Source organism: Bos indicus, chromosome 25 (assembly GCF_029378745.1).
Source record: "Bos indicus isolate NIAB-ARS_2022 breed Sahiwal x Tharparkar chromosome 25, NIAB-ARS_B.indTharparkar_mat_pri_1.0, whole genome shotgun sequence".
Taxonomy (NCBI): Eukaryota; Metazoa; Chordata; class Mammalia; order Artiodactyla; family Bovidae; genus Bos; species Bos indicus.
Window position 1 is genome coordinate 3703756 of NC_091784.1, and position 69921 is coordinate 3773676.

At 44.0% G+C, this 69921-nt stretch overlaps 4 protein-coding genes, 1 long non-coding RNA gene and 3 other non-coding genes across 12 annotated transcripts; 6 read left to right on the plus strand and 2 right to left on the minus strand.

The window, feature by feature from the left end:
- The first annotated feature begins 545 nt into the window (after window positions 1-545).
- On the plus strand, window positions 546-653 carry LOC139179844 (U6 spliceosomal RNA). The gene has a single exon (XR_011564197.1). It is a non-coding gene; the product is annotated as a U6 spliceosomal RNA (small nuclear RNA).
- A 362-nt stretch (window positions 654-1015) lies between these two features.
- On the plus strand, window positions 1016-3234 carry LOC109578077 (olfactory receptor 1F1-like). The gene is made up of 2 exons (XM_019987065.2): window positions 1016-1042; window positions 2287-3234. The coding sequence occupies exons 1-2, from the start codon at window positions 1016-1018 to the stop codon at window positions 3232-3234; spliced, it is 975 nt and encodes a 324-aa protein (XP_019842624.2).
- A 3329-nt stretch (window positions 3235-6563) lies between these two features.
- On the plus strand, window positions 6564-6679 carry LOC139179823 (U5 spliceosomal RNA). The gene has a single exon (XR_011564179.1). It is a non-coding gene; the product is annotated as a U5 spliceosomal RNA (small nuclear RNA).
- Window positions 6680-14342: 7663 nt separating this feature from the next.
- On the plus strand, window positions 14343-15287 carry LOC109578078 (olfactory receptor 1F1-like). The gene has a single exon (XM_019987066.2). The coding sequence runs from the start codon at window positions 14343-14345 to the stop codon at window positions 15285-15287; it is 945 nt and encodes a 314-aa protein (XP_019842625.2).
- A 3844-nt stretch (window positions 15288-19131) lies between these two features.
- ZNF200 (zinc finger protein 200) lies at window positions 19132-30419 on the minus strand. The gene is made up of 5 exons (XM_019987403.2): window positions 30197-30419; window positions 29150-29476; window positions 28309-28400; window positions 27880-28003; window positions 19132-21417 (listed from the first exon to the last, which is right to left on the minus strand). The coding sequence occupies exons 2-5, from the start codon at window positions 29394-29396 to the stop codon at window positions 20699-20701; spliced, it is 1182 nt and encodes a 393-aa protein (XP_019842962.2). The 5' UTR covers window positions 29397-29476; window positions 30197-30419; the 3' UTR covers window positions 19132-20698.
- On the plus strand, window positions 22358-22460 carry LOC139179837 (U6 spliceosomal RNA). The gene has a single exon (XR_011564192.1). It is a non-coding gene; the product is annotated as a U6 spliceosomal RNA (small nuclear RNA).
- A 30-nt stretch (window positions 30420-30449) lies between the features above and the next one.
- Window positions 30450-55664, plus strand: LOC139179690 (uncharacterized). 2 transcript variants are annotated; one of them, XR_011563991.1, is made up of 3 exons: window positions 30450-30836; window positions 49789-54313; window positions 54344-55664. It is a non-coding gene; the product is annotated as an uncharacterized lncRNA (long non-coding RNA). The 2 variants fall into 2 exon arrangements; XR_011563992.1 differs by having other exon boundaries at window positions 49792-54313.
- Window positions 35415-56776, minus strand: MEFV (MEFV innate immunity regulator, pyrin). Of its 4 annotated transcripts, XM_070779526.1 has the most exons (10): window positions 56500-56776; window positions 53645-54496; window positions 51044-51423; window positions 50528-50623; window positions 47454-47684; window positions 47032-47054; window positions 45516-45631; window positions 45306-45338; window positions 36574-36606; window positions 35415-36427 (listed from the first exon to the last, which is right to left on the minus strand). In XM_070779526.1, exons 1-9 carry the CDS (start codon window positions 56774-56776, stop codon window positions 36575-36577), a joined length of 2040 nt encoding a protein of 679 aa, XP_070635627.1. In that variant the 3' UTR covers window positions 35415-36427; window position 36574. The 4 variants fall into 4 exon arrangements, with proteins under 4 accessions (XP_070635627.1, XP_019842939.2, XP_070635626.1 ...); XM_019987380.2 differs by lacking the exon at window positions 36574-36606; XM_070779525.1 differs by having other exon boundaries at window positions 35415-36606.
- Window positions 56777-69921: the final 13145 nt, after the last annotated feature.

Genomic DNA, 69921 nt, shown 5'->3' on the forward strand with positions numbered 1-69921 from the left:
TTTTCATTATTATGATAGTTTTATAGTGACATATAATCAGTAATCTTCGATGTTACTACTGCAAGAGATTCTGGCTCTCTCAAGACTCAGATAACGGTTAGCACTTTTTTGGCAAAAAAAAGTATTTTTAAAGTAAGGTATGGGGCTTCCCTGGTGGTTCAGTAGTAAAGAATCTGCCTGCCAATGAAGGAGACACAGTGTGATCCCTGGTCTGGGAAGATCCCACATTCTGTGGAGCAACTAAGCCTGTGCACCGCGACTACTGAGCCTCTGCTCTAGAGCTCATGCTCTGCAATGAGAGAAACCGCCGCAGTGAGGAGCTGCACACCACAACTAGAGAGTGGCCCCCACTTGCTGCGGCTAGAAGAAAGCCCACACAGCAACGAAGACCAAGCAGGGCCAACAATTAATACATATGTAACATTATTTTTAAAGTAAGGTATGTTCATTTTTTTAAAGACACAATGCCACTGCATAAATAATTGTCTTGCCTACTTTTTGGCCTCTTTGTACCACACGATGATGGTAAAAAATATTGTCTAAGGTTTAGATGTCACTCTTGGGTCAAAACTTGAAGATACTAGAAAGAAGACAGATTAGCATGGCCCCTGCACAAGGATGACACGCAAATTCGTGAAGCGTTCCATATTTTTTCTGGGGAAAAAAAAAAAAAAGAAATGAAGACAGCACTATGGCGATAAATCCCAGACAAAATTTCCTGAGACCTCAAACTGGGACCTGGCTGATCTGGGCCTGTGCCCGTAGATGGAGAGACTCAGTTATGAAATCCTTGTTCTTCTCTCTAATGAGGCTCTTAGGGAATTTGGTCCCAATGGTTGTGAAGTTCTTGCAAACACCTGCTCTGTGATTGCCCCAAATATTATTCCTGTACAGGGGACTAGGACCATGAACCCTGCTCCCCACTCACAGGACCTGTCTGTGTTTCTAAGACATTCTGGTCCTCGAAATGGATAGAAGCACTGATGACCACTCATCCAGACATGAAGAACGCTTGATGGCAATAAGCACCAACCTCCCCCAGGTAAGAATACAGCAGTGAAGACACTGATATCTATTAAGACAGGAAATCTTTAAAGGAACCTCCTCTGCCATGTCTTCCAGATACAGGAAGTTAGTAGCAGGAGGTCGTGAGTCCATCAGGTGTCACTCAAGATGAACCCAGTAATGATCAACCGTTCCTCTTGTTTCTTTAAGAGCCATGTATGAGTTAGGTGGGTAGGGGAAGAACTGGAGTATTTAAGCAGAGACTATATACTCAAAGGGAGAATGCAATGGCACCCCACTCCAGTACTCTTGCCTGGAAAATCCGATGCACAGAGGAGCCTGGTAGACTGAAATCCATGGGGTTGCGAAGAGTCAGACATGACTGAGCGACTTCACTTTCACTTTTCACTTTCATGCATTGGAGAAGGAAATGGCAACCCACTCCAGTATTCTTGCCTGGAGAATCCCAGGGACTGGGGAGCCTGGTGGGCTGCCATCTATGGGGTTGCACAGAGTCAGACATGACTGAAGTGACTTAGCAGCAGCAGCAGCAGCATATAGTCAAAGAGTCATGCTGTGTAGAAGCTTGCCCGTTTTCAGATTTTTTAAATAAAAATTTCGTCAGTTATGCCTCACTAAATCCTCAATAAAGCACAGGGGAGAAAGCAATGGTATTTTCAAGATAATAATACACCATCAGCTGATTGTTCATCGGCTTCCCTGGTGCCTCAGTGGTAAAGAATCTGCCTGGCAATGCCTGCCAATGCAGGTTGGATCCCTGGTTCAGGAAAGATCCCCTGGAGGAGGAAATGGCAACCCATTTAAGTATTCTTGCCTAGAGAATTCCATGGATGGAGGAGCCTGGTGAGCGATAGTCCATGGAATCACAAAGAGTTGAACACGGCCTTGCTACTAAACAAGCAGTTGGTTGTTCTATTCAGGGCTCTTCCAGACCAGTCAGCAAAGACTGTCATTCCCCAAAGCAGCCACACGAGGGCTAAAGTTTTAGGTGCTCAGTCGTGTCTGACTCTTTGCAACCCCATAGACTATAGCCCTACAGGTCCTCTGTCCATGGGATTCTAATAACATAAGAATCAGTGAGTCCAGTGGGGAAAACATCAGAACTGAGTGTTGGAGATCAGGAGCGTAGGTGGGGTGAGCACAACGGGAGTAGCAAATCTGTAAACTGATTTGCAAATGTGATCCTGCCTGGAGCCCGATTTCGCAGTTATTGACCTTCCTTGTCTGGGTTTCTGATTTCACTGTTGTCTCTTCACCCAGATTCAGCTTAGGAGAGGGGCAAACCAGTCGAGTGTCTCTGAGTTCCTCCTCCTGGGGCTCTCCAGGCAGCCCCAGCAGCAGCAGCTCCTCTTCCTGCTCTTCCTCACCATGTACCTGGCCACCGTCCTGGGAAACCTGCTCATCCTCCTAGCCATCAGCGTGGACTCCCGCCTGCACATCCCCATGTACTTCTTCCTCTTCAACCTGTCTTTCGTGGACATCTGCTTCTCCTCCACCACTGTCCCCAAGGTGCTGGCCAACCACATACTCGGGAGACAGACCATCTCTTTCTCTGGGTGTCTGACGCAGATGTACTTTGTTTTCATGTTCGTGGACATGGACAATTTCCTCCTGGCTGTAATGGCCTATGACCGCTTTGTGGCTGTATGCCACCCCTTACACTATTCAGCGAAGATGACCCCCCAGCTCTGTGCCCTGCTGGTCACTGGGTCGTGGGTCACTGCCATTCTGGATATGCTCTTGCACACCCTGCTGATGGCTCGACTCTCCTTCTGTGCAGACAATGCCATCCCCCACTTCTTCTGTGATATGACCCCCCTCCTCAAACTCTCCTGCTCTGACACACACCTCAATGAGGTGATGATTCTGTCTGAGGGTGCCCTGATCATGATCACCCCGTTCGTTTGCATCCTGGCTTCATATGTCCGCATCACCTGTGCTGTCCTGAGGATCCCATCCACAAAGGGGAGATGGAAAGCCTTCTCCACCTGTGGCTCCCACCTGGCTGTGGTGTTCCTCTTCTATGGCACCATCATTGCTGTGTATTTCAACCCTTCATCCTCACATTCTTCTGAGATGGACACTGTAGCTACTGTGATGTACACGGTGGTGACCCCCATGCTGAATCCTTTCATCTACAGCCTGAGGAACAGGGACTTGAAAGGGGCCTTGCAAAAAGTGATTGGCAGGAAAACATGCTCTTCTTGATGATGGTACCATAGATCTTTCATTGGCAGTTGTGTAAATCTTTGCCAATTCCCTGAAATGTAGCAATCTGTCAGTGTCTACAAAGAACTCAGAATAAAGAAATACTCTCAGCAGATACTTATCAATGACCTGGGACTTAAGTACAACCCTTTAAACAGGTAATTGCATTTATTTCTAGTTACTGTATTTTAAATTACTTTGCCAAAAGGTCGTTTTCATTTCTAAGTGATCACTTTTAAAAGTTACACATAACAAATATTTTTGCATTTCCCTTCTGGAAATATTCTCAGAAACCACTATTGGTTTTCAATCTCGGATGTTTGATATTATCAGCCATGGAGCTTTGAAAGTATATATACTAATGCTGGGCTAAACCTTGACCAATTAAATTAGTATCTTTGTGCTGGGACTTGGGCATTAGTTATTTTCCCCCCTAAAGTTTCCCTAGGGGTTCTAATGAACTTACAAAAAATAGTTTTATTTATTTAGTTTTTGGCTGTGGTGGGTCTTCCTTGCTGCAGTTGGGCTTGCTCTAGCTGTGGCGAGCAGGGGCTGTTCTTTATTGTGGCATGTGGACTTCTCATTGCAGTGGCTTCTCTTGCTGCAGAGCAGAGGCTCTAGGTGTCCTGGCTCAGTAGTTATGGCACATGAGCTTTGTTTCTCCATGGCATGTGGGATCTTTCTGAATCAGCAGTCTAACCATTGTCCCTTGCTTGAAGGTGTATTCTTAACCACTAGACCACCAGGGAACCCCAATGTACTTTCTCAGTTGGCAATCAGCCGAGTGACTGGAGCGATGCATTTACAAGCACCATCTGGATTGCTGGCAGTAAGCAACCTAAGGATCCACAGGGTTGCTGCAGCCAGACAGTGGAATGAATTCTCCCTCAGAACATTCAGAAGGAAGCAGCCTTGCCAACACCTGGATTTTGGACTTCTAGCCTCCAGAGCTGTGAGATAAATTTCTGTTGTTTAAAGCCATCTAGTTTGTGGCACTTTGTTACAGCAGCCCTTGGAATCTAATATGGTATCCCCACAGAATTGCTTGCCTTTTCCTGTATAACTGTCTTCTGCAGTTTTTTTGCATTCTTCTTGGGTCTTCCATTCTGGCAATAAGGATTGGGTCATCTTTTTTGAAATTGTGAAGAAGTAAGAAATTTATGCAAGTTTTGCTGTTGCACTCCAAAGTGCAAAAATTGCAGCCGTTGTGTGTAATGAGTGCTTAGTTAAGATGGATGGCATTTCGTTTGTACACTCAGTGTTGGGCACTGGGTCTGGTTCATGTAAAGTGTAGCATGTTTCATGAAGAATGAGTAAGTAGCTTAAATCAATTTCCCTGAAGTAATTATTTTGTTTTTTCATTCTCATGCTCCCTACCTCAGTTAGACTGTATCTCCACTAGTGCAAGAACCAAGTTTTTAATTTTTTTTTCAATTGGCATGTAGTGGTTGCTCTAGAATTATTATTTGCCTAAATAAATGATTATATGACTGAATCAATATGGGGAAGTCACTGGAGAGGTAGATGAGAAAGTTTCCTGAAGGAGTTGATGGGTTTGGCTCAGATCTCTACCACCTTTCAAGTGTTATGGAAGCCTATATACATGTTTTAATGTAGTTTTTAATGGTTAATTTTTTCCAAAACATTTTCACAAAAATTAACCCTCTTGTCCTGCTTTCTGTAATTTTTCACTTCTCTCCTTGAGCCCCCACCATCTCCTCTCTTGACTCCCTCATCTCCCTTCAAAAGGCCCAATAACCTCTGCAGAAACTGTGCTCAAGCTTCTTCCCTTGCTGTCAGTACACTAGTCCCCCACCCCCCGCCCCGTTATTCACAGTTTCACTTTCTGCAGTTTTAGCTACTCATGGTCAACTGTGGTTTGAAAAATATTAAATTAAAAATTCCAGAAATAAACACTTCATAAGTTCTCAGTTTCGCACGATTACGCGTAGCCTGATGGAATTTAATGCCACCTCTGCTCTGTCCAGCCCAGGACGTGAATTATCTGTTCATCCAGCACATCCTGACCATTAGTCACTTAGCAGTTCTCTGGGTTTTCAGGTCAACTGTCCTGGTATTGCAGTGCTTGTGTTCAAGTCACCCCTTATTTTACTTATTAACAGCCTCAAAGTACGAGAGTAGTGATTCTGGAAATTCAGATTCACCAAAGAGAAGCCATAAAGTGCTTCTTTTAAGTAAAAAGATCGAAGTTTTCAACCTGATAAGGAAAGGATGAAAAAAATATGCTGAGATTGCTAAGATCTACCATAACAATCTTTTTTGAAATTGTGAAAAAGTAAGAAATTTGGAAGGACTGATGCTAAAGCTGAAACTCCAGTACTTTGGCCACCTCATGTGAAGAATTGACTCATTGGAAAAGACTCTGATGCTGGGAGGGATTGGGGTCAGGAGGAGAAGGGGATGACAGAGGATGAGATGTCTGGATGGCATCACTGACTTGGTGGATGTGAGTCTGAGTGAACTCCGGGAGTTGGTGATGGCCAGGGAGGGCTGGCGTGCTGCGATTCATGGGGTCGGAAAGAGTTGGACACGACTGAGCGTCAGGCATGATTGAGTGACTGAACTGAACGGAAGAAATTTGTGCAAGTTTTGCTGTTTCACTCCAAAGTGCAAAAATTACAGCCATTGTGTGTAATGAGTGCTTAGTTAAGACGGAATGGCATTTCATTTGTACATGATATTTTGAGAGAGACAATATTCACATAATTTTATTACAATGTGTGTGCTCAGTTGCTCAGTCATGTTGGACTCTTTGGGACCTGGTGGACTATAGACTGCCAGGTTCCTCTGTCAATGGAATTTTTCAGGCAAGAATACTCGAGTGGGTTGCCATTTCCTTCTCCATTTATTACAGTATATCACTGTAAGTGTTCTATCTTATTAATTTTATTGTTAATATCTTATTGTGCCTATTTTATAAATTAAACTGTATCACAATTATGTTAGTACAAGAAAAATACTATATAGACGGTTCAGTAGATCCATAGTTTCAGGTATTCACTGGGGGTCTTGGATCATACCCCCCAAGGATAAGGGGGAATCATTGTAAGTACTGAACAGAGTCGGCTTCACCACTTTAACTAATGTCTGGTTGATGTTTGTATTTGACACTAAGTTCAGTGGAATCAAACATCAGTAATATTTTCAAAATCTAGTTCTTTTCCTATTTTGGCTTCAAGAAAGAACTGCCGTCTTAGATATTTTCTCTTGATCAACGGAAGCTCTATTTACTGAGTTTGTCTTTAAACTTTGATATTTTGTTCCAAGATTTTCTTGCATTGATTTCGCTTTGAAAAAACACCGCATCGATACTCTGGTTTCTTTTCAGAACATATAACTCTTTCGCCTTTTATTAAAGATTTCTGCAGAAAGGAACAATTCTGAGTTTTTACCCAACTTTTTGAGGCCCTGCACTTGCAAGGCTAAAAAAAACAGAACAACAAAAACCCCACTGCACTGAAATACGCTTTACTTTGGACGTTAAGCTTTCGGGGGTCCCGGGAGCTTTCCATCTCCAGCACCCACAACCCCACCTCGGTGTTAAGGAGTCTGCTGCCCTTTACAGGGCGTCCCTATGCTCGCCCCTCACGCGCATGCGCAGGGCAGGAGGCGCGGACACGGTGGGACCTCTTCCCGGAAGCACTGAACAGGCCCTCGACTGGGCCAGTCAGAGGCGGCGTGGACAGGCTTGCCTTGCTCCGCCCCTTGCCGCTCCGCACCCACGTGCTCCTGCCCAATTAGATAGGCGGGAGGCGGAGTCTCAGCTCTGCGCGGTCTCCTTGGGAAAGAGGGGCGGATTCTTTCACCGGAAGTACCGCAGGCTGGGACCTCCGGTGTGGAGCGGATGTTCAGCGATGTAGTTAGTGGTTCTGCCTTGACCTCAAAATGCTGCAAAGAGGCCCTCTGGGGTTGGTGCCTGCTAAATCTGGGCAACTGGTGGATCCCATGAGCCTTCCACACGTCACCTAGTCCCGGTCCTTTAGGTCTCTGTTCAATCTCTCTGGAGTTCCCGGTTAGGATGGGTCCCGAGGTTTTCAGGATTCCTATCTCCTACTTCCAGAGCCTGAAACTCTAGGAAGTCAACGTCTGAGTTCCAATCTGGATGTCCTTTCAAAAGGCAAGGTGGACTGGGAAGCCAGCACCGCAAAAACCGGTGTACCCTATTCGGGGTAAGGGCTCCTTTTACTCCATTGCTGAGGGCTTGCTACCGCCCAGTGTGATCCGAGGACCTGGCGTCACTGCCTGGGCGATTGTTAGGAATGCCTAAGCTCAGGCTCCATCCCAGACTTTCTGAGTCAGAACCTTCACTTTAAAAACATTCTAGATGATTTCTGTGCAGGTTAATTTTTGAGAATCTCTGCCTTCGGCTTCCCGAGATTTCTAGTCTAGGAGGCAGTGTTGATGTATATAATTGCTTCTGCTACTACTTAATCAAGATGACATAAGGAAAGTGATGGTGAGGGGTGATATAAATACAGTTTATGGTGAGCATGGTTATTTGGGAATGTGCAGAAGCAGTCAGGAAAGGGAAACTGATGTACACGAGGACGTGCTTAATCAACCTGAAGTCGAAAGACTGATAGCATATGTGTTAGGGATGAATGAATCTATTCATCAACTTGGCATCCCACCAACATCGTTTCTAACCAAGGAACTCACTTTATAGTAAAAGGAATGTGGTAGCCAGTTGTCAGGATAGTCCTGGGCAATCCTGCTGCTGCTAAGTCGCTTCAGTCGTGTCCGACTCTGTGCGACCCCATAGACGGCAGCCCACCAGGCCCCACCGTCCCTGGGATTCTCCAGGCAAGAACACTGGAGTGGGTTGCCATTTCCTCCTCCAATGCATGAAAGTGAAAAGTAAAAGTGAAGTCACCCAGTCGTGTCTGACTCTTAGCGACCCCATGGACTGCAGCCTACCAGGCTCCTCGGTCCATGAGATTTTCCAGGCAAGAATACTGGAGTGGGTTGCCATTGCCTTCTCCGTGGGCAATCCTAGTCTTGTGTAATCTCTTCACACAGTGAATTGGGCTGATTTATGTCTCAATGTACTGGGGCTTCTGTAACAAAATATCATGGACTGGGTAGCTTGGGCATAACAGAAATTTATTTGGGGGACTTCCCTGGTGGTCCAGTGGCTAAGACTCCACAAGCTCTCAATGCAGAGTGCCTGGGTTCAATCCCACATGATGCAACTAAGAGTTCAAATGCCTCAACCGACCCCACATAATTCAGTTAAGATCTGATGCAACCAATACATTTCTTTGAAAAGAAATTTATTTTTCACAGTTCTTGAGGCTAGAAAGTGTAAAATCAAGATCCTGGCACATTTGTTGTGTGGTGAGAGCACACTTCCTGGATCATAGATGGCAGTTCTACTGCATATGGTAGAAGGGACAAGGGAGCTGTTTCAGGGCTCTTAGAAGGGTGCTGATCCTGTTGGCGAAGGCTCTGCCCTCATGAGCTAATCACCTTCCATAGGCTTCATCACCTGAGGATTAGGATTTCAACATACAAATTTTGCTGGGACATTCGGTCTGCAGCACTGTGTGAGTTATAGGTTTTTACGGAAATGATGCTGTGTGACTTCTAGAGCTCAGTATTAAAGGTACTGTGGCTTCTATGCTGCTGTCTTGAATCACTTGCTCGGGGGGAAATGAGCTCCTCTGTTGCAAGGACATATCAAGTTAGCTCCCTGGAGAACTCCACACGAGGAACTGAGGCTTCCTGCCAATAGCAATGTGTGAGCAAGCCATCTTGGACACTCATCCTCCACCACAGTTGAGCTTTCAGATGACTGAGAATCTGCAGATAACTGCAGTCTTATGAGAGGCCCTGATCCTGAACCATTCCACTAAACCATTCATGACTGGATTCATGACCTATAGGAACTGTGTGATATAAATGTTTATTGTTTTAAGTTGCAAAGTTTTGATATAACTTGTTACTTGACCACAGATAACTTACACAAAGGATAAGGCCGGTGTCCATGGGATTCTTTGGTGTTTACTTCCACACCATTACCAGGAACAGTTGACCTTAGGAATAGAGAAATGGTCTTTTAAAGACTCAGTTTTGACCCCAGTTGAGGTTACCAGGTGGCTAAGTGGTAAAGAATCTGCCTGCCAATGCAGGAGACTTGGATTCAGTTTCTGGGTTGGGAAGATCCCTTGGAAGAGGAAATGGCAACCCACTCCAGTATTCTTGCCTGGAAAATTCTATGGACAGAGGAGCCGGGCAGGCTGAAGCCCATGGGGATGTAAAGAGTCGGACATGACTGAGCACACATGCACATAGCAAGGCTACCCTGTAAGATTAGGGTGCTGTTTTATAGAATACAGTATAAGTTTCATACCAGTGGACAATATATGCCAAACTTTTTTCCCAGGTAGCAGTTTATGGGGCAAGGAAACAAGAGGTAGACGTAGGCACCTCTTTTTGTAATACCTCTTGATGTACTTGCAACATTTTGCTTTTTACTCCAGCAGTACTGGGCTCTGAAGAGACTTCCTGCTGGCCAATTTGGGATCCTTTTGCTGCTGGATAAACTGAACAAAAGGAGATTCTAATATTGTTAGGTGTTTGACTGTCTATAGAGAGTAGTTTTTCTGCTGCACAGTGGTAGCAGAGATGATTATGGGTGGAAAGATCTCCCTGAGAGATTCTGGAATTGCCATGTCCTGTGATGGGAGTTAATAAAAGACTGCTGCTGCTGCTGCTAAGTCACTTCAGTCGTGTCCGACTCTGTGCGACCCCATAGTCGGCAGCCCACCAGGCTCCCCTGTCTCTGGGATTCTCCAGGCAAGAACACTGGAGTGGGTTGCCATTTTCTTCTCCAATGCATGAAAGTGGAAAGTGAGAGTGAAGTCGCTCAGTTGTGTCCGACTCTTAGCAACCCCATGGACTGCAGCCTGCCAGGCTCCTCCATCCATGGGATTTTCCAGGCAAGAGTACTGGAGTCGGGTGCCATTGCCTTCTCTAGGAGAGTCTTATATGGGCAAGATCATAAGAAGGTCAGATCTCTCAGACATGAGAATTTAGGTTACTATTCAGATTTTTTTAAAACCTTGAGTAGCTGAGATGCTGGCTAAAGGTAAATGGAACATGAATTCAGTTGTGGATAAGGGAGACTTCACAGGTGGGTCACTGGTTAAGAATCCCCCTGCCAATGCAAGAGGCACGAGTTCAATCCCTGGTCTGGGAAGACTCCACTTGCCACGGGACAACTAAGCCGGTTTGCCACGACTACTGAAGCCCACACTTTAGAACCTGTGCTCCGTAACAAGAGAAGACACTGCAACAGGAAGCCCACGCACTGCAACTAGAGAGTAGTCCCCACTTGCAGCAACGAAGACCCAGCCCAGCCAAAAAAAATAAATAAATAAAAAAATTTAAAGATTGTGGATAAAGGAAATTATTGATATCAATTAATCATTCGTGACTACCTATGGAAATGAATATTACATCATTCAGTCATATTTCCCTCTTTCTGTTATGCTTATATTTATCTCTTGAGGTAGTTAGCTTTCTTCTTTTCTCTCCGTCCTTCTGTTTTACATGTATGTAGTGTATGTAGTTATTGCTTAGCTTTCAAGTTTGATTCAGAAGTTATAGAAAGTCATATTGGGATCATGATTGGAGAAGGGAAGGTCTTAGTTTGGCTCCTGGATACAGTAACTCATGTTCTTCTGTGGTGAGAAGGATACTTGTATTACGTTAGACCAGAGAATTTCTCTATTGAAGGGTAAGTAGGTGAGAGGAGTGTGTGTTAATATTACAGCTGGGAGGATGGATTCCAATGGGAGTTTATCTTCTTTGGCTTCCCAACTTCTGTGACTCCTTCCAAAGCTTAGGTAAAAATACCTACCTTGTCATTCTTGTGGGGAAGAAAAGCCTACTTCTTCCTGTGTCACAGGAAACTGAATCACTTCTATCCCAGCCCCTCTAGGAGTTAAGCTGTGGGCATATGTGGACCCATTAGATATCCTGAGTCAGCCTTGACACAAGAAAGGGAGCAAGGAGATTTTCCTAGCAGTGGCAGCTATTGCAGCAACAAGGGATTGCTGGGCAACAGCGCTTCTGGTGGCAACTTGTGCCCAGTGCTAGCTGTGTCGGAGTCATGAGCTGTGAGGTTCATGCTGGGATAAACCTGCCAATCCAGCCTGTGCTGTGGATGATCTGGGCCACTCTAGCTGCCATGTGACCTCCTGAGCCTACTTCTCCAGTTGCTCCATGTTTTTAAAGTAAGAATTATCAGTTTCAAGAAATTTTTTTCTGCTTAATTGGCAAGACTCTATTATTTTCACCTAAGAACTGTGAGTGAGGCCACAGTACTCAACCATCAGAAAAGGACTTGAGGGACTTCCCTGGTGGTCCAGTGGCTAAGACTTCAAATGCAGGGGGCTCGGGTCAGGGAACTAGATCCCACATGCAACTAAGAATCCACATGTTGCAACTAAGACTGGGCACAGCCACATGAACAAATATTAGGGGCTTCCCGGGTAGCAGTACTGGTAAAGAACCTGCCTGTCAATGCAGGGGATGTGGGTTTGACCCCTGGGTTGGGAAGATCCCCTGGAATGTGCTGTGCTTAGTCACTCAGTCTTGTCCGACTCTTTGTGACCCCATTGACTGTAGGCTGCCAGGCTCCTCTGCTATGGGGATTCTCCAGGAAAGAATACTGCAGTGGGTTGCTATGCCGTCCTCCAGGGGATCTTCCCAAACCAGAGATCAAACCCAGGTCTCCCTCACTGGAGGCAGATTCTTTACCATCTGAGCCACCAGGGAATTCCCTGAATAGGGAATGGAAACCTGCTGAAGTATTATTGCCTGGAGAATCCCGTGGACAGAGGAGCCTGGCGAGCTACAATCCATGGGGTCACAAAGAGTTGGACATGACGAGCACACACAAAGAAAGAAACATTTAAACAAAGAAATATTTTTTAAAAAGGAAAGGACTTGAACTCTGAACAGGGTGGCCACTAATATTCTCTCCAGCTCATTGCTGTTTCTGTGCTTTTTTTTTGTTTGTTTGTTTTTCTGCATAGATTGTTCCTTCTCCATCTATGAGGCAGACAAGAGAGAGTTGCAAGCTTCTGGATTTCCCCATCCAGACCAAGTCATACTGGGAATAACCCACAGGTCCTCAGCATCAGTGCAAAGTTCCAAATCCATCACAAATCCTCACTGGGAGGAGATGGCGGGTTCTAAATTGGGCTGCTGGAGCCCACACTCCTGTGAGTATGGATTGATGACCATCCCCAGAAAAGGCTGACCCACACTGTGTGCTGGGAAGACATCCCCACAGAAGTCTGCTCTGGGAGCCTGGAGTTTCTCAATTGTGAGATGCTGTGCTGTCTGCTACATCTCTCCCTCCAGGCTGATCCTTTACATCAGATGCTTTACAGGAAGAAGCACAACTCTCCCCCACCCCAGCTTCCCTATCCGCAAATACATCACTAGCTCTACAAAGAAGAGGCTCATTCAGATAACACTGCAATAACCCCACTTTCTGAACTAAGAAGAAGACCTTTTAATAGCTGAATTGTCAAATACATAAGCACAAGCCCAGATCAGCAAGGTGATGAAATTGGAGATTTCAAAGGATTTTCTCTGGGACTCCTCTCCACCCAGACTGCTTTATCTCCAAGTTCTGATCCTGAAGTTAGATCATATACTTTGTTTTCATTGTTGGGCTCATAGGGACCAGGAAACAGGTGGGACAATTATTTTCTGCTTGTCTCTAATAAGGCTCTCAGGGAATCTGATCCCAATGGCCATGGAGGCTACTGTAAGTAACCATTTCTGGCCAACCCTGCCCCCCCCTCCAAAAAACATCCTTCCTGCAAAGAAAGCTGAGGTCATGAACACTCTGCTCCTCACCTGCTCAGGACCTACCTATCCTTCCAAGCCTTCCCAAACCTTATAATAAAGAGGAGCCCTGGCCAGTTCCTCAAAGGTGAAGCACACTTGATGGCAACAGCACAAGCTTCTCCAGGTGAGATGGTAACAGTCAATATTTCTTTCTTTTTTGGGTTGTGCTGTATAGCATGTGGGATCTTAGTCCCCTGACCAGGGGTTGAACCCACACCCCCTGCAGTGGGAGCTCAGAATCTTAACCAATGGACCATCAGGGAAGTCTAAATATTTCTTTATTAATTGGTGGAGTTTTTAGAAGGACCTCCTTCATTAAATCTTCCAGATCCAGGGAGTAGGAGCTGTCCTCAGCTGGAGCCTGAGATAAACCCAATACCAACCGTTTCTCCTCTCTACGAACTACTAAGTAGGAGAAAGACTGGGAACCTTAATAGAGACACACATAGCGGCAGGGGAGGGCTGTGCATTATTTTATGTTATATTTGATATAATTTTAAAAATTAATCCAATGGGACCAGCATCATGTAGGACTGGGAGTTGGAAGTTGAGGGTGTGGGGAGTAGGGGCAGATTCAGACTGAGCAACTCTTCGTGCATGGAGTCACTTCAGTTGTGTCCGACTTTTTGTGACCCCATGGACTGTAGCCCACCAGGCTCCTCTGTCCATAGGGTTCTCCAGGCAAGAATACTGGAGTGGGTTGCCATGCCCTCCTTCAGGGGATCTTCCCAACCCAGGGATTGAACCTGCTTCTCTTATGTCTCCCGCATTGGCAGTGGGTTCTTTACCACTAGTGCCACCTGGGAAGCCCTTGAGCAACTCTGAGGGAGGGTTTATTAGCATAACTATGGTTGCTGCTGCTGCTGCTGCTAAGTCACTTCAGTCGTGTCCAACTCTGTGTGACCCCATAGATGGCAGCCCACCAGGCTCCCCCATCCCTGGGATTCTCCAGGCAAGAGCACTGGAGTGGGTTGCCATTTCCTTCTCCCAATGCATGAAAGGGAAAAGTGAAAGTGAAGTCGCTCAGTCGTGTCCAACTCTTCAGGACCCCATGGACTGCAGCCTACCAGGCTCCTCCGTCCATGGGATTTTCCAGGCAAGAGTATTGGAGTGGGGTGCCATTGCCTTCACCGCTGGAGCTTTGATTATTGCACCCAAACCATTAGCTTCTAGGTTTCTGACCTCTGCTTCTCATCTCTGCATCTTAGTCCAGCCCCATGGTAGAGGCGAACCAGTCGAGAGTCTCTGAGTTCCTCCTCCTGGGGCTCTCCAGGCAGCCCCAGCAGCAGCAACAGCTCCTCTTCCTGCTCTTCCTGACCATGTACCTGGCCACAGTCCTGGGAAACCTGCTCATCCTCCTAGCCATCAGCGTGGACCCCCGCCTGCACATTCCCATGTACTTCTTCCTCTGCAACCTGTCCTTTGTGGACACCTGCTTCTCCTCCACCACTGTCCCCAAGGTGCTGGCCAACCACGTACTCGGGAGCCAGACCATTTCCTTCTCTGGGTGTCTCACGCAGATGTATTTTGTTTTTATGTTCATGGACATGGACAATTTCCTCCTGGCTGTGATAGCCTATGACCGCTTTGTGGCTGTATGCCACCCCTTACACTATTCAGCAAAGATGACCCCCCAGCTCTGCGCCCTGCTGGTCACTGGGTCGTGGATCACTGCCAGTCTGGATATGCTCTTGCACACCCTGCTGATGGCTCGACTGTCCTTCTGTGCGGACAATGCCATCCCCCATTTCTTCTGTGATGTGACCCCCCTCCTCAAACTCTCCTGCTCTGACACACACCTCAATGAGGTGATGATACTGACTGAGGCAGCCCTGATCATGATCACCCCGTTCATTTGCATCCTGGCTTCATATGTCCTTATCACCTGTGCTGTCCTGAGGATCCCATCCACAAAGGGGAGATGGAAAGCCTTCTCCACCTGTGGCTCCCACCTGGCTGTGGTGTTGCTCTTCTATGGCACCATCATATTTCTGTATTTCAACCCTTTGTCCTCCCATGCAGCTGAGACAGATGTAGCAGCTGCTGTGATGTTCTCTGTGGTGACCCCCATGCTGAACCCCTTCATCTACAGCCTGAGAAACCAGGACATAAAAGGGGCTCTTGGAAAAGTGATTGCCATGAAATTTTTTTCTGTTCAGTAATGAAATGGGCTAAGAAAGTCACAGAGGGAACTAATTTCTAAGAAAATTATATTTTTATTTTTTCCATCATGTAAAACTTAAAATTTGTCTTTTAATCTTGATACTAGAAACCTATATCCTGATCTTCCACTTACATATTGTAATAGTCTTTCTAAATTTCTGAATAGTCTCCACAATATTTTCCTTCCCTTTTGTATTTCCATCAAGTCGCTCCAGCAAAATAAACTCACTAGTCACCCTGTTACTGAATTAAAACATAAAGGAAGTTTTACTATATAAAAGTGCAACTTTATATTTTGAAAATGACTGCAGGAAATAAAACATTGATAAATAGATGGAACTGGTTAAAACATCACTGAGAAGGAGGGACAAAGACAAAAGATAGGGCAGTTTCCCTTAACTTCAGAGAGAGCTACGATGATATCTTTTATGAAAATGGACAGAATTTGAATCCAAGGCGATTTCTGTTTATAACAATGATTTATTTTATATTCTTTGTAATTGTGTGTTGGTATTTTTGTCTAAAGGGATAAATGGTAGCGTTTTCCATTTTTAGTCTATATATCCAAGAATTATTTGTAATAAGAGGGACAATACCTGTTCTTCCAAAGTCTGAAAGAAATCCCCAACCTTTGCTCCATGTATTTTTGTGCTCTATTAGATACAGGCATATTTTTCGGTTTTATATAACCTTATTTTATCCTTTATTGTTACAAGGTATCCCTTTTATCTAGAGTAACATTTTGTCTAGTATTTTGTCTAATATTATTGTAACCATGCAGGTCTTCTGTGGTTTCTATTTGCATGACATCTCTTTGCATCCTTCTTTCAATTCAATGTGTCTTTGAATCCAGTGTGTACCCTGTAGACAACATATACTTTGATCATTTTTTTAATCCAGTTTAATGATCTCTGACTTTTGGTTGAATTTTTAACCCACTCACTTTTTTTTATGGCTGTACTGGGAAGCATGTGGGATCTTAGTTTCCTGACTAGGGATTGAACCCGTGCACCTGTGTTGGAAGCACAGAGTTTTGACCACTTGACTGCCAGCAAAGTCCCCCCACTCACTTGTAATACTAATATCTACCATTTAACTTTGTTTTCTGTGTCTTGTGTCTTTTTTGTCTTTCCTGCTCTTTTGCATTTATTCTGTACTTTCTAATGTAGCATTTTAACACCAGTAATTTTTACTATATTTTGGGGGGTTTTTAGTGGTTGCTTTAGGATTAACTGGTCATCAGCATCAGATTTATACTAGCTTAATTCCTTTTATATACAGAAATGCTTCTTCTATATGCTTTTATTCCCTCCCCATTTTAAGCATTAGAAAACGAAGATCATGGCGTCCGGTCCCATCACTTCATGGGAAATAAGATGGAGAAACAGTGGAAACAGTGTCAGACTTTATTTTTTGGGGCTCCAAAATCACTGCAGATGCTGATTGCAGCCATGAAATTAAAAGACGCTTACTCCTTGGAAGGAAAGTTATGACCAACCTAGATAGCATATTCAAAAGCAGAGACATTACTTTGCCACCAAAGGTCCGTCTAGTCAAGGCTATGGTTTTTCCTGTGGTCACGTATGGATGTGAGAGTTGGACTGTGAAGAAAGCTTGAGCGCCGAAGAATTGATTCTTTTGAGCTGTGGTGTTGGAGAAGACTCTTGAGAGTCCCTTGGACTGCAAAGAGATCCAACCAGTCCATTCTGAAGGAGATCAGCCCTGGAATTTCTTTGGAAGGAACGATGCTAAAGCTGAAACTCCAGTACTTTGGCCACCTCATATGGCATCACTGACTCAATGGACGTGAGTCTGAGCGAACTCCAGGAGTTGGTGATGGACAGGGAGGCCTGGCGTGCTGCGATCCATGGGGTCACAAAGAGTCGGATACGACTGAGCGACTGAACTGATGTTTATCAGTTTATATATTGTATCAATGTTACAAACTAAACAACACATTCTTATAATTATTACCTTACTGTCTGCCGTCATTTCCTTAGTCCTGTAAAGCTTTACTCCCACCCAGCTTCTTTGCTGTTATTGGGAACTATATTGCTACACAGATGTTACATTTCTATGTGCTAAGGCCCAACAATACATTCAGCTCAGTTCAGTCACTCAGTTGTGTCCGAATCATTGCGACCCCATGAATCACAGCACGACAGGCCTCCCTGTCCATCACCAACTCCCAGAGTTCACTCAAACTCATGTCCATCGAGTCGGTGATGCCATCTTGCCATCTTATCCTCTGTCGTACCCTTCTCCTCCTGTCCCCAATCCCTCCCAGCATCAGAGTCTTTTCCAATGAGTCAACTCTTTGCATGAGGTGGCCAAAGTATTGGAGTTTCAGCTTCAGCATCAGTCCTTCCAATGAACACTCAGGACTGATCTCCTTTAGGATGGACTGGTTGGATCTCCTTGCAGTCCAAGGGACTCTCAAGAGTCCTCTCCAACACCACAGCTCAAAAGCATCAATTCTTTGGCACTCAGCTGTCTTCACAGTCCAACTCTCACATCCATACATGACCACAGGAAAAACCATAGCCTTGACTAGATGGACCTTTGTTGGCAAAGTAATGTCTCTGCTTTTGAATATGCTATCTAGGTTGGTCATAACTTTCCTTCCAAGGAGTAAGTGTCTTTTAATTTCATGGCTGCAATCACCATCTGCAGTGATTTTGGAGCCCCCCAAAATAAAGTCTGACACTGTTTCCACTGTTTCCCCATCTATTTGCCATGAAGTGATGGGACCAGATGCCATAATCTTAGTTTGCTGAATGTTGAGTTTTAAGTCAACTTTTTCACTCTCCTCTTTCACTTTCATCAAGAGGCTTTTTAGTTCCTCTTCACTTTCTGCCATAAGGGTGGTGTCATCTGCATATCTGAGGTTATTGATATTTCTCCCAGCAATCCTGATTCCAGCTTGTGCTTCTTCCAGCCCAGTGTTTCTCATGATGTACTCTGCATATAAGTTAAATAAGCAGGGTGACAATATACAGCCTTGACGTACTCCTTTTCCTATTTGGAGCCAGTCTGTTGTTCCATGTCCAGTTCTGTTGCTTCCTGACCTGCATATAGGTTTTTCAAGAGGCAGGTCAGGTGGTCTGGTATTCCCATCTCTTTCAGAATTTTCCACAGTTTATTGTGATCCAGTCAAAGACTTTGGCATAGTCAATAAATTACCTACATATTATTTTATCCAATTACTTTTAAAATTGTTAACAGCTTCTTGGGGTGCTGTCCCTGGGAACTTGACTTTGCATGCTCTACATGTGGGGCACAGAAGGCATTTCCTAGGTGTGGGGAAGGGGTAGGGTTCCTGAGAGTCACCTACCCAAAGTCACCTACATTTTGGGGACATTTGCTGGGTGTGGGGAAGGGGTAGGGCTCTTGAGAGTCACCTACCCAAACATCTTGGGGACTCTGTGGCCCAACCTTGGGCAGGGGACAGGACCCTCTCACCTCTGGGACCTCACCCTCGCCCTTTTCTGTCCAACAGTCATTTAGCCTTTGAATTTTTCTGGGTGTGCAGGTGGGTCCCTCTGCATAACTGGGTAAACCCTGGCCAGACTTGCAAATGAGTAAGAGAATAATGCTGACAGCCTGTTTTGTCCGTTATTTTAAAGGGTACAGTAGGCTTGAAATACACAACATGGATAAAGGCCTGTTTTAACGTGGGTTTTAAGTGTTGGGGTTTCTATCTTTGACTACGACTCAAGACAACTGTATCATAAAACATCCTTCTCTTAGTATGCTTTGTACCACAACAAAGTTTAGAACCACGTATTTTAAATGTAAGAACAACAACAAAAAAGAGCAACAAGCAGAAAGGAAGAAACAGAACTATTATTTATAGATGGTATACTTTTTAATCACAAATTTTAACAGAACCAAATTACTGAAAATTACATTCAGAGAAGTAGCTAGTTTTGCAAATATATAATTAAGAATAACTTTCCTATGCAAGAGCAATAACCAACTAGAAAAATACAATGGGGGGAAAAAACTATTTACAAAAACAAAATTTTGTGTAGAATTTACCTGAAGAAAATTAGAAAAAAACATACTCAGAATACTCTAATCAATAGAAGGTAGGTTTCTGGATGGGAACAAAACGTGTAAAGGTAATTTTCCACCACTAGTGTACAGGATTTGGCCTATTCCAATCCAGATACCAAATTACAACCTAAGGAAATCTAAGAGAAGCAAGACTGATGGAGAATCTGAAAATGACACACCACAGGATGGGTCCTGTGAAGGCACCGCTGGCCTTGCCTCTGGCAGACAAGTCAGGAAAGTGTGGGTACCAGGAAGCCACAGAGAACAAATGTCCACTATAATGAGGACACCAGAACCCTATCTCCTGAGGGGTAATGTGAGCGAGCCACTGGAGAGATAATGTCTAAAAGTAAAACACTATGCTTGTGAGGTAGTGACCACCCATTGCCAAAGGTCTGATGGGAACTAAACAAATAACAAGGTTCTTGACCAGCCACAGATCCAAGCCAATGTCTTCTTCCCTCTCTGCAGGTTCCTGGGGTTTCCTTCCTGGCAGGTTTTCCTGACTCAACAGAGGGACAAAATTCAGAAGTTTTTCCAGGAGCAGGGCTGGGTGGCCAGGCCTGAGTGACCCAAACTTCTTCTGGCAAGGCAAAGGCATGAGAGAGCTGTTTGAGCAATTAACAACTGCACAAAATACAGTAAGAACAGCAGACACTTTTAAATTACACTGTGAAGAGGATTTCTGTAAACATCACTTTTCACCACAAACTGCAAGTTACTGAAATTGATCATTAGTTTTTAGATCACATACAAATGATGGAGTAAGTCTTTGACATTCAGTTGCTGTGTTTTCCTATATTCCAAAGTAAACAATCCCTTTCATCTCAAGCTTTCAGGGTATCTTTAGATGGTGATATGAATGGCTGATAAAAGCTGTTGACTTATTACCAAGTCAGCAATTTCGTTCTTTTAGGGGAACAGTTTCAGATAAAGATCTTTACATTATTTCTTGGGTGTGAATTCCTATGTGTGTGTGTGTGGGAGGAATGGAATATTCTGATACTTTCAGTACACTTATCAGTCTTCACCTTAAAGTAAGCAGCCCCCAGACTTGTATTTCAAAGCCTTTTTTGGGAAAGGGATCTGTGAGCTGTACATTGTTGCTAAGTTCACAAAAGAAAGCTCTCTGTCCAAAAAGCCTGGTTGCTAACTGAGGTATAGCCCTTGAGGATGTTTTGTTTTCCCTGTGAATTTTCTAAAAACTTGAGGTTTCAGCAAACTTGAATATTTATCCGATTTTGGCTATAATGAGGTTTTCTTATCTGTAACTTTTCAGACAGCCTGGCAATTCAGAATTATTTATGGAATATTTCAGTTTGAGGTGGTATCATCAGACCTTTCCCTCATGTCACTTCTGTTTTCGGGTCTTACATGCTGAGTGGGTTTTTTCATGCCGGGTACAGTTCGACAGCCGACCAAATCTTCTCCCACACTTTTTACAACCATATGGCCTCTTGGCCTTATGACTCTGCAAGTGAATCACAAACTCTTTGTTTTCTGGGAAGGTTTTCCCACATTCTGGACACTTAAGTATCTTTTCCCTTATATGGATTCCTTCATGGCGACTTCGATGAGAATTCTGACGGAAGTTTTTCCCACACTGAGAACATGAATAAGGCTTCTCTCCTGTATGGATTCTCTCATGCTTATTAAGGTTTGTTTTATGATTAAAGCTTTTCCCACAGTGACTGCAGTCATAGGGCTTTTCTCCAGTGTGAGTCCTCTGGTGGGAAATAAGGTAAGAACTCTCATTAAATTGTTTCCCACACAGTGGACAAGTATACCATCTTCTTGTTCTACGATTTCGGGTAAGTGCGATAACATTAATATCCACGTATTTTGAGAGTTCCTCTAGAGGAGTATCATTTTCAATGGTAACTAAAAGATTTCTCATTTTCCTTTCCTTTGGAATAGATGTATTTAATCTTTCTTCTTTTTGGCAATCTGGAGACTGCTCAGGGACCATGGAACAATCCATTTCATCACAATCTGAAGACTCTTCTCTATGATCTTCATCCTCTACAGGTTCCGTCTGAAGCTCTTCACCCTCAGGATTACTGCCACTGACTGTTGAAACAGAGAGAAAATATAATAAGTTTTGAGGGATATGATACCATGCAGGAAAACCCAAGTTAGATTTCTCATGAGACCACAACCTTGAAAATAAGAAATCTGACGGGCAAACAGTTGCCATCAACACTTCCTCATCCTTACTGAGGATGGGATACATGACTGATAAATCTTCCCTTACCCATAATGAAAGCACATAGTCCTCTCTCTTTTTTTTTTAAATGAAATGTGTGGAACTAGACTGAAAGATTTCCATGTTTGTTTTCTGAATAGGCACCAATTACTCAACAAGTTCATACTGATCTTATATTATGTGTAAATCACTGAGCTAATAAGGACCAGGGGGTGAAGGACATAAATATTTTTTTTTAGGACATAAATATTAAAAGGTACTACTTGTAATCTTTAGGAGGCTAGTAAGTAAATGGTAAGATGAGTTACTTCCAGGTTTTCACTATATTATAGTATTAGCTAATATTATAACATCCAATATAGTGAAAAACTGCAAACAATTCAAATGACCACAACTAAAGGAGGCAAAGTATTTTCACACAGTGTATTATTTTTTAGGATATAAAAGGATTACTACAGCAAACTTTCCTGGCAATCCAGTGGTTAAGAATCTGTGCTTACACTGAATTTGATCCCTTGTCAGGGGACTAAAGATCCTGCATGCTGCACAGGGTAGCCAAAGAGAAAAAATGATCTACATTAAAAAAAAGACTACTACAATTGATAAAATGAAAACTATGGTAGAAGTCAATGGTTGTCATTTTTCAAGGGAGAATGGAAACTAGTGACTGAACAGGATCACAAGAGGGATATCTGGGGTATCAGTTGATTTTAGACAAATGTGTTCATTTTGTGGAAATCTGAACTGTATACTTAGGACTTGTATTTCCAAAAAAAGCCTATGTAAAATGACAGATTACAGCACTTGCTCTGGCAGCACATATACTAAAATGGGAAAGATACAGAGAAGACTAGCATGGCCCCTGTGCAAGGATGACACGCAAATTTGTGAAGAGTTCCATTAAAAAAAAAAAAAACAAACACCAGATTACAAAGACTAGGTAACAAAGCAAAAAAAAAAAAAAGTATGCTATGAACAGGTGGAATGACAAGGGACTTTGCCTGACTCTGGGCAACTTAGTGAAATTAAAGGATGACATCAACCACTTTAGATAATGTGACTGATCCTAAAGCCAGAATGTGAATCTCTGCTGGATTTAGCACTTTCACACCAATAGATTTCTTTTTTAAAAAATTATTTCATTTAATGATCCCCTTAGGATAATGAAAATGTTGGGCCAAAGCACAGGACAATTTTTTTTTTTACTGCAGCTCTTAAGATGAACTGACATACTGCTTTCCAAAGGAACTGTACAGATTTCAATATAACCATCAACATGTGGCTAGGTATCAATTTTAACTAATCTTGCTGGTAGTAGATATAATTTTCAAATATTTAATAGGTATAAAATGGTTTCTCATTGTAGTTTTATTTTGCACTTTGATTATTGCAAACTAATAATTTATCTATTGGCTGACACATTTATAAATTTAAATAAATTTTATAGCACTTCCCTGGTGACCCAGGGATTGAGAATCTACTTGCCAATGCACGGGACATGGGTTCAATCCCTAGTCCAGGAAGATCTCACATGCCGAGGAGCAACTAAGCCTGTGCACCACAACTACAGAGCCCAAGCACCCTACAGCCCATGCTCTGCAACAAGAGAAGACACTGCATTGGGAAGTCCGAGCACTGCGACAGAGAAAGCTAGCCTGCAGCAACAAAGACCCAATGGAGCCAAAAATAAATAAAAATGCATAAATTGTATATATTATAAATCTTAATCTCTTTATCATTGATATTTTTTAAATTAAATTCTTTTTCTATAATAACCCCACAACTTAAAACCAGAAAATCAGTCTTTTAAAATCCAATAAATTTCTATTGTTTTCTGGCCATTCTTTTATGACTTATTTTTATTTAACTCTGATACTTTTGAAGTTCAGTATCACACTGTTTGTTGTTCGTAACATGTCTAATATTGGTAGAGTTAGTCAGAACATTCACTTCTTTCACCAATTTGACAGAGTACATTTACAGTGTAAGTCTGGAGGGCAGGCACTGATATCTTTACCTGATTTTAGTTTTCCCATTTAGACCTGTTTCTCTCCAATATTCAAAAAATCTCTTCTATTTACCATATAAAACATCTCTCTATATTACTCCTATGTTATAGTCATTCTGAAGGAGAGCTCTCATTATTTTGTGTTTAAGAATGCTACTGATAATTATTTATTTATTCCTACTGACCTACTGTAAAACTATTAAATATCATGTTTTAATTGATCCTTTAAAATTTTCTAAATATAAATCACATTTTGATTCCCCCTCTTTTCCAATATTTATTCTCCCTAATCCCTTTTTCTTATAAACATTAGGTTAAATTAAAGAACTAAATATCTGTTTTGAGAACAATTAACTGAAACTCAACTGCATTTTACATTCCTTTATTGTACTAACTTTAAAAATAGAGAAGAATTTTAGTAGCTGATATATTTATATGGCTCTAAATCAAAATACGAAAATTACACTGAAAAGCCTTACTTTAATCCCTGTCTCATTCCAATCCCAAAGAAAGAAAGGCAATGCCAAAGAATGTTCAACCCCATAGTTGCATTCATCTCACATGCTACCCAAGTAATGCTCAAAATTCTCTAAGCTAGGCTTCAACAGTATGTGAACTGAGAATTTCCAGATGTTCAAGCTGGATTTAGAAAAAACAGAGGAACCAGAGATCAAATTGCCAAGATCTGGTGGATCATAGAAAAACATCTACTTCTGTTTCATTGACTACGCTGAAGCTTTTGACTGTGTGGCTCACAACAAACTGTGGAAAATTCCTAAAAGAGATGGGAATACCAGACCACCTTACCTGCCTCCTGAGAAATCTGTATGCATGTCAAGAAGCAACAGTTAGAACCAGACATGGAACAAAAGACTGGTTCCAAATTGGGAAAGGAATATGTCGAGGCTGTATATTGTCACCCTGCTTATTTAACTTATATACAGAGTACATCATGCGAAATGCTGGTCTGGATGAAGCACAAATTGAAATCAAGATTGCCAGGAGAAATATCAATAACCTCAGATATGCAGATGACACCACCCTTATGGCAGAAAACTAAGAAGAACTAAAGAGCCTCTTGATGAAAGTGAAAGAGGAGAGTGAAAAAGTTGGCTTAAAACTCAACATTCAAAAAATGTAAGATCATGGCATCCGGTCCCATCACTTCATGGCAAATAGATGGGGAAACAATGGAAACAATGACAGACTTCATTTACTTGGGCTCCAAAATCACTGCAGATGGTGACTGTGGCCATGAAATTAAAAGACCCTTGCTCCTTGGAAGAAAAGCTATGACCAACCTAGACAGCATATTAAAAAGCAGAGACGTTACTTTGTCGACAAAGGTCCATCTAGTCAAAGCTATAGTTTTTCCAGTAGTCATGTATGTACCTAGAATTTACTACACTTTATCTGTTTAAATATTTATTTTGTCATAAAAAGTTTAAAAATTTTTATGTATTTACCTTACTGATCTTTTAAGACTTCTGGATTTTTGAGTCTTTATCAGAAAAGTCATCCTATCCCATGGTTATAAAGGAATTCACCCACATGCTCTAATTGTTTTTTAAAAAACATTTAAAATCTTTGACCCACCTGGAGTTCTTGGTGTGCAAAGTAAGATATGACTCACCAAGAGGCTAAGTTTTCATTGGACCTTTTATCAAAAAGTCCCTCTTTACCTTGCTGACTGGGGATTCCAACTTTATCACAAACTAATCCCCATGTGTATTTGAAGCTATTTCTGCACTTCTTCGGAGAAGGCAATGGCACCCCACTCCAGTACTCTTGCCTGGAAAATCCCATGGATGGAGGAGCCTGGTGGGCTGCAGTCCATGGGGTCACGAAGAGTTGGACACGACTGAGTGACTTCACTTTCACTTTTCACTTTCATGCATTAGAGAAGGAAATGGCAACCCACTCCACTGTTCTTGCCTGGAGAATCCCAGGGATGGGGGACCCTGGTGGGCTGCCGTCTCTGGGGTCACACAGAGTCGGACACGACTGAAGCGGCTTAGCAGCAGCAGCAGCTGCACTTCTTATTCCATCCCATTGGTCTAGCTACTCACATGCCAAAACTATATTTTGTTTTCATGAAAGGTTTTAGAGGCTGCTTAAACACTTGGTAGGCTATAACTCTCCTGCCTCACTGCTCTTCTTTCCAATTTTCCTGGTTATTTGCAGTTATTTTTCCACTTGAATTTGAAATCACACTGTCCAGTTCCAGGGGGGGAAATCCCATTGGTTTTAGTAAAGGTACTCATTGAATTCATAAATTAATTTCGGGAGAACTGACCTTTTCAGTATTAAATCTTTCTAACCAAGAACATGATATTTCTTTCCATTCATTCAAATTTACTTTTGTGTCCTTTCGAAGTGTTTTATTTTCCTCATCATTTTTGTACATTTCTTAAGTTTATTTCTAGATGCTTAATCTTTTTTTGTTCCTAATGCATATCTTCTAAATCACTAGTCTCCAACCTTTCTGGAACCAGGGACTGGCTTCATGGTAAGATAATTTTTCCATGGACCCTTTGGGTAGGAGGGTGGGTTTCAGGATGATTTAACCACATTATACTTACTGTGCACTTTACATCAGCCCCATCTCAGATCATCAGGCATTAGATCCTGGAGGTTGGGGACCCCTGTTCTAAATGACTGTATTTCCATAAATGATTTCTGTATAAAAACTTTACATCTCATTGCCTTACTGAATCGGAGAAGGCAATGGCACCCCACTCCAGTACTCTTGCCTGGAAAATCCCATGGACGGAGGAGCCTGGTAGACTGAGGTCCATGGGGTTGCTAGGAGTCGGACACGACTGTGTAACTTTCAAGTAGACAACCTGAGCGACTTCACTTTCACTTTTCACTTTCATGCATTGGAGAAGGAAATGGCAAGCCACTCCAGTGTTCTTGCCTGGAGAATCCCAGGGACGGGGGAGCCTGGTGGGCTGCTGTCTCTGGGGTCACAGAGTCAGACACGACTGAAGCGACTTAGCAGCAGCAGCAGCAGCCTTACTGAATACACCTATTATGTGTAATAAGTTTTTAGACATTCTCTAGAATTTTCCAGCTACACATTTATATCTTATGTAAATAGATGTAGTTTTATCTTTCTCTTAAATTCTTGTATGTTTAGTTTCTTTCTCATTTAACTGTACTAGCTAACACCTGAAAAGAAAGTGAAAGTGTCAGTTTCTCAGTCGTGTCCGACTCTTTGCAACCCCATAGACTATAGCCTGCTAGGTTCCTCTGTCCGTGGGATTCTCCAGGCAAGAATACTAGAGTGGGTAGCCATTCCCTTCTCCAGAGGGTCTTCCCAACCCAGGGATTGAACCCAGGACTCTTGAATTGCAGGCAGACTCTTTACCATCTGAGACACCACGGAGGCCACCCAAAACACAATGTTAAATAGTAGTAGTGATAGTGGGCTTTGCTGTTGTATCCTAATTCTAGTGGGAATGCCTCTCAGTGTTTCCCATTAAAGATGATAATGGTGGGACTTCCCCGGTGGTTTAGTGGTTAAGACTTTGTCCTCCCAACACAGGGGGCCCAGACTCAATCCTTGTCAGGGAACTAGATACCGCATGCGGCAACTAAGAGTTCACATGTTGCAAGTAAGACTTGATGCAGCCAAATAAATTATTAAAAAAAAAACAACCCTGCTCTACTACTTACTGCTGTGTGACCTTCAGCAAATTTAACTTTTCTCTACTTCAGTTCCATCACCTATAACATAACAATGATTCCTATACCCCACAGTGCTATCATGAGAATTACATGAGATAATAAATGCACGTAAAGTACTTAGAATAGTGTCTAGCACATACTGGCATACATGTGCTTAACAAATGCTAGATAATACTTCCATCAAAAATGGGATATATTTTCTCTTACACTAGTAGGCTTCACAGCTATTGAACACCAATGACAAAATAAGACTTAAAAAAGAATTATCAAGTGTCCAATGAAAACAGTGATGTAAAATGTATCTGTTGAGAATACCACTGGATGCAGAAAGTGGATTCAGAAACAGTATGCGTGCGTTTTCTGTTTAAATGTTTGATGTTAGCACATCAGCCACAGGTCTTGATTACCAAGAGAGATGCCCTCCACCCTTGCTGCCCCAAAGATACAGGAAAAATGGCCACTCACAGCTGGAGAAGGCTCTGCCACATATAATAAAACAAAAATATGCATGTGAACATGTACTTAGCTGGTGTGACCAGTGTCTCACAAAAAAATTTGAGATGAAACAGAATCATGCTTTTCCCATAGCCTTCAATCTAAACTTACAAGGGACTTGATTTCTTACCCAGTAACATCATCTCCCCAATGCTGTCTTCTTCCATCTCTGAGGTGGGCTGCTGAGCAGGATCCAGGCTTACACATTCTTCTTGGGAGTGAAATACATTCAAATCCTCAAAGACCACCAGTTTCTGAAAGAACAACAGGCCCCCTTCCTCTTAGTAACAGAGGTTCCTTGACAGCCTCGCTGTTAAGAAAGACTGAGACACAAAGATTGGGGAAGGGATGGTGAAAGGGATCTACAAGTCTCACGCAGATGGGAAAGCCAGGCTCAGAGAGAAGCCAGAGGAAAAAGAGAACACAACTGTCTAAGAAGGCAGTGAAGAATGAGCCCAGTCTCCCTGCTGACTCCCTAGAGTGTGTTTTTATATGTGGGAGGGCTGCGAGAGCAGAGAGGGCGATGCACCCAAACAGTGAACAGGAAAGCTGAACCCACCTCAGATTCAGATTTCAGACACAGAGATACTGTCTCCTGTTTCTGCTGGATTTCTTCTCTAGGTAGAGGCTTCACTAAGGGGCGAGGTTGCCCTGGGGAAAGAGGAAGCTGCAGTTAAAGGAAAGTCAGTGACTCTAATACAAAGATTCTACCCACATTTTGAAGCCAGATCATTCCTTCGGTAGGTAACTCATAGTTTTTTCTGCTCCTACGAGCCCAGTCAGAGGTCAAGCCTCAAACCACAGGGTCTTGAACCTACATGGCGTCTTTTCATTAAAAAAAAAAAGGTGATTCCCCTAAGCACCTTTTAAAGTTTCCATTACCACTAAGGGGAAGGTTGGGGTAAAGTCTGAAGATGTCCATAGCAAGCACAAAAGTTTACAAGATTCCACATAAGCTGAAGTCAATTCAATAATTCATCAACGTTTCTTTATCGTAAAAACATACTCCCCAGGCTTCCCTGGCAGTTCAGTGTATAAGATTCCACCTTTCTAATGCAGGGGGCGCAGATTTGATCCCTCGTTGGGGAACTAAGATCCCACATGCTGCATGTCATGGCAAAAAAAAAAGATTCCCCCTCCCCAATGTGTGAGTAAAAGTGACACTACAAAAAAAGTTAGTCTATTCTATGGCTTTACACACACTTAGCAAATCACTCAAACCCAGCTTGAGGGAAAAAAAAAACCAAACAAACTCCCTCTTCCTGGCATGTTGACTTATTGGAATCAACTCCTTGTTTCAACACCCACCTTCCTAACTTGAATTCCCTATTACTATGGAAGCCTAGCTCAATCTCCAGTACCACCCTCTTTCTTCTAGTGAAACAGTATATGCTTCTTACCTCTATTCTGAAGGTTTGAGCTCACATCCTTGACAATAACCAAGGTCTCCTTGATTTTCTGACTGGGTTGGACTAAGCTTGGCTTGGGCAAGAAGGTGAGGAAGTGCTCCAGAACCAGTTGGTGGATGGTCTTGGGTCCACTAGTAGCATCTCGAAGTAGGTCTTGGCCCAGCTTGGAGTTGGGAGGGACTCTCAGTATAAAGGACCGCTTTGGCTTGGGGGGCATAGGGACCACTTTTGCAGCCATCGTGCTTTGAAATCACACACCACACTTGTTTCTGCAGAGCTTCAAGAGCCACCTCTTACTGGAGAAAACCTGTCAGTCGGCTGTAGATGAGAGAAACCATGGGTCAGGCTGAGCATACCTCTACTCCAATATGTTTCTTGGGCAGTGAGGCCACATGAAATCTAAATCAGTAAGGAAAGATAAGCTGGGGTAGGGAACTCACAACTGAAAGGAAGACCCCTGAACCTGATACTCTCAGCAAGACCTGAAAGGAATATCCTGCGAATGGAAGCTGATGTCCAAACCTCAACGGAGCAAAGACAACCGGCAGAAGACCAAGGGTCTTCCTCACGATAATGTGAAGGGCAAACTCCATTAGGAAAAATGGTTTCACTCACGCTGGAAAAAAAAGGGGGGGGAGGGGACAAAAGACAGGAAATCCGAGGTTCAATAACGAGGGCATCTGGTTAGAGGTCAGCTTGGCCACTGAACCTGGCCTCATCGTAGCCCTTGTACCCCATGTCCCTAGGATGTCCTTCAGGGGGCAGTTGGCCGAAGGAGCAACCGCAAGGCTGCATGAGGGGGTCTACATGTGGCCAGCCGACTGTTTTCCGCCCTCAAAGTCTTGTAAGAGGAACAGGGGGCATCCCAGTAGGGCCCACCGGGCCAGGCCCACTCTGCAGCCTCTCCCACTGGCCAAGGAGCATCTTCACCGCAAAGCCCAGCTGGCGGCATTGCCTGGGGTGCGCTCCAGCAATGGCCCCTGTTTCGCTCCCTAGAGGCCGCCTCAGTCTGGTTCCCGCCCTCCCGGAGCCCCTCACCTTTTGGGGTTCTGCTGTGCCTGGGCGCACGCTGGGGACAACCCCGGACCCAGACTCAGGGGGAGACTGGGAAACTAGGCGCGAGAGGCCCAGCCCAACCCTCGCCCTTCGGGGTGTCCTCAGTCAGCCAGCTATTATTTGTGTGAGCTGCGGTTAGTTGGTGAGGACGACCGGGACGCGGTGTCTTCTGGGAGACCGGGTGCCTAGGCGGCCGTGACGTCACGCCCGGTGCCTTGTTTCCGGTGCGGAAGCCTGGTCTCCTCGCATGGAGCGGGCAGTCTGCGCTTCAGAAGGCGAGGCTCGAGGCCGACCAGCAGGACTTTCAGGGCCGCAGGGAGGCCAGGTTGGCAGCATCTGCTTTCTCTGCGGCTGTACCTGGGAGACGGAAAACTAAAGGCTAGCTCCAGCCCGCCAAACCTGGTTGGCACCACTCCAAGTACGGAAGGGCTAACTACAGGGGCTGCTGGGAAATGTAGTTCAGCGCCACACACCCTATGGGAGATCGTCAGGCTCAGCGGTTGGGGCCGAGCAGGATCGGGGCTCGACCGGAAGTGGGCTGTCGGGAGGACCGGAAGGTCTGTGCGAGGTAGCCGCAGTTTCCGCCGCAGCACCTGGGGTCTATCAAAAAACTGAGGTGGCGGTGAGTTGGTGGTGGGTTCTGGCCTCTATCAGGTCTAGGGTTCTGTTACAGCCGTCTCTTTCGGTAGGGGCCGCCCGTTGGTCAGAGCCGGGCTATGCTCCCCTCCCCTGTATGCCAACTCCTACACTGCGGTCTGGACCGGCCATCTTACTTTCTGAGGAATCGTAATTGTCCATTCCGCTTCCGTTCTCCGTTTATCTTTTCTTTCTGCCTTGTTCACATACTCGGTTCATTCGCCAGGGAGGTATTGGTCAAGATTTTGGGTCACACAAGAGCAGAGATTGCCTTATTTCTCTGTGTAAAGTCACTGTCAGTCAGGATGACTAAAGTGAAAATATAAACGAGTCTCGTTTCTTAACGGAAACTGGGTGATTCAGCCATGGTCTAAAATGTGTTTTGAAGAGACTATTGTCAAAACTGTGTGGCAAAAAAAAAAAAAAAAAACACAAACAAAAACTGTATAGCAACAAGTTAAAGAATACCTGTCTTTCCAGACATCAAAATTACGAAACAAAAACAAAAACCTTCTTTAATCAAAGCTGTATAGTTTGAACTACGAGTGAATAAATAGAACAATAAATGCTAAAATTGGTCTGAATATATGTCGACTTGTATGAAAGGGTGGCTTTTTGGTACTAGCAAAAGTTGTCTGTTCTTCCTGGAAAAAAGGAAGACTCCTGTCTTTACATACCCCAAAATTGGGATTTAATAGCCAATGAAAGAATATTTACGAGAACGCTGTTTAATATTGAGACAGAGTAGGAAACTGAGGTGCCTTAAAGTAGAATATAAACTTGTGAGAATGTATTAAAAAAAGAAACTTTAGAAAATAATATTGATAAAGTCAAACAAGCGGTAGACTGGAATGTAATTGTGCAAGATAAGTCAAATAAAGAATAAGGCATTCCCAGTGCGCAGAGCTCCTGCCAACTGACCGAAGACTGAGGCAAAGGCCATGGAACCATTCCATAGAGGAGGAAAGCTAAATGATACTGACATTTGAAAAGATATTTAGTGGGAATTCCCTGACAGTCCATTGGTTTCATTCCTGGTTGGGGAACTAAGACATTGGATGCATGACAGTGTAGTGAAAAAAAGAAAGAAAAGATGCTTAGCCACAGTTTGGCAGTCTTTCAAAATATCAGCATAGAATTATTATCAGTTCAGTTCCGTTGCTCAGTCATTTCAGACTGTGCAACCCCATGGACTGCAGCACGGCCAGGCCTCCCTGTCCATCATCCACTCCCAGAGCTTGCTTAAACTCATGTCCATCCAGTCAGTAATGTCATCCAACCATCTTATCCTCTGTTATCCCCTTCTCCTCCTGCTCTCAATCTTTCCCAGCATTACGGTCTCTTTCATGAGTCAGTTTTTTTCATCAGGTGACCAAATTATTGGAGATTCATCTTCAGCATCAGTCCTTCCAATGAATATTCAGGGCTGATTTCCTTTAGGATTGACTGGTTTGATCTTGCAGTCCAAGGGACTCTCAAGAGTCTTCTCCAACACAATAGTTCAAAAGCATCAAGAATTACTATGCTGCTGCTGCTAAGTCACTTCATATCGTGTCCGACTCAGTGCGACCCCATAGATGGCAGCCCACCAGGCTATGCCGTCCCTGAGATTCTCCAGGCAAGAACACGAGTGGGTTGCCATTTCCTTCTCCAATGCCTGAAAGTGAAAGTGAAGTCGCTCAGTCATGTCCGACTCCTAGCAACCCCATGGACTGCAGCCCACCGGGCTCCTCCGTCCATGGAATTTTCCAGGCAAGAGTACTGGAGTGGGTTGCCATTGCCTTCTCCGATAGGATCAAATAATTCCATTCCTAGGTATAAACCCAAGAGAAATGAAAACCTATACACAAATAGCATTGTTCATACTGGCTGAAAAGTAGAAACAACCCACTTGTCTGCAGAACAGATTAAGAAGATATATAATGAGTTATTTAACAGTAAAAAAGGAACAAAGCAGTGATACATGCTGCAACATGAATGAACTTTTGACACACTGCTGAGCCAAAGAAACCAGTCACACAAGACCATATATTGTAATTCTTATGTGAAATGTCCAGAACAGGCAAATCCATAGAGATAAAAAATAGATAGTGGTAGTCTTGGCCTGAGGGCAGAGGGGCAAGACCAGTGACTGCTAATGGGTGCAAGGCTTGTTTTGGGGGTGATGAAAATGTTGTGGAATTAGTGTTGATCCACACATTGTGGATATACTAGAACCTATTTAGTTGTGTATTTAAAAGGGTGCATTTTATGATATGTGAATTATATCTCAATTTTAAAAAACCACCTGATAGGGAAAATTACATCCTACAAATACAAATATTTAATACTTAAAATATTTATGTAAAAGTACTACAGAAAACTCATTCAGCATCTGGATCCCACATAGCAAGTAGTTAAAGGAACTGTACCATTTTTATAGACTTGATGGAAGCAGTTTTTTACATGTTGAGGTATGGGGAAGTCATTCCTGCTTAAAAATGAATTGGCTTGAACTTTATGCTAATTAGAATCGCCTGTTTTATGGGTTGTCTGACTTACATTGTACATATTCTTTAACCATTAAAAAAAAAGACTACAGCTACCAGATTGTTGAAAATGTCCTCTTTGAAGATAGGGATAAATATTCCCCTCCCACCCCCATAATGCCAATGCTAGTACTCCATTAAAGATGAGGTTCTCTTCCCAGACACCAGGGTCATGCTAACTAGTTGTGTGCATGCTAATCTGCCTCATTTGAAACCTGTCATGTTTGATGTTTTTTGTTCTTTTTTATTAATATTACTTTTTGGCCATGCTGGGCCTTTGTTGCTGTGTGTGGGCTTTTCTGTAATTGCTGGGAGTGAGAATTACTCTCTTGTTGCAGTGTGTGAGCTTCTCATTGTGGCTTTTCTTGCTGTGTCTTGAGCTTGCATAGTTGCAGCCCGTGGGCTCAGTAGTTACAGCTCTCTGGCTTTAGAGCACAGGCTCAATAGTCGTGGAGTATAGGCTTAGTTGCCCCACGGCATGTGGAATCTTCCTGGCCAGGGATCGAACCCGTGTCCCCTGCATTGCAAGGCAAATTCTTAACCACTGGACCACCAGGAAAGCCCAATGTTCCTTGTTCTGCCAAGATATAAGACTGTGATTCAGGCATCCAAAATAGAGCAGGATAGTGATTGTGATTTAATTTCAGACTTGTGCTTGCATCATTGAGCACCTCAATTTTCTGAACTGTATCAGACTCAAGGATAGCACAAACCATTCTCAGAAATGTATCTGCTAGTAGCTGCCAGCTGCAACCTAATGGGCCAAGGTCTCCCCTTGTAACTTTGCAACCATTTTGGACCCCAACCAGTCCTTACTTAATAAGCACTCTTATTCTTGCCAGCTTCAATTATAATTCTTGACAAACAACTTATGTAGCTTTGGGGTTTTGCCTGTATGAACCTCCCCCCATTTTGAGGTTCTATGGAACACAGTTCAAGTACTTCTTAAATCTGTGTCTCCCAGGCTGTCGTCCTCAGTTTGGCTTGAATGAAACTATTACTATTATGGGTTGTTTATCAAATATGTGTGTTGACAGAATGAAGCAAAAAAGTAGAAATTCACATGGAAAAATTCATAGCCTCAATTTCAGGTAATGAAGTAAAACACAGGTAAAATCTCATTACATTTCTGTCATATCGGCAAAAATTTTGTAAATGATCAACACTGCTTCAGGCATGAAACATTTAAAATCTTTCTGAAGGATTGTATGGCCAACCACTGAAAGTATTGTCAAATAGTTCACGTTCTGAAACAGTTTTAGGAACAATTGGAGGAAAAATCATGTGTATGGGAAGGTGGCAGAAAATGTACACCAAGCTGTTCATGGAAAGATAGCAAGGGAGAATTGGTAACAACAAATGCCAAACCCAGGGAACAGCTGAGCAAACAGGGCACGTGAGCTGTGTCAGCATGTCGATTATGCATGTAGAACAAAGCTCCATGAAGAAAGGAAAGCATGTGTTTTGTGCTCTGGTCACAACCATGGAGAATCTAGGCTCCACTGTGAAGATGGGAAGAGGAGTTGGGGTAGCAGGAGTTTGTGGTTCAATCTTCATTTGATCCTCCTCTTTTCTTACATCCCTCTCTATATGTCATTTTATTCTTTGGCTGTGTTAATTTTTTTCTTTTGAAGTATAGTTGATTTACAATGTTGTGCTAATCTCTGCCATACAGCAGTGTGACTCGGTTATACACATACAGACATTCTTTTTTTATATTCCTTTTCATTTGGTCTATCCCAGGAGACTGGATATAGTTCCCTGTGCTATACAGTAGGACCTTGTTGTTTATCCATTCTCAACGTAATAGTTTGCATCTACTGTCCCCAAACTCCGAGTCTGTCCCTCTCCTTCCCCCTCTCTCTTTATGTCTCTCTAAATGGAGAATGAACTAGAACCTAACATTCCACAGACCCACAGATTGGCCGATAGAGCTCAGGAAGAATAGTAACAGCAGCCCCATCTCCTTCATGGTCTTCTGTATGCAAACAGAATCTCACAGTAATCAACTGAGTGACAACAAATGCAATTACAACTACATTTTCTAAGCGATTTATTTATGAGGTCCAGCCACAGTTCATTAATCCAGGTACAAAAGTGATTTGTAGTGATCTAGTCTGCTTGTTTTTCTTCAGGCTTCCTAAGTCCTCAAGACAGGGGAAGGTAGAATGAAGGAACACATCCTTGCCAAGGGTCCTGAGGGAAAATGAGGATGGGCTCTGTCTCAGGAGCATCTTAGGTGCTAATTCTTAAGGATTTATTAAGCAACAGCTGTGTACTCTGAAAGCCTTGTATCATCTGTATGTGTGTTCTCTTTACCCTTACCACTATTTGTGACCTACTTCTGCTTCTGTTCCATAAACTCCTTGGGCACGGGGACTGTTTTTTTATTGATTATATTCCCCACAGCACTGGAACCCAGTAATGACTGTCGAGTGTATGGATTCAAGATTCAAAGCCAGGAGCCTGAAGGGAGATGCAAAGTGTCCGGTATTCAGGGAGGCCGTGGCCACCCCCACTGGACAGATGGTCAGAGGATCCATGTTCTTCTCTCCATCATGTGTCCTGGGGCTGAGGATAGGTTGAAGGGGCCCAGGGGGAAAGTAGCCAGTGGCTGTGAGGGATGTGGGATTTGGCTGTCACATTGTAAAAGGAGATGTCCCCATCTTGTAGTCGACGGAGATGCCCCCATGCCAGCAGGGCTCCCCCATCTGGATCTGGAGAAGGGTGCATGCCTGGCATTCAGTTTACTGCCTCATTGTTTCTACCAAATGCCCATTCTCTGGTGACAGAGTCATGTTCTCCTTGCTGCTTGTGCCTGCGTTGCAGACACCCAGGACCCACCCTGGCTTGTCTCCCACCTTCACTTCTCAGTCATGGTGGCTAGAGAGCAGGCTCAGAGAGCCCAGCACCACGAATCAGCTATAGAATTTTCCTGGACTAGCAGGTAGATGGTCGCACTTTTTTTCCCCAAGGCTCTCTTCACATCATCAGAGAAGATGAAAGATGAGGTTGGAGTGGACAGTTTCTGCTTCCAGAATCACATTAACTGCAGAGAGAACAGAATTCCTGACTTCAGGTCCATGGACAACATCCCCACAGGGTTTTCCCCACATCCAGGAAACGTGGACAGGGTCCTTCTTCAGGAACGCACTGGGGGACCGAGCAGGGACCCAGCAGGCCAAGGCTACTCGCCTCAGGGTGCCTGACCACCAATCAGTTCTGCAACTACAGAGAAAAAGGAGATACGGGCAATGCTGAGCATCCCCAGTCAGAGGGTGCCGGGGACCAGCCCCGGCTGATCCAGGGTATTCGAAGCGGGGACGGCGTCGGCGAAGATCAGGAAACAATTGCTTAATTAAACGTTAATTAAGGATATAAAGAGTAATAGAATGAGGATAGCTCAGTAGGAAAATTCAGTGTAGAAAAGAGGCTGAATAATTCAGCCAGAAGGTAAGAGAAAGAACGACATGGTGAGACCAAGTTTCGGTGAACAAGGCCCGCACTTTATTTTCCAAAGTAGTTTTTATACCTTAAGTTATGCATAGAGGATAATGGGGGAAGGGGTAGAGTCATGCAGTAAGCCAGGCTTTCTTCCTGCAAACTTATCATATGCAAAAGTTTAGGTGATTTGCATCATCTTCTGGCCCGGAGCCTTTTTCTCTAAAGGTGATTATTCTCAAGTCAGGCGCCAGCCTCCAAAAAGCATTAGATAAAGTTGCATTCCTACAGAGCAAAGGTGTGGTGGGCTATAACAAGAAAAAGAATTAATTCAAGGGTCCCAGGTTACAAACATTAAAGCTACTACTTACACCAACTATATTAATCAATACACTGCCAGGGACACAGCAGGTAAGGGATATGGAAACTTAGCAGCAAACATTGGCCCAACAAGTGAAAATCCCTTCACCAATACAATTTCTAATCAATCTTTTAACTACTCAAAAGAATCTGTGTTTAGACAGTTTAGAACATCTCCTGCCTCTCACAGTTGGGAGGCTCTGAACAATCACATGTGGCCGGAAAAACCTATTCAAGCAGGCTAGAGGATTTCCAAAGGAGTTTGTAGGTTAAACACTGTCACACCCAGGAATTATTAACTGGAGCTGTAAGCTAACTCTTTTTTCAGAGAGGTCGTTGGGGAGAGCCCCCCCGTAAAGTCAGAGGTGTAGGTGAAAGCACAAAGCAGAAAGTAGGCAGACTCTGGCTTTGGGGGTAGATTGCTCGAGAATTTCCAGGGAGACTCCTGAGGCTTGATCCCGCCTTTGCGTATGCCAAGCCTCCTTCCTCATGACCTTTGCCAGAGGCGCTCGCTCCCCGCATCTCCCCCTTTTTTATTTCTTAAAACAGCCAGAGGCAGCTCAGTCTCGAGCTTTTGAATGCTCTGCCAAAGAATCCTGACAATACAAGGAAGAATGATTATGAGAAGCAAAATTAGAACTAAAGATATTAGACAGAATGCTTTTTCCAGAAGTAAAGTTAGAGAAGGTGTGAAATAAGTCATTAGCTGCTCCAGCGGTGGTAAAATCCAGTTGACAGTGTTCCAGGGTCTGTATTTGATTATGAAATTTCCCTAAGTCCAGGCCAATGTCAGAGCTGTTGCAAACACCTGAGATATGTTTTTTGATTTTTTCCCATTCATAATCTGTCTCGTTTACCTTTAAAGATGTCACGCATATCCACCGGTAATCAGCGTGGCAAGACAGAGCCATTTTCACTTTTAAAGCCTGTAACTCAGTCCCAATATGCATTATTGCCTCTTTTAAGGTGTCTACTCTCATCTCTAATTTCTTATCTATAGCTTCCTGTGTTGCTAGAGTTAAAGAAACACTTTTAGACATGGTATCAACATATTGGGCAGTATGCACTTGTTGAGTCAATGATATTGCTGCCGCAGTAACAGAACTAATTGCTGCTATTAAAGCTGATATTCCTAAAATAAGTAAAGCCCACAAATCGTCGCGATCACATTAAATCTTGTAGTTGTTGTAACACAGCAAGACTATAGTTATATCAATAAGTGGTTACATCGTAAGATATGGTGGACATTGTAACACTACCAAAGAGCAAACATTATATTGAGGGTTTAAACAAGATGAGAGCATGCATTGTTCACAAGTCACTACATTGGGTCCACCAGTGAAAGTCACATGTACATTAAGTTTTCCAGAATCATTGGTAAAGAGAAAAACATAAGGAGAGGTAGACAAGCCAAAGCAGAATAAGTAGAATTATTTTCTGGTTGGAGTTCGCACTGCAGCAGCCCCGTCAGTCTTGCCGGGATCTCGATGTTTATCTTGCCTCCCCTTCCGGCGGGCTCCTCTTTTGTGATCGAAGCAATGGGGGAACTGGATGTCTGGGGGTCTGCAACATGGCGAATCAACCTGTCTTGGATCTAAATTGGAGAATCTGCATCCTGTGGAAAAATACAAGCACATCCTCGACCGCTAGTTAATAATGGGTCAGGACCCTTCCATTGTCCTGAGAGAAGGTCCTTCCATTTGACTAACGGTTTTGCATTTAATTGCTCCAGGCACCAATGACGAAGCATTGCAGTAGTTCCAGCCAGATCAGTATTTAGAATATTTATTACAAAAAGAGCATGTTGCAAGATTTGATGGGGAGAACTATACTTAAACTCCCCTTCTTTTAGTTTTTGAATTTGGATTTTTAATGTTTGATGCGCTCTTTCAACAATGGCCTGTCCCTGGGGATTATAAGGGATGACAGTATTATGTTTAATTTGAAACTTTATACAAAATTCCTGAAAAGACTTAGATGCAGGAGCATTGTCAGTTTTCAGAGCTTTTAGCAGGCTCAAATATGAAAAACAAGTAAAGAGATGTTGTATTACATCTTTAATTGCTTCCCCTGTATGAGCAGTTGCAATAATAACATGAGAAAAGGTTTCTACAGTTAAAGAACAAAGGACAGTTTTCCAAATGAAGAGACATGAGTTACATCCATTTGTCAGAGTACGTTAGGTTTGAGACCGCGAGTATTAACTCCCATAGGTAGACTATTATAAACAGTGGGGCAATATAAGCAAGAACACACAATCTCTCGAGCAGCCTCTCTGGGAATTTGGAATTGATATCTTAAAGCAGTAGCATATTGACGATAAAGTAAGTGAGAGGCTCTGGCCTCCTCAATCACAGTAGCCACTGTATTTCAGGTTAACAAGTCAGCCAAATCATTAAAGGCATTTTAAGGGCCGGGCAATCCGGAATGAGCCCGAATGTGTCCAATGAAAAATATTTTATTTCTTTTCCAAATTTGTTGCTGTAATTTAGTTAACAAATGAAATATGGTAGTTTTATTTTCAGGCAAAACCGCAGTTTCAATGTGTGGAAACAACCTGACAATATACTGAGAATCAGAATAAAGGTTAAATTCCTCATCTGCAAACATAGCAAAAGCCTCTATGACTGCTGTTATTTCAGCTCTTTGAGATGAAGTTTCCCGTGTTTCTAAAACCTTTTGGTGATTTTTAGTAACTATGGAGGCTTTACTGTTTGCTGCCCGTCAGTAAAGTTTATCTGAGCATTTAGAATAGGAGATTGTTTACATCTGACAGGAAAAATAACTGGATGTCTGGATATAAAATTCAGCAAAACATGTGAGGGTAAATGATGCAAAATTTTGACCAAAATGGTTTCTTATAGCAATCTGCCAATTTTTATCGAACATTAGAAGAGCAACAAGTTGTTCCTTATTATATGGAATTACAGTTTCTGATGGCTCTTTACCAAATGATCCAATGTTCCGCTTTTTTCCTTTAATATCAAAGTAGCTATCAATCCTGGATAAGAAGCCACTACTTTTTTAGTTTGAGCGGGAAGATGGACCCACTCTAGGGGGGCCGTTTTGCCAATTTTTTGTCTGGTTACCCCAGTTACACCTATGGGGGTTTTATGGCAAAGGAATTATCAAGCAGTTGTCAATTTAATTTTTAAAATTTACATTTTAACAATATAAATTTAGAGATATGTTAATTTAGGTCTAATGTTTAGTTTAGGTCTCTATAAATTTAAATAATAAATGTATAACCTCCTTATCTCATTTTGATATACAGATATACCTAAATGCAAAATGTATTTATATATGGCAACAAGTATAGACTTATTGACATAATATACTTGAATTAATCTTTATAATTAATGTTAATTAATATATATTACAGCAATACAACACGTAGACAGCTAATACCAACCAACACAAACCAATGTACTGCAATAATACATGTCACACATATATAATTATACAGTATACAGGACATATATCATCACAGCACATCAATCTATACCAATTAATATCAGCCACACACATTATATTACTGCAATATACACTTAATTATACAGTATATATATAATATGCATATATAGTATACATACTAATTTATATACAAATTAATTAAGTATAGATCTATAAATAGAATTAGGTATACCTTTATTATATTTTATTTATACCCATATCTAATTAAGCAAACTGTAATTAGGCAAATATATTTATATTATGTATTTATAACAATATATAAAGTATTGTTAATTGTACCTCCTGTTGATAACTAAGAAATTGAGAAAACCCTTCTCTGAGTATCTCCTATTTGAGACAGCACGTCCCTCCCCCACAGGGTAAAGTGGAGCATAGGAACTACATACGGTTGGAAAGTTCCACAGGTATCCTCAAACTGCCAATCTAACATTTTTGAACTTTTAACGACTGTCAGGGCTTGAGGGCAGATGAAACAAAATTTGACCCCTGAAATCTATCAGGGCAACTTGCCAATCACTATATTGTAAAAGACTTGTAGTTGATCCTTATTGAATGGAATTATTATATTTGCTACTTCTTTTCTAAAAAGTTCCACACTTCTTTTTTCCTCCTTTTATAATTAATTGTGCCACCAAGCTGGGATAAGATAAAACTATTTTTCTTGGGATCACTGGTAGATGGAACCAATGGGCCTTTTTGTCACAATCACCCTGTAGGTGTATGTTTTATGGCAAGAATAATTTAATCTCATCTTTTGGTAGTATTAATCCTAATTAACTGATCATTTAAAGTCTCATACACTTCAACAAGAGCTAACTCTGTCTCATTAGTTAACTTTCTCTTAGAACTGGAATTAGGATCAATTTTTAAGCAATCAAATAAAGGCTTTAAATCTGCAGTAGTCAGTTTTAAATGAGGGTGTATCCAATTAATGTCTCCTAATAATTTTTGGAAATCATTTAAAGTTAGTAAACAATCTCTCCGCAGCTTCAAAGGGGCATCATCAGTTTTTAAAACTTTTGGCAGACCTAAATATGAGAAGCAAGTAAAGAGGTGTTGCACAACATGTTTATAAGCTTCTCCAGTTATCGTTTTGTAACCTAAATCTGGTCTATAGCTTTTTAGATGACAAGCAACCATCTAATATTTGCTTGAATACTTCCAGCAACGGGGAACTCACTACGCTTCAAGGTTTTAAACTCTCCCTCACCTTTTTCTCTACAGCATTCCCACCCCGCATACTAGTTTCTCTAATCTCAACTCATTTTCAGTAGTATGTGTTGGCCAGGAGCTGGGTCAGTCTTTCCCAGCAATGTTAAGAGACGTCTGTTCCTGTGTCTAATAGCCCTGACATTTTACTTTCTTGAATTAAAAGATCTTTTAAAGGCCTTGGAGCTGTAATTTCCTGCACCCAAAAAGCTAGATCACTAGATCTAAACGCTCTGTGGCTCTTAGCTTGAGAAGTCAAGTTTTTTCCTGCCTGATAAGGTAAAAGCAAACACTGTGTTATTCTTTGACCTTTATAAATTTGCACAGTTTTGGTAAGCGGCGAGATCAAAACTATAATTTCTCCAATATAATCAGAATCTACCACACCATACACCACTGAAATTTCTTGAAAAGAAAGCGAGCTACACCCTAGCACAAGTCCTACAATGCCTTCAGGCAGGGGGCCAGCCACTCCCATTGGAATTGGAGCAACCGGCGTATCAGGGGTTAATATTGTTGCTAAATCCCCTTACCGGTCCGCTTTTTTCTTAGCCTGGGTGAGACCCCCCTGAGGGGGTTTTCTCCAAAGAGCACGCTCTGCATATTGTGCACGCAATCTGTTTTAAAATCTCCACTATTCAAAAAACTTTTTATCTTCCTCAGGCTTAGGCAACACTTTGAGAGGCTTTGGGGGCAAAGTGGGGAACTCTTGGGCCCTGGAAGGCGCAAACGGAGGCGGCGGCGATCGCCTTAAATCAGAAAGTGGTGGATACTTTTTTTTTTTTTTAAGGTTTGCGCAGGGGGGGTGGGGGGGGGAGGGGGAGCTCGCCAGGGCACCTGGTCACAGCGTCTCTTACAGTCTCTCTCTTCCTCTCTTCCTGCTTTTCTCACTTTTTTCTCCCCCTTCATTTTTCGCTACCCTTCTCTTTCCTTCGTTTCTTTCCCTTTACCCTCTTCTCTTCCCTAATCTTTTTTTTTTTTTCCTTTTTCTTTCTCCCTATCTTTTTCTCTGTTATCTCCTTTTTTAACTTTCTTTCTCTATCTTGCTGTGTTCCCTGATTCCTTCCTTCTCCGTTCCTCTCCTTTTCACTCTAGCTCTTTCTCTATCTTTAGATCTTTCTCTATTTTCTCTTTTTTCTTTTTCACTTTTTTTTTCTTTTTATTTTTTTTCTCTTTTTATTTATTATTATTTTTTTTTGCTTGGGTGAGGCCCCCCTGAGGGGGTTTTCTTCAAGGAGCAGGCTCTGTATATTGTGTATTTTTTTAAAAGCTCCTTTGTTTAAAAGAAGTCTTTTTTATCTTTTTCAGCTTTAGGCAATGCTCTGGGAGACTTTGGATGTAAACTGGGGAATTTTTAGGCCCTGGGAGGTGCAAGCGGAGGTGGAGTAGTCACCTTAAATCAGAAATTGTTGGATAAATTTTAAAGGTTTGTGTAGAGGGGGAGGGGGCTCGTCAGGGCGCCCGGCCGCAGCGTCCTGTAAGCCCTCTCCTTCCTCCGGAGGTAGAGCACAGTCTCCCTCCTTTTCTTCGTCAATGGCAGAAAATATGATCTGCGCAGAAGGTGGAGACCCACTACCATCCACCGCTATAGCCTCTCCCATAGGCTATCCCACAGCCTCATGACGAGGGTCCAGAACATTTTTAATCATATTTATAGGATAAGTTTTTAGTTGTTTTTTACCTTCACCCAAGTATCTAAATTAACAGTAGCCTCTTTAACAGTTTCAAGATTACTTGTATAAAGAGTTGCCATTCTTAGTTTCAGTGTTACCCATGTCAGAAAATTAAGTATAATAGAAGATAAAGCTTTTAGCTTTTAAAAGATCAGGCTTTTCTTTGGCCTTTTAACTCTAGAAACCGGGTTTTCTCTCAAACCCCTTTGACACTTTCAATAAAAACCGGGTTTTCTCTCAAACCCTTTAACACTTCCCACCACTACTCGCCCTGTCTGTCCTACAGGGGGGTCCGCGGCACCCTGGGTGGGGGCCTATCCATCCCGTAAATTGAACACTTTCTCAACACTTTTTCAATTCAACACTTTCTCAACACTTTTTCTGAGGTACCTACCTTCGAATCAGCCTGTTCGGGCGCCACTTGCCGGGGACCAGCCCCGGCTGATCCAGGGTATTCGAAGCGGGGACGGCGTCGGCGAAGATCAGGAAACAATTGCTTAATTAAACGTTAATTAAGGATATAAAGAGTAATAGAATGAGGATAGCTCAGTAGGAAAATTCAGTGTAGAAAAGAGGCTGAATAATTCAGCCAGAAGGTAAGAGAAAGAACGACATGGTGAGACCAAGTTTCGGTGAACAAGGCCCGCACTTTATTTTCCAAAGTAGTTTTTATACCTTAAGTTATGCATAGAGGATAATGGGGGAAGGGGTAGAGTCATGCAGTAAGCCAGGCTTTCTTCCTGCAAACTTATCATATGCAAAAGTTTAGGTGATTTGCATCATCTTCTGGCCCGGAGCCTTTTTCTCTAAAGGTGATTATTCTCAAGTCAGGCGCCAGCCTCCAAAAAGCATTAGATAAAGTTGCATTCCTACAGAGCAAAGGTGTGGTGGGCTATAACAAGAAAAAGAATTAATTCAAGGGTCCCAGGTTACAAACATTAAAGCTACTACTTACACCAACTATATTAATCAATACACTGCCAGGGACACAGCAGGTAAGGGATATGGAAACTTAGCAGCAAACATTGGCCCAACAAGTGAAAATCCCTTCACCAATACAATTTCTAATCAATCTTTTAACTACTCAAAAGAATCTGTGTTTAGACAGTTTAGAACATCTCCTGCCTCTCACAGTTGGGAGGCTCTGAACAATCACATGTGGCCGGAAAAACCTATTCAAGCAGGCTAGAGGATTTCCAAAGGAGTTTGTAGGTTAAACACTGTCACACCCAGGAATTATTAACTGGAGCTGTAAGCTAACTCTTTTTTCAGAGAGGTCGTTGGGGAGAGCCCCCCCGTAAAGTCAGAGGTGTAGGTGAAAGCACAAAGCAGAAAGTAGGCAGACTCTGGCTTTGGGGGTAGATTGCTCGAGAATTTCCAGGGAGACTCCTGAGGCTTGATCCCGCCTTTGCGTATGCCAAGCCTCCTTCCTCATGACCTTTGCCAGAGGCGCTCGCTCCCCGCAAGAGGGACTACATCTGCCCCAATCCCCACAACAAGGAAAGACAAGGACCCCTCCTCCCTGCTCAGGACCTGCCTGGCTTCCTCTGACTTCATAGGCTGCCATTCCTCCCTGGCACCCAAGCCGGCCTTGGATATTCTGTGGTCTGGCAGTGACCCTGGCTCAGAGACTATGAGAACTTGTCATGACTTTTCTCCCACCTTTGTTATAGGTTTTTTTTTTTTTTTTTTTTAATCTTCTAAATAATGCCTAGAAATCAACAGCACAAGGGACCCCTGGCCAACACAAACTACCACCACCATACTCACCATTGAACGTTTCCACTTCTGAGCGCAGGGTCTCTAAAAGGAGAGAAGGAGTTTGAGTTAGGTTCCCCAGATGGGGACAGATCTGGGACAGGCTGAAGGCAGAGTCAGAAAGGACAAGGAAGATAGAAAAGGGACGCCAGGGGGTCCGGGCTACATGGCTCTTGAAGGCAGGTGAGGGGGCGCCTCCCATTCTCCTGCAAGCCCACCTACCCAAGAAGTGCTTCACGCGCTTCTCCACAAACTCTGATTTCTGGTAGAGCAGGTGGATCTTCTCTTTCACCTCTGGTGGTGTGGCCCACAGCTCAGGGACAGTCACCATCTTGGCCCTAGAGGCAAAAAGACCATTGGCAAAAGAGGGCTGGAGCATGGGGGTGGCCCAAGGTCTCATGAACTGGAAGGGAGGTGCAGCTTCCACCAGGCACACCCAGCCCAGACCCACTTCAAAAAGAAAGCTTCCTTCCTGGGCTTCAAGTTCTAAACACTGGTCCTCAACACTGGCCAGGGGGTGGGCTCTCCAGGGGAGTTTTAAAAACCACAGACACCAGGGGACTTTCCTGGCAATCCAGTGGTTAACACTCCGAGCTTCCAGTGGAGAGGGTGAGGCTTGATCCCTGGTTGGGGAACTAAGGCCCTGCATGCCGCAGAGCAATTAAACTCACACAAGGAATACCCAGCGCAGCCAAAATTTAAAAAGGAATAGGGGATTTCCCTGGTGATTCACTTGTTAAGACTCCACTGCAGGGGCCACAAGTTTGACTCCTGATTGGGAAACTAAGATCCAAGATGCAGCCCAGCCATAAAATAAATGTAAAAAAATAAAAGGAATGGAATTCTGGCACATTCTACAACATGAATGAACCTTGAAGATACGCTAAGTGAGATAAACACAAAAACATAAATACTGCATAATTCCACTTATATGATGTAGCTAGAGTAGTGGAATACATAAAGACAGTAAAATGGTGGTTGCCAGGGGTTGGGGGAGGGGAGATTGGGAAGTTGTATAATAGTACGGAGTTTCCGTTTGGGAAGATGAGAGAGTTCTAGGGTTGGATCATGGTGATGTTCAGTACTGTGATGTATGATGATATGAAGGTACTCACTGAACTGTACATTTTTAAATGCTTAAAATGGCAAATTTTGTGTTACATGTATTTCACCACCAAAAAATATTCTTCAAAAAAATGGATGCTTGGGTCATACTCCTGAAGATTCAGATTTAATTTGTCAGCCAGGGCCTGGATGTCAAGATCTTGTAATGTTCCCTTGAGTGATTGTAGGTTCCAGCCTCCTTCCCCTTCCCTTCCTCCTCTCCCTTCCCCATCTCTTCCCCTTCTCTTGCCCACCCCCTCCACCGCTGCCTGCTGGGCTTAGAAGATCCACTTCTGGAAAGTGCCTCTCTCCCTGTGCCTGCAAGCAGGCAGTCCTGCAGGAACAGTTTTCACAAGGTGAATTGCACAGGACACGGGCTGTTCGGGGAGGTTTCCTAGGAAGCCACCACCATGCGACAGGCATGTTCATTGGGTTCCATCTTCAATCCCACACTCCCCTCCTGATCATGCTCCCATTCTCCCTACACAAATCCAGAAAGGCCTTTGGAAACTGCAGGAGATGGGAGGAGGCACATCCCCAGGGTTGGGAGCATCTCCCTCCTAGGGCTGCCTCTCCAGATGCTGCCTGCAGGACCCCCCCCCCCCCAAGGGATCATCAGGGGACCTCTTGGTACCTGTGCAAGGTGACTCCAATGTCCTAGGAGAGAAAAGAGGGAAGTTCTCCATCACCAGTGTTGTAAGGGCTGTGCTCACTCCTGTTCTCCCTGCCTCAGAGTATTAGGAAAAACAGGGCCCCTCTCCCCAGTTCTAATCACCAAGGTGGCAACTCAGCTGGGGCCTGCCCACAACCGTACCCAAAGTCTGCTGACACCTGGGAGATGCCGGGGGATCCCCTAGATTCTAGGCCACCATGGGTTCCTGAAAATGCATTGCAGGGGCCTGGGCACAAGAGGCATTATGGGTCAGCAAGGACAAGTCCCACCCCAGCCCCAAGGGCCTCACCACTGGGTTGGGGAGAGCTGATGGCAGTATTGGGAGCCCCTGTCATCCTACTGGGCACAACAGACAGAGGAAGGCCAGGCTCAGCCGCACTCACCTTCATAAGCTCCCACTCTGGCTGGCACTGCTTGGCCTCCAGCTCCCCAATCAGCTTGTCGAGAAGGGCGATGTCCCTCGTCCTTTGGGTGCCATATGTCTCCCTAACCTGGCCGATGGTCTGGCCCAACTCCTCTAACCAGGCCACAAAGAGCCGCTCCTGCTGCTCTAAAAATTGGCACAGCTGCTCCAACTGGTACTGGATTCTCTGCTTTTGGGTTTCAGCTTGTTTCTGGGGAACAGAAGTCAGGGAGGTGTAAGGGTCTGTGTGCTCAGGGAATACCCAGAAGGCCACCTTCCAAAGGGAGAGTCCTCTGTCCTCCCCCTGAATGGGGGCAAGTCAGTCCATCTATTTGGATGCAAGTGAACTTGACTTCCAGTACTCTTGCACACTGGCCACCCATGCCTTTCTCATCACTAGAAAGTTGCAATGGACAGGTGAAGTTGCTCTAGGATAACTTTCTTTCATCCAAGGAGGGAGAGGACCCTTCACATAGACTGTATAGAAGAAACCTCATTTTTGGATCAAAAGGACAGGACTAAATCTCTTAAGTTCTTTTGAACCAAAAATGTCTCTGCACCTTTTGTTGTTAATTTTTAATATGGGCACATTCATTGATTAGCTAAACTGCTAGACACAGCAAAGACTGCTAGTGGGTAGAACTCTGGTGTAAATTCCAGACAGCCCAGGACCTCCCAGGACGCTTTGTGGATGTTTGCCTGGCCCCTGTTCCCCTGCCACCTGTGGTCTCCTAGTTGACATATGATAGTGGTTTCGACACTGCCTGGTATTTTTCTGTAATTAAGGAGTAAGACTATGAACTCGATGCGTGCAGAACCACACACCTTCCACGTTACAGTCAGCAGCCTTTGCTGAATCACATGCTGGGTTTCGAATGTGGAAGAGTGTTCTCCCAGTCTTTACAGCACAGCACCACAGACACACACCTGTGCCTCTGGTCCGCACAAGTCACTTTCCCCATCACTCACTGTCTGAGTCTAGACTATCAACAACAAAACCAAGACTGGGTTGTGGCATTTGCTGTTTCTGTGGCATAGATGGGCTTCTCTGGTGGCTCAGACGGTAAAGAATCTGCAGTGCGGGAGACCTGGGTTTGTTCCCTGGATTAGGAAGATCCCCTGGAGGAGGGCATGGCAACCCACTCCAGTATTCTTGCCTGGAGAATCCCCATGGATAGAGGAGCCTGGTGGGTTACAGTCCATGGGGTTGCAAAGAGTCAGACACGACTGAGCAACTAAGCACTAAACATGTGGGCATAGATACTCCCACATGTGTCTAACTTGAGACATGTGGTGAGTCTCAAGCTTCCAATGTGATGTTCCTAAACATGGAATCTGGGACACCTTTTGTGGTTGATGGCAGTAATGTGGACTTTTTTTTTTTTAAGAGGACGGGTCAACCGTCCTGTTCAATGGTCTATATTCTAAAATTCTCTGATAGTTTTGCTCATGATTAAATTCAGGAGAAACATGGGGTAGGGGGTGAGGGTGCCATAGACCTAATGCCATGCTCTTTCTAGCCCATCCCATTGGGAGGCAAAGACTATCCAGTTTGCCATCATCAGTATAGGGATTCTATGGTTGGTAACTGGTTAAGGAGGGGTCTACCGGTCACTACTGTAAATATATATTATTTCCTTTATAATTACTAAGTAATTTGGGGAGTGGTAGTTTGAGAGTATATAAGTATGCTGTTCTCTGCTGGTTTTTTCCTAAAAAATTTAGCTTCTGTTGCTGATCCCTGTTGGTGCCAACTGTATAGTGGAAATCTTCTAATTCAATTATTCTTCTTCTGTACTTGTTTTAGCTGGCTTTCTGCTGTAAAAAGGAGGTTTCCTACCCTCTTTTCTATGATTAAAAAAATTTTTTTTTCATTATTTGAAAAAGGAGGAGGAGGTGAAGGCCTGAAAACAGCATTTCCTTTTCATAAGGGCCCATGTCACTGCGTCTGAAGGGAAGGCTGGACACTTTTCTTTCCCTGAGCAGCCCAGGTTCCTGCCTCAGCGTCCTCCACTCCACCAGGAGCACCCCTGACCTCTGCTCCACCCACAAGTTCAAGCCACCTGGGGTTATAGGAAAGGGTTTTCATTTGACTACCATTCAGCTGGCTCAGAGGTTAAAGCGTCTGCCTGGAATGTGGGAGACCTGGGTTCAATCCCTGGGTCAGGAAGATCCCCTGGAGAAGGAAATGGTAACCCACTCCAGTATTCTTGCCTGGAGAATCCCATGGACAGATAAGCCTGGTAGGCTACAGTCCATGGGGTTGCAAAGAGTCAGACACAACTGAGCAACTTCACTTTCTTTCTTTCTTTCAGCAGTTTCCCAAAAGTCAGACACCTGGACATTTGCCACCCCCCCTCCTTCTCATCCTGCCCTTTGTTTTCTTTGCCTGTTTCTCACTGCCGTGTGGTGGGTCCTGACAAGTTTGGAATTCAGGGAGATGAAATCCAACCAACAGAAATGCATCAGACAAATCAAGGCTCTGTGGGTTAGTTAGGCACCTCCGCACGAAGGCAAAACAGAAGCAACTAAAGCATCCAAGAGTCTGGACGACACCTTAACAGGAAAGCTACTAAGTGGTACTTACTGGAATCTGCAGTGTTACAGAACCACAGTTTTAAAAGACAATGTCCACTTTAACCATATATTTTAAAAATAAATATGGCTTTTGTAAAAAAAAAGATAACAGCAATTATGAAAACAACATGGAGCAGTATTTAAAGTAGAAAGTCTCTCCTCCCCTTTCCTCAATCTCATTCCTCACTTACAGCATCCGTTTCTCTAAACCATTTTGTGGTGAGTCTAAGAAAGTGTGACCGGGTCCTGGGAGATGCCCCTTGCTGGAGGTGGACTCCATCCCCAGGGACAAGCTCATCTCTGGACACCTGTTATTCCCTGCCCCCCAGGAGCAGACGACTCTAAATATGTGATCAGCTATGTTTCCCTGTGAGCCAGTACAGGACTTGAGGGACCCCTGCTCACTCTGGGTTCCCTGCTTCCTTCTACAGGGGTGAACCCAGTCAATGACAGGCCACAGACCACCCCCAACCTTACCAGGGAGTTCACTGTTTTCTTATCGCCCTGAGATCTCTGCTCCTCTCCAGATTTTCTCAACTCCTTCAGATGGTCCAACTGCTTCTGAATTTGCTCCTGAAAAACACACAAACAAAAAACATTTGTTGAAGCTTAAACTTTGGCCCCTGCCATCTTTAGTTGGTGCCAACCCTAGATGGGAAAATTTGCTTCAGGGAATAAAGCTGGGGGTGCTGCAGCCAGGAGCATGGGGAGAGGTAACCAGAGGAAGAATGACCCCATCACACCAAAAGAAGCAGAGCCAAGAGGTGGTGAGGAAGATTTCTTGTAAGCACCTGGATTCAGCCAAATCTGAAGTTAGATTCCCATAGACCTCTGAGCTACGTGCAGCATCCCTCTTTGCTGGCTCTATTTGTATGTGTTTGCCATTTACAGCCCAAGAATGCTGGCTAATGCACCAGCTCCTAGCGTTTCAGGGAACCCCTCTGGTGTGTTCAGGTGCCCAGCAGAGAAGGGTCCCAATGCAGGAAGCCCTACCTTGTATTCCAGGGCAGCCTCCTCAATGGGGCGCACCCGGTGGCCCCGGTGCTCCTGGCTCAGCCGGCAGATAAGGCAAATGAGCTCCCCATGGTCCTCGCAGAAGAGCAGCTGTGCTTGCTTCATGTGACGCTTACACTGTGGCAGGCTCTTGGGGTTCAGACTGGCCATCTGCAGGCCCTCCTGCCACTCATGGCTTCCATGGCTCTTCCCCGGGAGCAAGTCCTGGCACCGGGGGCAGCTGGATGAGCGGCTGAGTGAGGCCTCAGGGTCCCTGGAAGCCGCAGAGCAGCTGCAGGAGATGTGCACACAGCTGCCACCAACCGGGTCTCCTTCCTGGGCACGGCAGAGAGGACACACAGCCTTGTCCTGCAGCCTCCCTGAGGACACAGCAATGGAAAAAGCTCCTGAGTGACAAACCCAAGATGCTACCAGGGGACGCTGCAAATCAGCGTGGTGAGAATCTGTGCCTGGGATGTGAATATTCTCTGTTAGACTGAGGCCTTTTCCTAGCTTGTCCTCCCCCAACTTCCCTCCAGTGAGAACACTCGGACTGAGGGCTAAGGCCTGGATCTCATGCCAGTCCTGAAACTTGGACTTGTCAGGCATTTATCCTAAAGAAAGGCGTTTTGCTATAAATTCTATGCCTTCCTCCTGCACATACACTGACACAGGTGGTATAAAGATGGGAAGACATTCTGCTGGTGTTGGCTTTACCACATACCACCACTGAGAGGGTGCATAACTTGAGTTCCCAGGGGATGGTTACTCACTAATGGTTGAACCCAGAGACCCTAGCAGAACCCCTGGCACCTGGTAAACATTTGGGACGTGTGTGTTGAATGAAGGAATGAATGAGCCACTGCTCACATTGTAATTCAGAAAACATGATTAAAAGTACAGCAGTAACTTTACAAGGCTGAAGGGTGTAACCCACCGTGATGACCTACAGCCGTGACCAGCTCTGCTCCAAGACCAGCACAGCTTCATAAAACAGAAATAATAGGAGACACAAGAGGAAATAGAAACACACTTAATCCGCGAGTCCCCTCCCACCACCTCCTCTCTCAGGGTCCCAGGAACTCGTATCTGTAAGTGAGACTGCGAGCTCCCCAGTGACAGTTTCCCTCTTCCCTTATGATGACATTGTTTGTGGTCCATATTACTGCTTCCTCACCCCTGCTCCCCCAAAACTACATTTCCCAGCCTCCCTAGCAGTTAGGTGTGGTCATGTGACTCCAGACACACCTCATTTCATTGCACTTCCCTTTACTGGGACACTTCATTTTTTACAAAATAAAGGTTTGCAACATCCCTGTGCTACCAGATGATGGTGAACATTCTTTATCAATAAAGTATTTTTAAATTAAGGTGTGGATGTTCCCTGGTGGTCTGGTGGTTAGATTCAGCCCTTTCACTGCCATGGCCCAGGTTCAGTCCCTGGTGGAGGAATGGAGATCACACAGCCATGCAGTGAGGACAAAAATAAAAGGTATATACATTGTTTTTTTAGACATAATTGTACACTTAATACAGACTACAATATAGTGTAGACATATGTACTGGAAAACCAAAACTTTGCTGTGACTGGCTTACTGCAATATTTGCATTATTGCAGTGGTCTGGAACAAAACCCACTTTATTGCTGAGGTATGTCTGTACATTCTGGCCAAGAAGCTGTAAACAGAGGCATCATGGGCAGCATCTAGAAACTTCCAAAAACCTTCCCTAAGTGATACCATTCTCCTTTGTCCCTCCATTCTGTTGCCTGGAATGAGGATGCTACCATCTGAGACCATGAGCTTCAAACTCTGTGGAGCAGAAAAGCAGCAGGAGCTGGGGTTCCTAGCCAGAGGGGTACCACATTCATCCCAGACTATGTGTCATTTTTGTGAAAGGGGAACAAATGTCTATCTTGTTTCAGTTCTGTTACTTTGGTGTTTCTGTCATTCACAACCCATCATCCTAAGTTCTGCCTCTAGTAAAAGAGACCTACAATTTTGGCCACCAGCTTCCTCTCTGCTCAGAGAGACAGACTGGCAGAATCTCAGCCCCTTGACATACTGCCATGGAGTACTGTAAGGTGATATTTACCTAGTCTTTCCCAGATGATCAACCTGAGGTTCAGAAGCCCTTGGGGATTCTAATGAAGTGTCTAAGAGCTAACTAGCTGAAATGTATTCAACATTGCAACATTTTGTGAAGATGTGCAGATACGCCTTTTTTCAGGATTCAGAACCTACAATCAGATTTTCAAAGGATTGAGGCCCTCAAGGTGGACTCAAGGGCCCAGTGAAATGGTTAGAGTAGAGATAAAAGCAGGCTTGTGCATCTTCCCAGGTGGTGCAGTGGCAAGGAATCTGTCTGCCAGTGCAGGAAACACAGACACAAGTTTGATCCCTGGGTTGGGAAGATGCCCTAGAGTAGGAAATGGCAATCCACTCCAGTATCCTTGTCTATGAAATTCCATGGACAGAGGAGCCTGGCGAGCTACAGTCCACAGGGTCACAAAGAGTCAACTGTGCACACACACGGGAAAACCTGCACCAGTCATCATTCCTAAGGATACCAGGTCTTCTGGACCCTGAGGTCCTTTCTTACCTGAAGATGGAGAGACTTCTGGATCTGAAGGCTCATGGGGCACACTGGAGGCCTTCGGAGCCCCAGTTCCACTCCTCTCTGAAGGAGCTGTGGGTTCTGGATGCTCCCCAATCATCATCTTTCCAGCCAGTGGTACACTTAAAGGTGTATTCCTGAGTGCTGTCCCCTCCAGGGTCGTGGCATGCCCTGGATTCCTGAAGCCTTTCTCCAGAGTCACGGTCGGTCCTGTTTTCAGAGTGGCCACTTCGCTGGCAGTGGTTGCTGAGCTTGGATTCTCAGTGTTCATTTTCTCCTGAAGCAGAAGAATTTCTGGATTGAGGGGTCCTGTCTCTTCTGGAGAAATGGTAAGTTCAAGACTTTTGGGTCGCTTCTTTCCTGAAGGTAAATATACTTCCGATATCTTTGTTTCTTTCCTTCCTGGGGACCCAGCCAACGACCCGCTGGTGAGTCCCTGGAGCCTTCCTGCAGAGCTGGCGTTCCTCCGCAGCCTGACGCTTGGACAGCTCCCTTTCTCCTTCTCTCGCGGCACCTTGGTGAGGAAGGGGCTTCTCTTGGAAGACAGAGTCGTGTTCTTGGCCCCCAGCTTGCTCTGCACCTCCAGGCCCTCAGAGCCTTTCTGATCTCGTTGTTTGCCCAGAGGCTTCTTCTGGGGCCCCCTGCTAGCCTCAGGCTGGCTGGAGGGTGGGGAGCCAGCCCCAGGCTGGCTGGAGGGTGGGCAGCCAGCCCCATCAGCACTTTGTCGCTGCTTGTCACCTTCCAGACCATCTGGGGTCTTTAGGCTCTTGGGCTTCATCTCCCCAGAGGAACCCGACATTGCTGAGCTGTCTGTGTCACTTTCTTGTATCCGACACTCTGAAAAGACAATGAGATGAAAAGGCATGGGAATGCCCGGTGCTCACAGTCAAGATTTGGGGAAAGGGAGAGAAGAGAGAACCCCCTCAGAAATTAGGGAAGTTCAGGACATTCTAGACAATGGCAGTCAATTAGCATTTAATAAGATCATATTCATTATCTGCTGTCTTATTTCTGAAGTAGTACTTTTCAAACTTTTTTATGCAGAAGTTGTTTCCAACATAAGGTCTTACATAGAATAGTTTATTGGTATACAGTAATTGGTATACATTTGTGTGTGATTTACAGATCTACAAAACTCAGTTATCAGTCAATAAAGATAGGCGCAAAAGTTTGAAATCAAGGGTCATGAGGAACAGGGTGGAGAACACGTGTACACCCGTGGCGGATTCATGTTGATGTATGGCAAAACCAATACAATATTGTAAAGTAATTAGCCTCCAGTTAAATAAATTCACATTAAAAAAAACTTTAGAAGCTAATATTTTGCTGTAAATTTGGTTTCATGAAATGAATAAAATCCTAACTTATTCAGTTCAGTGTAAACAGTTTAAAAAACAAGTTTGCCTGGAAATGTCAGGGCAATATTTAATTAAACATAAATGACAGAAAGGGCTGAATTTCAACATCTCCATAAAAAGGAGTTCAAGTATAGTATGAACTATCACACTGATGGCCTCCAGTATTTTAAAATTTGGTTAATGGCACATTTTAATATGAATTTGTTAGTTTTGTAAGTTAAACAATTCATAAATTTTGAATCAAGTATTTGCCAACTTTCTAAAGAATCCCTGAAATGTCTTTCTGGGATACAATTTGAAAACCACTACTAAAGAAAATAACCTATAATTAGCACCTTAATTTTTGGTTTGAAAAAGTCCATAGTAAAATTAAGATTGCTTAAAACACTTTGTTGTTGGCTTTCCAGGAAAACATATTTTACAAAAACTGCCTCAGGAACTGGTGAAAAACCCTGAAGAGGCTCATAACCAAGTTTTAAAATAAAAAAAAAATTAAAAATTATCCTCATTAAATTATACCAGGTTCAGATTACAGTCTAGCTTTATCACTCTTTCAAAGAGCAGAGAAATTTTGTTATGTAAACTGCTCTACCTCATAGAAGGACATGAAAAGCATTCCTGATATATTCTTAAAATCTAGATATAGAGGCGCTGCGAAGTCGTGTGGAGGAGCGCGCCCCCCAGCCGCCGCAGCCCCTCGCCGTTGCGGTATTTTGAAAAAAAAAGAAAAAGAAAAAACAAATCTAGATATAGAAGAAAATTTCAGACATCGAAGAATAGTTTTTTTAAACTGGTCCCAGAGTAGCGCCCCTGCCCCCACCAAATCTCAAAAAAAAAAAAAAAAGACTCTCGAAAAGCAGAAATCCAATAGACCACATTCTTTGATCACAGTGTAATAAAATCAGAAAGTGACAGCAAAGGGGTAGAAGAAGGAGGAAGGAAAAGAGGAAAGAAAGAAAAGATGAAAGAGAAATAAGGAGGGAAAGAAAGAAAAGGAAGGAAGGAGAAAGCCCTTTTGAGAATTTTAGAATACTTTTGTGACATGTGTTAGAGGAGAACTCAAAACTGAAAAGAGATAACAATGTTACCCATCAACCCAGTTGATAGGAGTGGTTAGTTTCTTGCTCAACCGAAGATACTCGTCTGTAGGTGTTAATGTCAAATGAAGTGAAGGACTCTACCAGCAGGCATCCAGCCCCTGCCTCTCCTGATCTGGCCCCATAATCAGAACCTCAACCTCCTGGGTTTGTTTGTTTTTTTAAAGCCACTGGGAGCTTTAGCTTTGCTCCAGCTGCAAAGACCAGAGAAGGGGACAGAACTTGATCAGCTGAAGAAGTCACAGGAGTTGTTGCAGACCTGGGACTCCGGACCCCCAAGTCAGTATGCACTGGCCTGAACACAAGTTCCCTCTTGTACCTTCCACCCAACTCCACGAACAGCCAGCAGTTGCACTGAAAGAGGAGGGCGCTTGGGGCCGCTTACCTGGGCTGATCACCTGGTGAAGCTCCTCTGCCAGGAGGTGCTGGTTGATGGCCCTCAGGACCTGCAGGGTTAGCTGCACGGCATACTCCTCCCCATAGTGATTGACCATCAGAGAGGCCAGCTTCACTGGCTCGGCTGTCTGCAGTTGGCCCCGGGGGATCCGGAGGTGCTCCTTCTCCAGGCTGGTGTTCTGCAGCTTGAACTTGAACTTCTCGAAGTCATAGGGCAAAAGCTCTTCCAGGGAGTAGAGTAGATGGTCACTCCGGGTCCTGACCATGGTGGTGACCAGAAGAGACTGCAGGCAGTCGTCCTGCTTCTGAGGGAAGAAACTACTGTCTGTCCTGGTGCCCAGAGAGTGAAAAGATGCAGCTTGTGAAATAACGGAAAAGGCACAGGAAGTGCTCTGTGTTTTGGTGGGGAACCAAGACTAAGGCTGTTAGTGTGTCATTGCTGGCTTGCATCCTCTTCTTCAAAGAATCAGAGGTTTTTCCAGGTGGGAGGGCTCAATGCCTTGTCAGACACATGGTGGTCCTGCACGCCAGCTGTCACTGACCCAGGCTGGACTTCGGAGTGGTGGGTTAGTCTTTGAGGGAGGGTCTGGGATTGGATTCCAGATTCTTGATCTTTGGAAGCCTCTCAGATGCTTCCCTCCTTCCTCCCAGGAAGGTGGGAGTGGGAGTGGGGAACAGAGTCCCTGGTCCCATGCTGGAGAGAATCACAATGAGGGTCAGTCCCTCTGGTCAGCTTCTCTCCTCCAGACTCTTGGGGTTTTATTAACCCTCTGGAGCCAATGGTAGGAGGATGAGGAGCAGCAGATACAGCCCTGCAACTCTGCCCTTCCCTGTCAGAGGAGACAGGCGCGGTCTGGAGGCATGCCAAGAGAAAAGCCCTAGGATCACTCCTGTGGAAGTAGTTCCAGTTGTCTGGTTCTTCCAGCAACATAAAGGCCTAGGAATGCCACGCCTGGGACCACCACCGTGACTCATTTGTCCCAGAGTTGACTCTGCCATGACTTCCTAGGAGCAGACCCCGGAGGGAGGGCGTCATACACGTACGGTTACTGAACACATGTTCTGGGCCAGGATGCTGGAGAAACAAGGGTGAAAAGGTGTCCTTAGGGCTCACAGCCCAGTGTGGGGCCCCAGCCATGGCCCCGAAGCTAATGGACGTGGTGTGGGCGGAGTGACTTCTTCCTCTCTTAACTGCTCTCTCTCTGCTACAGTGATTTTTATCCTCAATTTTGTTTCTGAAAAATTTCAAATCCACAGAAAAGTTAAGAGCATAGTACAACGAACACGTATATGCTCTCAACCCCTGTTCATCAGTTGTTTACATATTATGTTTGGTGATTCTCTCCCTCTCATACACCCGTGCACACTTCTGTTTTTTCTTTTTTGAAGCATTTAGGAATAAGTTGAAAACATATCAGGTATCATTCCAAATACCCTAACCATCCTAAATATTAAGAACAAGAATATGAGGATAATTACTTATGTATTTATTTATGGCCACGCCTCTGGGCTTGCGGAATGGAATCTTAACTCCCCGGCCAGAGACTGAACCTGGGCCACAGCGGTGAAAGCACCAAGTCCCAACCACTGGACCGCCAGGGAATTCCCAAGGATATTGTTTTTTTTTTCCAAGGATATTATTTTAAATAATCACAATACTGTTATCACACTCAGGGAATCTAATATTGTTAACAATACTACAATCCGTCTGTAATCAAATGCCCCAGTTATCCTGATAATGTCTTTGATAGCTCATTAAAAAAATTTTTTTTTCCTAACTAGAATCCAGTCAGAGATCATGCATTGCTTTTAGTTGTCATATCATTGTATGACACCTTTCATCTAGAACACTTTCACATCCCCCCATCTTTTATTTAAAAAATTTTTATTCTTAATATTTTTTTTTTTTTTTGGCCTTGCTGTGCAGCATGTGGGATCTTAGCTCACCAACCAGGGATCAGACCTGTGCCTCCTGCACTGGGAACAGAGTCTTAATCACTGAACCACCAGGGAATTTTCTCCCCTCACTTTTTAAAATTAATTAACTTGTTTATTTTTGGCTGTGCTGGGTCCTTATTGCTGAGTGTGGGCTTTTATCTAGCTGCGGAGAACAGGGGCTACTCTCTGGTTATGGCACAGGTTTCTCATCGCAGCGGCTTCTCTTGTTGCAGAGCATGGGCTCTAGGGTGCTCGGGCTTCAGTAGTTGCAGCACATGGGCTCAGTTGCTCCGAAGTACGTGGGATCTTCCCAGGCCAGGGATTGAATCTGTGACCCCTGAGTTGGCAGGTGGATTCTCATCCACTGAGCCACTAGGGAAACCCACCCCTCACCTTTTGAAATTCTTCCTTTGAAGACATTAATGTTTTAAAAAAAGTCTGTTCCAAGCACAATGTCCCTCAGTGTAGATTTGTGCGATTGTTTCCTCATTATTAGATTGAGGATATATCCTGTTTATCCTTGAGATCTCTCCATTGTAAAAGGTCATTTTCTTTCTTTGTTATTAACATGTAAACTGGCATGTGGAAGGGTCTTGTGCTCTCAGTCTTTCACCCCATGGTGTTAGCCTTCATTGATGATCCCTTCCTAAATCAGTTGCTAGAATGGTGGTTGCAAAATGGTGGCATTTCTATCACTGAGTTGGCAAATAATGCCATATCCTGATTGAAACTTGCTGTCTTTGTCATGAAATGTTTGGCTTGCAGATATTTTTCCAAATGTTTTGTTGGTGATACAGTTACCTCTGAATGATGCTTACTCTGTGCCTTTTTTTTAAACTCTGTGCTTTATACCCATTGTTCTCTAAAATCTGTGCAGCATCCCTTCAGAGCAGGATTCATTCAGGATTCACTACAGCTGGGATTAGTGGGTTAGAGACCTGCCCCAGAGTCAGGGTTCAAACTCACTCTATTAACCACTTTGTAACACTGTCTCCCTCCAATAACGATACTTTATTTTACTATTCATCATTAACCCTGGATGTCACCTTTACGGCTGACCAATGAGGCTCAAAATGGGCCATGCTGATCATTCCAGCAGGTCAGTGACAGCATTCTGATGTCTGGCTGAACAAACAGCCCTGAGTATGATCAACCTGGGATCAAGGCTTCCTTGAGTTTCAATTGGTTGAATTTATATTGATGGTCCATGTGCTTTGTATTTTACAGACTATTCAGTGTTTGGGATTTAACAACTGATAACATCTGGTTTTCTGGATCCTGGTGAGAAAATAAGACTCAAACCCAACATCTTCCCTTAAAAAAATGGATGAACTCAAATGCACCTTTATGGTGCAAATATCAGATGTGTGAAATTCTCAGGTTGGGCCAGAAGGGTTTTAACTGGGATTTTTCTGGGACCAGGACCTGCACAAGATTCTGGAAGGCAGTCTCCCACTGCTTCCACAGAAGTGATGAAATTGTGCAATGCCACAAAGCATCCTTCCGGTTCCTGGGAGCTCTGACGCTGATCTGACTGGCCAGGAAACTCCTCTAAGCTAAGACTAAGGTACCTATGACTAAACTTCGTAGGAAGTGGGACTTTCCACTCTACAGCAGGATGTTTTGCAATTTCAGTGACGCTTTTTGCAACAGGAGCAATTCTGAGGCAGAGAGGTATTGAAAGATAGTGCTTTGTTGCTGCTGAGGCTTTCCTAGGTCAAGAGAGGCTCACAATGCTTTCATTTTTTGCGGTTCCAGTTATTTTTTTCCTTTTTAATATTTATTTATTTGACCACCCCAGGTCCTAGTTGAGGCACGCAGGATCTTCGTTGCCAAGTGCGGGATCCCCAGTTGCGGCATGTAGGGTCTAGTTCCCTGACCAGGGTTCGAACTCAGGCACCCTGCATTGGGAGCTCAGAGTCCCAGCCACTGGACCACCAGGGAAGTCCCATCCAATGATATATTTTTAAAAATTTATTTATTTATTTATTTACTTTTGCCTGTGCTCGGTCTTTGGTGCTGCTCAGGCTTTTCTCTAGTTGCAAAGAGCGGGGGCTTGCTCACTAGTTGTGATGCGCCGACTTTTCAACACAGTGGCTTCTCTTGTCAGGGAGCACGGGCTCAAGGGCGCCCAAGCATCAGTAGCTGCAGCACATGGACTCAGTATTTGCGGCTCCCGGGCTCTAGAGCACAGGCTCAATAGTTGTGGCACATGAGCTTAGTTGCTCTGCAGTATGTGGGAATCTTCCTGGATCAGGAATTGAACTCGTGTCTCCAGCATCGTCAGGCAGATTCTTTACCACTGAACCACCAGGGAAGTCCCCAGTGATTTTTTTTTTTTTAAATGAAGAAATGTGAAAATAGCATTATAGTCTTCAGGATGCATTTTAGATGTTTGATTAACAAATGGAGTGTTGATGAGCTCTTCTTTCTGTACATCTGTGACTATACGTGTGTGTGTGCTTATTTGGGGACATGGCAAATCTAGATCCAGTGGAACTGCTGCCAAGGGTCCAACCTGTGCTGTCAGCCCTGACACTCTGACTTTTTCTCCATTCCTGGTCATCAGGGGTATCACATTCGACAATATTCAAGTTTGCATCATTTGGGGCCTTTAAAATCAATATGTATTACCTTCATAATAAGAAAAAAGATAAGTTAAAAAATCATTTCATAATTAGTTTAGCTTCAAAGCACATATCAATCCTGTCTCCCCAACCCTCATGATAAAAGAGGTTTATGACGTTGAATATAATTAAGTGAAAGTGTTAGTCACTCAGTCATGTCTGACTCTTTGTGACACATGGACTGTGGCCCACCAGGCTCTTCTGTCCATGGTATTCTCCATTAGAGAATACTAGAGTGGGTAGCCATTCCCTTTTCCAGGGGATCTGAACATAATACATATCTATTATTAAGAGAATAGAAAGCCCTGTTGGGAAGATTGTGGAAGAGTTCCTGTGTTAATCTGAAATTGAAAATAATGGATCCCACTGTGACCCAAACTCTCCCTCATCCACCAGTATATTGAATTTTAAGGGAGAAATCTGAGACTTTGAGAGGCTAACCATTCAAGTTCAAAGTGAATTTCCAGGTAATGAACTTCCCTCTGAGAAACATATTGTAGCTGTTGTCTCTGCTACTGCTGCTAAGTCACTTCAGTTGTGTCCGACTCTGTTCGACCCCATAGATGGCAGCCCACCAGGGTCCCCCATCCCTGGGATTCTCCAGGCAAGAACACTGGAGTGGGTGTTGTCTCTGAGGGTGAACCAACTTCTGGGACAACCTCTGACTCCCTCAGTGGGTGGAAAAAGTGGGAGAGGATGCCAACTCTCCAAAGTGGGGTGTGATGGGTAGTTTTGACCTGTCCCAGGTAATGCATTAAGAGTGTCAGAATAGGTCACCAAATGAGAGCTTCATTTGCATTATGGTAACCTTAAACCAGAGGCTTTATATGTTATAAAGTACTGTGTTTGCTCTTAGTTGCTAAGTTGTGTCTGACTCTTTTGTGACCCCATGGACTGTAGCCTTGCAGACTCCTCTGTCCATGGGATTCTCCAGACAAGAATACTGGAGTGGGTAGCCATTCCCTTCTCCAGGGGATCGTCCAGACCCCAGGATCAAACCCGGGTCTCCTACACTGCAGGTAGAAGCTTTACCATCTGAGCCACAGGGAAGCCCCATAAAGTGCTATGCTATGCTATGCTATGCTATGCTAAGTCACTTCAGACGTGTCTGACTCTGTGTGACCCATAGACGGCAGCCCACCAGGCTCCTCTGTCCCTGGGATTCTCCAGGCAAGAACACTGGAGTGGGTTGCCATTTCCTTCTCCAGTGCATGAAAGTGGAAAGCAAAAGTGAAGTTGCTCAGTCGTGCCCGACTCTGAGCGACCCCATGGACTGCAGCCCACCAGACTCCTCCGTCCATGGGATTTTCCAGGCAAGAGTACTGGAGTGGGGTGCCATTGCCTTCTCCTAAAGTGCTATACACATTATTTATTTTGATTGTTAAATGTAGATGGAGAGTAAGTGGGTATTCATTTTACTCTTTAAGTATTTAAGTATTTAAACATTTTACATGCCTCCCCTCCCTGCCCCATGGGGGGCATGTGGAATGGAGGATCTTAGTTCCGCCACTAGGAATGGAACTCGTGAACCCAGCAGTGGAAGCATGGAGTCTTAACCACTGGACCACCAGGGAGGTCCAAACATTTTACAATTTAAAAAATTGGAAAAAATTTTGTTGTTTGTTCTACCAGTATTTATATGGCCCCTATTAGGACGGTGGCCTTGAGCACACAGTCCCTAACCGCCAAAGGCAACTGCTTTCCCTTCCATGCATCCTTTGAGGTTAGGTTTACCTAATTCTGTCTCTGCTTCCACCTCCCACTCCTCATCACTGGCAGAGCTGACCCCTCCTTCTTGGTGCTCTGGTCATTTCATTCCTGCTCCTCACCTTGCATTGAAATGTTGATGAGTTTGGAAGCTGCACGGAGTCGTGAGGCAATATGGGACTCCAAGATCTAGGAGTTGTGTGACCTGGGCAAATTATTCCACTTCTCTGAAATTGTTTTCCTATCTGTCAAATAGGTTGATAATGGAAGTCAACCAGATAATGTTTGCAAGCGCCGCCGGCATCGTGGAAGAAATCCTAGCTTCATTCTCACCCCTAGCACGCCGTGGGCGGTGTCCACGGATGTGGACAGGAGATTCCTGCTGCAGCACTGTCATCACCTTCAGGACCCCTTCGGTCCAAACTCCGCGTGTTTGCGGCAGGAGCGGTTCGTCTGGAGGAAGAATGGCCCGAGGATAAAGGGGAAGTGTCACCGCAGGGCAACAGCAGGCGGGCAGGCGCTGAAGTTGAAATCCGCTGGGCACACCATCTCTGCCAGGAGCCCGCAGGGCCTACTGGAGGCAGAGAAAGGCCCGACAGGCGCGACTCACCGCTGGGTCTGCCCTCGCAACGCCCGCATTTGTGCACAAGACGCTCGGAACTACATCCCCCAGGAGGCCCCGGGAGTATGAGGAGTCAATAGGAAGGCAGGTGGGCGGGCCCTCCAGCGCCGTGTCTCTTAGCGGGTGCTGGGCCGCCGTGGTGAAGATTGGCGGCCGCAGTGGCCTGTAGCTGCTTCCCGCCTGAGCGGCCGCTTGCCGTGCGCAGAGGAGGCGCGGTCGTAGTGGCTGGTATCCCGGGAGCTACGCGGGCAAGTGGAATTCGCTCGGCCCGCGGCGGCCGGGGACTCGCGGGCTTCGGCGCCACGGGGCTGCGCTGGATCTGTAGGTCCTCAGTCTTTCCGCCCCTGATGGTGCTGTAGATCACTCATGTTTACGGCAAGTATTTACTGAGTGCCTGCTGTGTACCTCTTCCAGTGGCAGGGGCGAGGTGGTCACAGGCAGGCAGCGTCCCTGCCTCGAGGAGCTTATCACCCGGGGAGGAGAGAGGTGTGTAAACGGTAATTTCCAATCCAGAAAGAGGTGTGAAATAGATTGTTCAGCCCAGCACCAGCACTGCCGACTTCTCGGTTTTCAAATGCTGCCCCTACTAATCCTGATTAGCAGCGATTCTTAAACTTGTCTGTATCGTGATTCCTTTTGAAAAATCTAGTCATATGGCCATGGACCGTTAGGGCAGTGGTTTTTTGGCCGCGCCGCGCGGCTTGCAGCGTCTTAGTTCCCCGACTGGGAATTGAACCCGGGTCTGGTAGTGAAGGAAAACGGAGAAGGAAATGGCAGCCCACTCCAGTATTCTTGCCTGGAAAATTCCATGGACGGAGGAGCCTGGTAGGCTACAGTCCATGGGATCGCAAAGAGTCGGATACGACTGAGCAACTTCACAGTCACAGTCTGGTAGTGAAAGCGCTGAGTCCCAACCAGTGGACTGCCCGGGAATTCCCTTTTGTTTTTCTTGTTTGTGTTTTTCAGGAAAGAAAGGAAAAAAAAAAAAGGCACATGCATCTACAGTTACGTATATCACTTCAGGGGCTTCATGGACTTTCTGAAGTCCACCTGCAGAAATCTGCAGGGGGTTCTAGATACAGACACCCCCTCCCCAATGTCAGCTAGAGCAGCCCCTACGTTTTAACTGTTTTACCTTCAAGAAATATTTTCTTTGATCCAAATCTACTGCAGGAGAAAAGTAAAAAAGGGAGCACCCAGGTTGATGGTCTAGCTGTAATTCTAGATCCAACATTCTTTTTTGAAGTCCTTGCCATGAAGTCTACTTCCTAGTCTCAGATAAACATAACTAGACTGAATTCTAGTTAACTAGACTAGCATGGCGGTGTGGGGGGGATCTTCTTATTCAGATCATTCTCATTCTTCTGGAACATTCCCCTGCCTGCTACACTTGCCAGTTAGTTAGAAACTGTAAACAATTTAGATGACTATCACTTGGGGGCTGGCTTAGTAGTAATTTTGGACAATCTGTTCTATGTGCTGTACTGCATCCCTTGAAAGGGCATGGAGATTTGCAGAAATGGGGCCACCGCCCACTTTTTGACCTTTCTGGTGAGCCTTGGAGCTGTCATGGTGCCTGTGGGTGTGTCATTTAGTTTGCTGATGTGTTACAATGAGAACTTCCCAGGTGGTGCAGTGGCAAAGAACTTGCCTGCCAATGCAGGAGATGCAGTTTCAGTCCCTGAGTTGGGAAGATACCCTCGAGGAGGAAATGGCAACCGACTCCAGTATTGTTGCCTGGAGAGAGGAGCCTGGAGGGCTACAGTCCATGGGGTTGCAAAGAGTTGAATATGACTTAGCCACCAAGCATGCCTCCCTTGAAGTATGATGGATTTCCATGTGCTAATGTGCAAGGATGGTCAATATATTAATATATTATTAAATGAGAAGAGCACGTTTACCATGAGATGTGATAGTATAATCCCATGCTTTTAAATAACAGGGGAAAAAATTTTTTTTTCTTGCCCGCGTGGCATGCAGGATCTTAGTTCCCTGACCAGGGATCAACCCTTGCCCCCTGCAGGGGAAGTGTGGAGTATTAACCACTGGATCGCCAGACAAGTCCTAGGAAGAATAATTTTTAAAATTTGAAAATCTGAAGATAGATTCAAGAAATAATATGGCAACCTCTTGAGAGTAGAATTGGGATTAGGAGGTTGTGCTTTTTACATTTTAAAAATGTTCTCTATGCATTTTTGTGGTTTTCATTGAGGATGTAAACAGTTTATGACACATGGAACATACTCCGTGAATATATTTCCAGTGTAAAACTTAAAAGGCAAAATAGCATGCTCAATCTTAGAGGCAGACTTTCATACTTTGCTCATTATTTTTATAGTAAAAACTGTAAAAAATCTCATTACCTGAAATATTTTTTAACTGGAATGCAGAGGATTAGGAAAGTGGTTTTTAAAAAGCAGATTGTGCCCATAGAGAAACTAATGTGTGAAGTTTTCAAGTAGTACATGAAGTTTGCCAGTAATGAACACATTGTTCTTGTTGCTTAGTGGCTAAGTCGTGTTTGACTCTCTGCGATCCTATGGACTGTAGCCCGCCAGGCTCCTCTGTCCATGGATTCTCCAAGCAGGAATACTGGAGTGGGTTGCCATTTCCTTCTCCGAGGGATCTTCCCAACTCAGGAGTCGAACTCAAGTCTCCTGCATTGGCAGGCGGATTCTTTACTGCTGAGCCACCAGGGAAGGAAGCACTGCACAGACCTACCTGCAAAGTAGGCGCACACTCAGAAACATACACACAGGGCAGGTATCAAATTAACACAGACTTTTTAACGAGAATCTATAAAGTCTCATACCATCACTCCCCTGAAGATATAGAACTGAAGCTAAAATTTTAAAAATATAGTTGAAATAAGAAAAATGACTGAAAGGCTGTTTGCTCAGGAAAGCCTTAGGACAAGTTTCTTCACCCATAGATCAATATCAAAACTCAGGTGGCATTTCACCTATCCTGTAGAGGGCACCCTCACATGTGAACTCTGCGGCTGCAGCTGGAAGCACAGTGGATACCACCCTACTCCCATCCCCACTCCCAAGAACAGTCCACCAGCAGCTTTCCTTCTTTGCAGCGCAGGGGCTCTTTCTGTCCGCTTCAGTTATTGCAACACACAGGCCTCAGTGGTTGTGACTTAGTTGCTCCGCGGCATGTGGGATCTTAGTTCCTGAACCAGAGATTGAGCGCGTGTCCCCTGCGTTGGTAGGAGGATTCTTAACCTCTGGACCACAAGGGAGGAACTGGAAGCAGTTCCTAATGCTGCTGAGAGAGGATTTCAGGATGGGTACGCATTTCAGAATTAAAGATCATGGTGTTTCCTGGAGGGCCCTTAGGATGTATTTTTGGGAAACTGTGAAAGTACCTGTAGGCAGAGTATACCATGCCTCACTCCTTACCATACTGTGAGCCCCTTGAGGGTGGATTCAGCAGTCTGTTTCTTGAGTTCCTTGATTTTAGCCCAGATAACATTCTCAACACACTGTGAAAGAATTGCTGCAGATTCTGGAAAGTCACAATTGAAAACATTTTTAAATGGCTTCTGCAGGATTTCTCTGCTTTCAGAAAACAAACAACATGACGTCTTAAGGAAGACTGTCTCAGCTAGAGAAAGGACCTCTTCTAGGTCCTTTTGTCTCCTATCTTTATTACCAGCGTTAATTAGGTAGGCTGCTATTAACAGTTGCTATACAAAATCTGCACAGGGAATTCCCTGGCAGTCCAGTGGTTAGGACTCCGCACTTTGACTGACGAGGGCTTGGCTGGGCAACTAAGATTCCACAAGCCTCCTGTCCTGGCCTAAAATAAAATCCATATGATAGGGAGGAGGGAGAAGGGTTCAGGATGGGGAACATGTGTATATCTGTGGCAGATTCATGTTGATATATGGCAAAACCAATACAATATTGTAAAGTTAAAAAATAAAAAAAGTTTAAAAAAAAGATCAGGAAAGAAAAAAAAATCCATATGATAGTTTTTTGTTTTGTTTTGTTTTGCTTTTAAACCTCTTTGTTTTTTTGTTTTGTTTTGTTTTTAAAACTTCTTAATAAGGGAAGAGGAGGTAAAAAACAAAAGCAAACACCCAGGAGGCAGAATTGGAAAGCAATTAAACTCCTCTATCTCACTTCCCCTTCACTTACCACCAAGGATGCTTCTAAAGACACAAGAACACTTGAGCAGTCCAAGACTGTTCTAGATTTGGTCCTAGAGATGGATCCCTTGTTTTCTAGGGCTTTGAGTATAATTAACAAGTTTTACTAAATATAAGTCTGAAGAAAACTGAAATGAACTTTTCAAAGCAGAAATAGAATGAATCTCATTTTCTAATGAATGAAGTAAAAAAAAATTTTTTTATATAGAGAAATTTTCTGAAACAGTTTGAGCAGTTGGCCAACTCTTGGCTCAAAGAGGAAATAATAAAAATGACAGTGATGGGAATTCCCTGGTGGTCCAATGGTTGGGGAACTGAGATTCCACACACCACACAGCCAAAAATAGAATATGAAAACTGCAATGACTATTTTGAAATCATCAATAAAGACATTACTTTATATAGAAATTATGAAATACAACCAGAGCTGCACATGGAGGAAATTGTTGTTGTTGGGTCGTTAAGTCGTGTCCAACTCTTTGTGACCCCATGGACTGTAGCACACCAGGCTTCCCTGTTCAGGCACCCCTGTCCTTCACTGTCTTCCAGAGTTTGCTCAAATTCATGTCGGTGATGCCATCAAACCGTCTCATCCTCTGCTGGCCCCATTCTCTTAGAAAAATATTTACAGCCTCAAATGCTTTTATCATAACAAAAGCAATAAAATACATTGATGTTTATTGAAAGTTTATTTTGCATAGAGCCTGAGCTTAAATATATTTCATTAACCTTTATGGTACTTATGAGGTAGGCACTGTTTTTTGCCCTTTTCAGAACGCTTAGAAGCAATAAGATATATCCATGCAGTGTTCTATGTTCTTAGTTTCCAAGAGGTATTATTCGATATCTCTCTTGGTTCAAAGCTACAAACATTTAATGTTTAGTATGTATAGGGTACATTACAAGATAAAGAAATGAGTTATTGCTGTTCTCTGTCTTGTAAAACTCTAGTCATGTGTGTGATGTGGATATATGTATATTGGAAGGGCAGGGGAAGATTGTAGTTAATCCTTCTAGTTAAGGAGAACTGTGTTAAGTGCTATAAATGATCTCTAAACAAAGCACTAACACCCAAAAAAGATGTCCTTTTCATTACAGGGGTCTGGAATGCAAAAGTAGGAAGTCAAGAAACACCTGGAGTAACAGGCAAATTTGGCCTTGGAGTACAGAATGAGAAAGGGCAAAGGTTAATAGAGTTCTGCAAAGAGAACGCGCTGGTCATAGCAAACACCTTCTTCCAACAACACAAGAGAAGACTACACATGGACATCACCAGATGGTCAACACCGAAATCAGATTGATTATATTCTTTGCAGCCAAAGATGAAGAAGCTCTATACAGTCAGCAAAAAAGACCGGGAGCTGACTGTGGCTCAGATCATGAACTCCTTATTGCCAAATTCAGACTTAAATTGAAGAAAGTGGGGAAAACCACTAGACCATTCAGGTATGACCTAAATCAAATCCCTTATGATTATACAGTGGAAGTGAGAAATAGATTTAAAGGACTAGATCTGATAGACAGAGTGCCTGATGAACTATGGATGGAGGTTCGTGACATTGTACAGGAGACAGGGATCAAGACCATCCCCATGGAAAAGAAATGCAAAAAAGCAAAATGACTGTCTGAGGAGGCCTTACAAATAGCTGTGAAAAGAAGAGAAGTGAAAAGCAAAGGAGAAAAGGAAAGATATAAGCATCTGAATGCAGAGTTCCAAAGAATAGCAAGAAGAGATAAGAAAGCCTTCTTCAGCAATCAATGCAAAGAAATAGAGGAAAACAGCAGAATGGGAAAGACTAGAGATCTCTTCAAGAAAATTAGAGATACCAAGGGAACATTTCATGCAAAGATGGGCTCGATAAAGGACAGAAATGGTATGGACCTAACAGAAGCAGAAGATATTAAAAAGAGGTGGCAAGAATACACAGAAGAACTGTACAAAAAAGAGCTTCATGACCCAGATAATCACGATGGTGTGATCACTGACCTAGAGCCAGACATCCTGGAATGTGAAGTCAAGTGGGCCTTAGAAAGCATCACTATGAACAAAGCTAGTGGAGGCGATGGAATTCCAGTTGAGCTATTTCAAATCCTGAAAGATGATGCTGTGAAAGTGCTGCACTCAATATGCCAGCAAATGTGGAAAACTCAGCAGTGGCCACAGGACTGGAAAAGGTCTGTTTTCATTCCAATCCCAAAGAAAGGCAATGCCAAAGAATGCTCAAACTACCGCACAATTGTACTCATCTCACATGCTAGTAAAGTAATGCTCAAAATTCTCCAAGCCAGGCTTCAGCAGTACATGAGCCGTGAACTTCCAGATGTTCAAGCTGGTTTTATAAAGGCAGAGGGAAAAAA

Excerpts from the sequence above, each read along its gene's own strand:
- LOC109578077 (XM_019987065.2), top strand. The coding sequence starts at position 1,016 with ATGGCAATAAGCACCAACCTCCCCCAG. Across the intron at positions 1,043-2,286 it reads TAAGCACCAACCTCCCCCAG|ATTCAGCTTAGGAGAGGGGC; the intron begins GTAAGAATACAG and ends CTCTTCACCCAG.
- LOC109578078 (XM_019987066.2), top strand. The coding sequence starts at position 14,343 with ATGGTAGAGGCGAACCAGTCGAGAGTCTCTGAGTTCCTCCTCCTGGGG.
- ZNF200 (XM_019987403.2), bottom strand. The coding sequence starts at position 29,396 with ATGGCTGCAAAAGTGGTCCCTATGCCCCCCAAGCCAAAGCGGTCCTTT. Across the intron at positions 28,004-28,308 it reads GTCTGAAATCTGAATCTGAG|AAACTGGTGGTCTTTGAGGA; the intron begins GTGGGTTCAGCT and ends TTGTTCTTTCAG. Across the intron at positions 21,418-27,879 it reads TGGGGAGATGATGTTACTGG|TCAGTGGCAGTAATCCTGAG; the intron begins GTAAGAAATCAA and ends CTGTTTCAACAG.
- MEFV (XM_019987380.2), bottom strand. The coding sequence starts at position 56,776 with ATGGTCAGGACCCGGAGTGACCATCTACTCTACTCCCTGGAAGAGCTT. Across the intron at positions 50,624-51,043 it reads AGGCTGCCCTGGAATACAAG|GAGCAAATTCAGAAGCAGTT; the intron begins GTAGGGCTTCCT and ends TGTGTTTTTCAG. Across the intron at positions 47,055-47,453 it reads CAGAGTGGGAGCTTATGAAG|GACATTGGAGTCACCTTGCA; the intron begins GTGAGTGCGGCT and ends TTTCTCTCCTAG.